The sequence below is a fragment of the Pleurodeles waltl genome, chromosome 4_1 (genome assembly GCF_031143425.1).
Source record: "Pleurodeles waltl isolate 20211129_DDA chromosome 4_1, aPleWal1.hap1.20221129, whole genome shotgun sequence".
Classification (NCBI taxonomy): Eukaryota; Metazoa; Chordata; class Amphibia; order Caudata; family Salamandridae; genus Pleurodeles; species Pleurodeles waltl.
Window position 1 is genome coordinate 216,024,159 of NC_090442.1, and position 72,089 is coordinate 216,096,247.

Genomic DNA, 72,089 nt, shown 5'->3' on the forward strand with positions numbered 1-72,089 from the left:
GTAAAAGAAGAGCCAAGTGAAAGGGTCGGGGGACCCAGTGAGGGAGAGGACAGGCGGGGGGAGGCATAGGGGCGGTAGGACATAGACCCCCACCCACGCTCCGACGGCCGCCCGCCGAGGGTTAACCGCACCGCCCGGCACGCTGACCTGGGGCAGGCAGAGAACCCCAGGGGGAGCCAGTCCACAGGCGGTCAGGGGAAGGGGGGGGGAATCTTCAGGCAGACGAGAACGGACAAGGCCGCGGGTCCTTCTGGAGGGCAGGCAAACCCGGCGCATGCGCTCTCACTTAGTTGGTGCGTTACTAGTGTTATCACTGCGTGTCCCCTTTTTTTTTTTTTTTTTTTTTTTTTTGTTCTTTGTTGTATGCTTATTTGCCGGTAGTGTGACTGGGCATCCATATGTGACAGTGTAATCTTGTGTGTGTTGGAGTACGTCTTTGTAGTGTTTGTAGTGGTGTTTGGTTATTTTGACGTATTTGTTGTCTCTTTCGCACAGGAGTTGTCATTTAGAGAAATATTCATGGCGGTCGCTCGTCGTCTTTGCTTTCTATGGCTATTATGAAGGAGTTCCAAGTGTTTAAGCCCTTGACCGGGATCCCTTTGACCAATAGAAGCTGCAGCGTCTGTGCCTCGGCCTTGGCCCAGCGCAGCAGCTCAGCGCGCCACTGATCAACTCCCAGAGCGACCAGGGCTTTCCAGTGCATAGCTATGAGGCGTCTGTACATCACCAGCGCTAGAGCTTTGCATCTAAGTGCTTGCTTCCGGTTTTAAGGACATGGGCCTATTCCCAGTAAGCATAATTCAGGTGTAGGGGACAGTGTGATGGCCGTCCATTCTGCCAGCAGTGTTATTATGTCGTTCCAAACAGTTCGGATTGTCGGGCAGTCCCAGGCCATGTGGAAGAAGGTGGCCTCGGAAGTAGCGCATCTGGGGCACGTCTGCATCGATTGAGGGAACATGCGCGTGATGCAGTGGGGTGATAGGTATGTTTGGTGCAAGTAATTGAACTGGGTATAACGGAAACCCGGGTTGCGCAACACCTCTTTTATAATTTTCATAGCCTGACTCCATGCGGGCTGTGATAGGGGTTCTGACAGCATGCTATCCCATCTATTTTTTGCTTGTTCTTGTCTATGTTCTAGGTGGGTGGTTAGGATCGTGTATATTCTTGATACGTTTAGTGGGGCGGCTATGCTTCCTTGCAAGTCATGAAGCGTGGGGGAGACGTTTGGTTCTGATTTTCCGCAATCCCAGCAGGAGCGTAGTACCTGTCGCACTGCTCCGAATGGTATGAAACTAACTTGCCCCAAATTATATTTGTCAGAGAGAGCTTTGAAAGTTAGGAGGTGTCCTTCATTGTATATGTCGCCGACTGTGCGTAGGCCCTTGTCGTACCACCCTCCCAGGCCCACCTTGGTAGCTATATTAGCGAGTTTCGGGTTAGCCAGTAGTGGAATCCTGGAGGAGTACTGTGGCTTTTTGTCGCCGGCTATAACCTGGCGGCCCCATATCCAGTGCGCGGTTTTCAATAAAATATTTCGTGGATGTTTGGGGCACTCGCGATTCATGAGGTAATGCAATACTCCCAAGTTTCCCAAAGTCGAGAGGATCGACTGTGATTCCGCACTATCGGGGCATCCAAGCCAGGTAGATATCCATTGCAGGTGGGCAGCTGCATAAAATAATTCGAATCTGGGTGCTCCTAATCCACCCATAATTAGTGGTTGGTATATTTTAGTTAATGCCACGCGCCGCCGGCCATTGCCCCATATTAGACCTGTTAATAGGCTATTTAGGGGTTTAAAGAAGGAGGCTGGTAAAGCCAGTGGGAGGGCCATAAAGAAATACAGCAGGCGGGGTAGAATTATCATCTTTGCTATGGCCACTCTACCCAGCGGCGAGAGTGGAAGCGAGCATCAGAAGGGCAGGGAGCCTCTAATGGATTTGATCGCTTGCCCAAGGTTGCAGTCCCTGAGATCGAGTGTGTCGCGGTATATGTTTATGCCCAGGTATTTAAAAGTGGTGTAGCACCACTTCAGATCGCACGGGTTGGAGAGCACCCGGATGTGCTTCGGGGACTGGGTGCATGGGAAATATACATGAGTTTGACCAGTTCACCTTCAGTCCGGCCAGTGAGCCAAATTTACGCAGTAGTTTCAATAAGTTGGGCAGAGATTTATTGTGATCTCAGAGAAAAATTAGTGCATCGTCTGCGTATAGGGACACTATACAATATGTATGATCGTCGCGGACGCCCCACGACGGGGCAACCGCCCGCAGACGGGCTGCCAGTGGTTCGATGGCAAGGACGAATAAAAGTGGGGATAATGGACATCCCTGCCTCTTTCTATATTGAACGATTGAGAAATCGTGTCACCTGTTTTAACCCTCGCAGATGGGTTAGTGTAAAGCACCTTTACCCAGTCAATGTATGCCTGTCCGAAGCCCATGCGACAGAGTGTTTCCATCAGAAAAGGCCACCCTAGCGTGTCAAACGCTTTTTCTATGTCTAGTGACACTGCTACACGGTGATAGTCGCCCTCTGGAGAGTTTGCCATTAGGCGCAATAAATTCCGGATGTTGCTGAAGGTGCTACGACCCAGTATAAAACAGGACTGATCTTGGTAGACCAAATCTGACATACAATGGAGTAAACGATTGGCTAAGAGTTTACCGAGTAGTTTACAGTCTGTGTTCAATAACGATGGCGGCCTGTATGAGTGTACATCTAATGGATCTCAACCAGTTTTAGGCAGTACCGCTATCAGTGCCTCCCGGCAAGTGTCAGGCAGTTGGCCACGTTTTAAGGCTTCAGATAGCATCGCAAGATATGGGGTTAATATTTGAGTCGAAAACGTGCTGTAATATTCAATAGGTAGGCCATCGCTGCCGGGTGCCTTGCCTTGTGATAGTTGTTGTAGAGCCCGTTGTATTTCCGTAATATCTATCGGCCTACCTAGGTCCGCTACCTGCGTGGCAGTTAGGCAGTTTAAATTAATATCGTTGAAAAACTGACTTACTAGTGCTGTGGAGGGTGGGGGGTGAGCTTTGTAAAGTGTGCTGTAATATTCCCTAAAGGCACTATTGATATCTGCTTGGGTATTTACTATTAATCCTGTGTCAAGGCGGATGGCTCCCATGGGAGAGTTCCGGTGCTCGTTGCGTGTGAGCCATGACAATAGTTTGCCTGATCTATCCCCTTCCGCATTTGCACGGGCCATGTAGTGACGATAATCAAAAAGCCCTAGCCGTTTATCTATTTCGTTCCATTGCGTACGTGTTCTAGTAAGCTCAGCCTGGGTAATTGTGCCTCTAGCGAATTTACCTTCAGAAGAGTGAACTTCCCTTTCTAGATTGCGAAGCTCACGTACTAGTGTTTGACGTACTCCAACTATCGTTGAAATGCATGCTCCTCTTATGACTGCCTTGCGTGCGTCCCATTCGTTTGCTCTGGAGCTCGTTGTCCCATCATTTTGGGTGAAGTAAGAAGAAATGTGTGTGGCTAACTCTTTTTTAAATGGTGGGTCCTGTAGTAACTGAGTTTGTAGGCGCCAAGTTGGGATACAAGCGCGTGGCCTACCCCATCTGATGTGGGCGATAAGTGGAGAATGATCTGAGATTACCCTGGCAGTATATTCGGTGCCCGTAATTCTATGTGTAAGGTCCTGTGTGGTGAGAATGAGATCTATGTGGGTGTGGAGGAGATGTACCGGAGAATAATAGGAGTATTCCCGGTCTTGTGGGTGTAAATGTCTCCAAGAGTCTGTCAGGCGGCGATCCGACATCCACAGCCGCAGTGTCTGTGAGTTTTTAGTTACTGGGGTGGCCGCTATGGGGGGGTGTGATCTGTCCATGTCAATTTGTGGAACACAGTTCATTTCCCCGCCCCAGATGCATGTTGAAGGTAGGTCATTTGATAAGTGAGAGATCGTTCTTTGTAAAAGGTCGCCCTGTCCGACATTCGGAACATATAGCTAAAAATCACTAATATCTCCCCGTCCAAGTGGCCTACTAATTGTATATACCTGCCATCCCTGTCGGTTACGCTGCGTTGTACCACATAGGGGACCCCTGGGGCTATCCAGATCAAGACCCCTCTGGCGAAAGATGAGATTCCAGAACCATAGACCTGTCCCGCCCAGCTCCTTTCTAGCCGTGGGATATCTTCAGAGGTGATATGTGTTTCTTGGAGAATGGCTATGTGGATATGGTGTCTTTTTAAATGTGCATGTATCCTATTGCGCTTTTTTATTCCCGCCATACCCTTTACGTTCCAAGTCATTATATTGTATATTGGTTCCTTATTCATTGTGCTGGATTGAGTTTGTTGTGATCCCAGGATCCCAACCCCAATATCGTCCACTAATCGCTGTCAGCCTGATGCGCGCGCCCCCTGTCCATACCCCCCTGTCCACCCCGCACCTGCCCGCCAGCCATCACGGCTCCGAAAAGGGAGGATAGTGCAGAGATGGGATATAAAAAGAGGAGAGGGAAAAGATAACAAAAAAAAGGATATTTCGGGTAAAGCCCGGGTTTAAACAAAGTGGCACAACCGGTGCCTAAACAGCAGTCCGAGAAGTTAAGTTCCATACGGGTATAGTTAGGGTGGTGGGGAACATGGGTTGGTTGAGGTCGGTCGTCAGGTGGCCCACCTCCAGGATAGTTCTTTCCCTGTGTGCACCAAGTTGTGGCCGCGTCTTCCAGTGGTAGTCCGATGAGACACTGATGGGGCGGCAGTCAGTCGGGCCCCGTCCCGGGGCAGTCACGTACTTCCATGCTCAGCTACGGGGAAAGAGGGGCCCGCCCCCCCTCACATAGCATCCGGAGAGGGCGCGACGCAAACGCGCTCTGGGGGCCTAGAGTGCGTCCGCCGAACGCGGGGTGAGGTCAGGGCCAACCAGAAGGTGGGAGAGGGATGAATTGGATTCCCCTCCCGGAGAGCCGCTGTCGGTGATGTCTGCTTTGCTCCTGGTGTCGGTTTGTGATCGGGTGAATGTGCTAGTTTCCCTTAGACTTTGCGCTTGATCAGCTTCCATTGTGACTTTGTTGGACGCAATGTTGTTTTGGCTTTTTTTTTCCTTCTGGCGCTGGGGGTGATCCATTCTTCGGTCGCTTCCTTTTCCTTGGGGGAGCTGACCAGACCCTTGGCGTGGATCCATGTCCATGCGTCCTCCGGAGTGAGAAACATGAGCGTTTTCTCGTTGATGATTATACACATGCGGGCTGGGAACATAAGAGAGTAGGTGATATTATGTTCCAGCAGAAGTTGTTTTATCTTGACATATGCTGCTCTTTTACGTTGCACTTCCATCGTGTAGTCCGGATAAGCAGATACATTGCTGTTTTCCAAGCTGAGTGGGTTAGAGGTTCTGAAATGTTGCAGGACTGAGTCTCTCTCTCTATGATTAAGAAACCGGGCTATCAGAGGGCGAGGTGGTGCTCCGGGCCGTGGGGGCCTGCCTGGGATTCTGTGGGCTCTCTCTATCACTGGAGCTTTAGTGGCGTCTTGTATGTTCATTATGTCTTTCAACCAGTTCTCTATGAAATCCTCAGCTTTAGGTAGTTCCAAGTGTTCCGGGATGCCAATAAATCTGGTTTTGTTGCGTCTTGAGCGACCTTACGCTTCCTCGGCCCTTCGTTGCAACTGCGCTAGTTTCGTTTCCATTTGTTGGATTTTGTTTTTCATGTTTGCCACCTCTGGTTGAACAGTTTTTAGTGATAATTCTGTGTTGTGCACTCTATCTGTTAGTTTGCGGTGGTCAGCGCGAAGCAGTGAGACTTCCAATGCTGCAGCGTCAATTTTCCCTTCCAGCAAGGTTTTGGTCTCCATTATTGCTTGCATGATTTTGTCGAACTGTAGAGAGTGTATACGTAGAGTTTCGCTCAGTTGGAGCAGCGTTGCAGATTGCGTATCAGAGTGCCCAGCAGCAGGGGGGATCCCCGTCCGTGGGGGTCCCCGGTTTGGGGTGTTTCGGTTTGACCATGGCGCCTTCCGCGCAGCAGGGGGGGATCGGGTTGAACGAGGTCACCAGCGGGCCCAGGCGGATCAGGGCAGGCAGCCTACGTGCGACGAGTGGATGGTTCGAAGGGTGCCGGTTGGTGTTTACAGTGGTAAGACTCACATGAAGGCAGCCCGGAGTTTGGCTTTTGAACGACGCTTCTAGCTGCTTGAGTCTTTATTGTTGCTATGGGCCCAACTTTTTCGCCACCACCTGTTTAATCCCTGGTGTCACCGCCGGCTCTGCCTCAGTAGCAGTAGTTTCCTCTTGTGGATTGATGGATTATATCTTGCGTCTATATTGGCCTTGAACTATCACTCTGATGCTTTGTTGATTTTATTGTCTTTCTTCTTGTATTTTTTTCACTCCTTTTTTTTTTTTTTTTGTTCCCCCTTCCTTAAGTTTTTCCTGCTTGTACTTTACTCTACATGTGACCCCACTCCTGGTCGTTGCCGCAGTGCCAGGTCGCCGTTCCTTGCCGATCTTCTTCACCAGGACCGTGAACAGGCCTGTACAATTCTCAAGCGTGGGGGGGAGGGGCGACCGCTACCAGCAGGCCGCCTCACCCAGCCCAGGCCCCCGCGCGCACCGTGCCCTTGTCAGAAGGGGTCCCAGGAGGAAAGTCCTCGCCGTCTCGCGGCAGATGGGGTCCTCCGGCGGGCCACCGGGGTCCGGGCCCCCCGCAGGTGAGCGCGCACAGCCACAGCCCCAGGCAGAGGGCGGTCGGCCCCAGCCGGCCAGGTCCCCACGCAGCCGGAGACCGCCCCCGCAGAGTCACACAGGCGGGCCGCCCAGGGGGCCGCGCCCGCCCGCCATGCACGCTCCGGTCCGCGGGCCGCCCAGCCAGGGTGCGGCCAGGCCGGAGGACGCGGCGCATGGGAGTCGCATTCAGGGAGACGGCTCCCTGCTCCTCCAGGTGATTTTCGGGCGCCAGAGCCCCAGCGTTTTCGGGGAATCTCAGGGAGGTCCGGGGGGGGCCTCCCCAATGCTGCTTCAAAGCCGCTCCCTCCACGGCCAGGACAGTCGGTCCTCGGAGCCGGGGCCTCGACCGCACCCCACTCCGTGCTCCTCGGCAGGGCCGACGCGGGACCAGCTCCCGCGGGTCTAGAAAGTGCTAGGCTACCCCCAGGCAGGGGGGAGAAGCCTCCTTATTGATACGCACATCAGGGGCCAGGATAATTGTGCGAAATGTGGCCCGTGAGCGGAGCTCTTTGTTCCAGCGTCCGCTCCGGCCACCATCTTGGCCACGCCCCCACCATAAATGTGTCTTTTGGTTGTTCATGTAGTAATTCTGAAACTTTATAAACGGAGTCTAGTTTATTTTTTGGTTTCCTTGCTACTTTTAGTGGGATTGTGCTACATATGAAGCCTTAAGTAAATGAAAGCCAATCATTCTTATTGTTATAAAAAATACGATTAATATGTTTTTTTTTTAATGGCCAGTTTTAATGTCATCCATATAGCAGCTTGTCAAGCTCCCTAGTAGGCCACTTTTCCATTTTGTTGCACTGGAGTACATAAGGAAGATGGTTTTTGTTAGGCTAGTTGGGCACAGTTTTATTTTGTGAGCCAGAGATAATGCAAAGAAAACTTACGTATATTAAGATGTACTCTATCCATTATGTATTTCTTTATAGGTTGGAATTATCATGTGACCATTAATTTGTCTTTCAGTTGTTTGTGTAGTAAATCTGAAACTTTAGATAATGCAGTCTAGTTTATTTTGTGGGCGTCCTTGCTACTTTTAGTAGGATAGTGCTACATATGAAGGCAAAAGCAAATGAAAAGCAATCATTGTTATTGTTATAAAAATTGAAATTATATTTATTTCCTAGTGGTCATTTATCATGTTTTCCAATTGGTAGTTTGTGTGACTCACTGCCAGGAAACCTTTTCATTTTGTTGGACAGGGATGCATAAGAAAGATGTTTTTTGTTTGGCTTGTTGGACCAGTTTTATTTTGTGAACTAGGGAGCATGCAGAGAAGACTTATGTAGATTAAGATGTATTCTATGTATTTGCTCATTAGTTTTCATTAGTATGTGACCATAAATGTTTTTTTTAGCTGTTAATGTAATGATTCTGAAACTTTACATAAACACTCTAGCTTATTTTTTGGGCTTCCTTGCTACTTTTAGTAGTATCGTGCTACAAGATTTCTCTAGGTTGTTGGCCCTTACAACTTCATAACCACTTCATAACATCACTTGCAATAGCAAAAAGAATCATCTACGTAGTCTAATGTATATTACTGTGAAATTTCATTACAATTTGTTCAGCCAATTTGCCTCCATGAGAAATCCAAAAGTATATGGAAAATGCCTTTGATTTCAAGCGTGTTTTGGGACCTTCCCCCTTTTTTTCTTTGCACCATCTTGAACAAATGGTCAAGTTTCACAGATATTTATCAAACAAGTGCAAAGTTGTTAAGGGACAAAAACCCAAGAAAGCTCTATCTCTGGTAACCGTCACCACAACTACAGAGTGGCCACTGCCACTGTGAAATATATATATGTAAGGGGTTTTGGAGCTCAAGGGGTTCATCCTTGCTGAATGAAGGAGCTGAGGTGCTTTTTCTAGTGTAGTGATATTTATTTCTGACTCATAAGTGAGAGAGTCTTCAAGGTCTGGTAGGGGAACGTCCTTCTAAAGATGACATTTTGTCCTCAGCATGGGTCTTATCTCAACAACCGCTGACTTCTCCTTGGAATAAGGGTGATAAAAGGCAGGTATGTAAATGGTTTGATCCATTACCAGACTGTCGCAGTCATTATCTTCACTGTGCTCTTTAATGTGAAACATCCACGTGTGTACGACTTCACCAGTGCAGAAGATTATAGCGCCCATGACCCTGAGTGCTCAAAATCATGCAGGGGCTTGTGTCGGGACTTCTATCCCAATATTCAATGGAGGGAGGAAAATTAGAATAGGGCTGAGGTCTCTTAGACGGTCTCTGCCTGCATTATCATACAATGGATTTCCCCAGGTGAAAACCCACCTCCTGTCAATTCTAAGGTGGATTTTGTCTCATTTTAGCTTTCGCTCCTACTCCCCTTAACAGTGTATGCACCTGCGAAAATCACACTCCTCCTTGAGCATGACTGGCAACTTCGTCCAACAGGCAGCATCTGAGCCCCTTAGATTACCATGTTACTTCAATTCCTTCTTCGCTTTCAGGCTCTCCTGCTCAGTGGCTCTCCTCAATGGCGGTTGTTGCATCCACAGCCACAGAAGTCCAGGGGTCTTCTCCATCAGGGTCAACAACACCATCCTCTTCTGGGCCCTGCCTTTTCTGTTGCGTTTTGCTCTCAGATTCACTTGTTGGCCATGCCCCCTACCCAAAGAAGAAGTCCAATTAAAGAAACAGAGTCCAGGTATAAGGACATGCTGCCTTATAGTGGTAATAATTTGTACTCCTGAGTCCATATTCTACCGGAGTGACCATGGCAAAATCCCCAGTATGTCCTTGTGACACATCTCACCCCCCAGAGTTTCCTGATCGGGAAAAATGGGATAAGGCGGGAGGTAGTCTGCATTGCCTTGCACTTGACCCCTTGTATGGTAGACCTCAAATTGGTAGGGTTGTAATGAAAGGAACCACCTGATTACCTGGGATTGTTGCCTTTGTTTTTGCTAAATCATGTAAGTGGAGCATGATCAGTATGGAGAAAGAAGGACCTGCCAGCCAGGTAAAAGTGGAGTTTCTCAATGGCCCACTTGATTGCTAAACACTCCTTTTCTATGACTGGATAATTTTTCCCATGGGAAAAACTTCCTGCTGATGTAAACAATGGGTTTTCCTGACCATGCTCATCCGCCTCAGACAGGAGGGCTCCTACACCAATAACTTTGGTGCCGCTTGGTGAATCTTCACGAAATTTTCAAAACTTATACTTTGGTCAGTCCAGCCGCTGTCATGAAAGTTTTTGGGTGATCTGGCTAGTATTGGCCGAGAAAAAGGGGAAAAGGAGGTCCCAAAATGTGTTTTCCCCATTCATTTATCTGAAATGCTTTGTGGAGGTGAATGCATCTTCATCGACTGGAGCGCAATCAGACACTCTCACACCCACTGTTACACCCACATAGACCCTCTTACACCTATTTTTACACTCAGAGAGACAGGCCCTGCAGGCCAACTCCTGCTGCACACAGTCAAAGACCATGCGCAGAGCAGGGTTGGGTGGTTAGGGGGATTGGCCGCAGGCACTGGCATCAGACAAGGCCCTGCATGCACTGTCGCGCTACGCACCGCCACGATGCAGGGTTGGGTGGTTATAGGGAGTTGGCCGTGGGGTTGGGTGGTTATCGGAGGTTGGCCTCTGGGCCCTGGATTAATGTATAGTAATGAAAATTACTTCATGTTAACAAAAACACAGAAATTCACTGAAAAAACAACTAAGATTACAGGGACATTGTAGTTAGGAAATAGAATTTAAAAAAGCATAGATATTTACTTAATAAACCAAAGGTTACATGGACATTATAGTTAGGGTCTGAATTTACTCACAAAAAAACAGAGAAAGGCAGCAGTTATAGTTAGTTATTTCATGTAACTATAACTCATGGCATAAGGTATCTATAACTCGCTACCCCACCATGCACAGTTTTTTCTTCAATAATTTGACTTCTAATGTTTCATTGATATTTTTATTGACGTTATAAAAGTTGTCATGAGTGCTGTTATATCTGGGGTAATTAGCAGTTCAGGGCAAGGGCACGAGTAATAGTTAACTTAGGCTGAGAGTTATAGTTACTTGAAATAACTCTAACTGTAACTGCTAAATATCTCTGGTTCAATGCGAGTAAATTCAGAACCTCACTATAACGTCCCTGTAACCTTTGGGTATTTAAGTAAAAAATAAAAATAAAAAATAAAATATATATATATATATATATATGTGTACATATATCTATATATATATATATATATATAGTTTTTTTTTATTAATTCTAACTGGTGGTTAATACAGCATATATTTTTTATATATATTACTAAGGAGGAGCATTCTTCACTTAAGACATCCTGCTACATAATATCAAATTTTATGTACACCAATTTATTGCAATTCATATTAAAGCACTATGTTAAAAGCAATCCCAGAGACATGATTACTATAGCAATACTATAGTCAGTGAAAGAGCCAAAGTAATCAGGAAAAGGATCAGACATAATAAAAAAAAGGAGCCAACATGTGTTTCGCAGTGCGCTGCCACTTCCTCAAGGCTCACATACAATCTTAGTCACCACCTCTGATTCTCCAAAGGACACGTATCAATTTTTAGGTCAAGCGTAAGCGTATGACCTCTTGTATACTTGTAAGTATACTTCTGTGGGCTTCCAGCTATTTCATTGTTTAGTTTCAGTGTAATTTAAAAACCTTGCTTGCTAGTGGTCAGTCATACCTCTTTGCCCTCCTTCTTCTGTGTGGGAACAGGGACCAACTACCTTATAATTACTCTTTATCCTGTTTATCTGGTCTTTAGGGGACTTTTTTCCTTTGTTTCCTGCTCCTGTCAAGGGAAACTGACCTTTTCATTTGCAGAGCATTCTTCCTCTGAGGTTAGCTGTAAACAAGGTTATAAATCAGGCTGCTATCTTGGTCACATTTGGTCTTTGTGGGCTCTGCACCCTCACTCAGCTGCATGGCTCCTGCCCTTCCTGGGCTTGGATTTTCTTTTCAAAGTGTGCCTGCCTGTCTGCTGAGAGCAAGAGTGGAAGATTGCTTTTAATTGCTTATAGACTAGGCACCCAGCTCTACCAGGGCTCTGCAATCCTCACAGTGCCCGCTTCTGCTCCATACTGGGATCCCACTCGCAGCTCCATCAGGGCACCTCTGTTCATGCACTCCAAGCCCTCAGCTGTGCCAGTGCCAGGAACCCCACACACGCTGTCTGCCAGATTACCTCAGTTCTTGCAGTCAGTACCCTCTGCTGCTCCAGTACTGGGACCACCTCAGGCACAGCTTAATTAGTGCACCTCGGTTCACACACTCCAAGCCCTCAGCCGTGCCAGAGCGAGGAACCCCGCATAGGGTGTCTCCCAGAGCACCTCAGTTCTTGCAGTCAGTACACTCTGCTGCTCCAGTACTGAGACCACCTCGGGTGCAGCTCCATCAGTGCACCGCAGTTCACACACTCCAAGCCCTCAGGCGTGCCAGTGCCAGAAACCCCACACACGCTGTCTCCCAGAGCACCTCAGTTCTTGCAGTCAGTACACTCTGCTGTTCCAACCCTAGGACCTCTGGCGCAGCTCCATCAGTGCACCTCAGTTCTACCCCAGCAAGGTCACTTCTTTTCCTATACTGGGACCCCACTCACATACAGTTTCATAACAGCAGCTCAATTCTAATATTCAGTCCCACTGTCAAGCCAATACTGTACCCGAAAGAGCAAACCACAGCTCAGCCCCTGCACCTCAAGTCTAACATCCAAGGCCACTGTTGATGGGAACCGCCACAGCTTCACCAGAATCCCTCAATTCTAACATACAGTGCACATTTCTTCTCAGTACTAAGGCTCAAACACACACCCTTCAGGACACCTCGCTTCTGTGGTTCAGAGGCAATACCACTCCCATTCTGGGCCCCGCTCGCAGCTTCACCAGGGCACCTCCGGCTAATACTCGTCAACACTGACATGCCAATACTAGGTTCCACACATAGCTCCATTAACATAACTCACTTCTTGTGTGCCAGTTACTATTCCAGTACTGCAGCCCACAAACAACTCTGTCAGTGCACCTTGAGCCTAACCTGCAACGCCCCATTATTCCAGTACCAGGAATTACACAGTGCTTTGTTTCTCATTCCTCGCCCGCTGCCTTTCCATTATTCCAGCACTGAGTCGGGACACAGCTCTATCTATACCCCAATCCTGATCTGAAGTGCCCCAAAATTGCTGTATTGGGGTTCCCATACAACTCAGCTAATGCACCTCCTCCTGTTCTGCAGTGCCCCCTGCTGTTCCACACTCTGACTTCTATTTGAGAACTTGGGGGAGCCAATTCAATCTATTCTTAGCTGCCATCTTTATTTGGGAAGGTCTGTTTCACCTATCTCACGCCGTTCTTTCCTTTACTCTGTTTTGCAGTGGATCCTATTTAGTTTTATTGGGAATCAGGAGGGCCTGTGCCCCCGTCACCTAGTGACTTTTAACTTACTTAGCTTGCTCTGTTTTAGTCTATTTAATTAATTATTTCTTCCAAGATGGCTGCTATGTTTATAGTTAGGAATTTGTTTTGATTTCACATTATCAGCGCCACTCTGTGAAGGCGTCACTATCAGCATCAAAGACAAGTGATAGATGTAAGTATTCACATCATGTCCCTTTCCCACTTATGTGTGACAGGAACATAATGTACTTTTTAAGGAATTGTTTATGTAATTGCCGCCCAAAGCATGCATTCTTATCTATTGTTTGGGAACATACCTATGTCAGGGGTCCTACAAGATCTGCATAAATACATCTCACACAGACAAGGTTATCAGAGGGATTCCTACCAGATGCCATCAATGTTATCTATGCTACACGTCACCTTGATGGAGACCCAGCCTTCGTGTCCCCACGGAATGTGATCTAGAGATCTCACTCCAAGGTAATGAGGGTAGGGGGGTGCTTCTCATGGACATAGTACTGGCAGATTAGGTTTACCACACCTAGCTCTCTTTAGGTTAGAGATTAGGTTCTCCTTACTAGGGTATTAGGGCCTATTTCACAACTCATGTTATTGCAAGATGGTGAGGGTCTTTATATTCATGACTCTCATTTTTACAATTCTGCTTTTTGCATTGTTCATCATCCTAATCATTGCAGCTCATGCATTTTACAGTAGATTGCAGTCTTGTTAATAAAACCCATTGAAAACTTTACGCATCTCCTTCATTGCCTGTATGTGACTGAGACTTGTAGCTCATGTGAGAAAAGGGTAATCTCCGTTTAACCACGACTCCCCTAAGTTGTCACACTCTTGAGTCCATGCGTAACAGCTGCCACAAATCACCTTTTACTATTTGGGTTTTTGGTGAGGTACTGCTTGTGAGCTGGGAGGGTTGGCCCGACAGTTGCGACTTCTTGTAGGATTTGCTTAGTCATCTACAAACAAAAGTGCTGTCATCCTTAAATCAGTCGTACGTAGAGCAAGCGTCCAACTATGACAGTTTACTCTCAATGTTTTCTTTCTCCCTCACTTTTCTCTTTCCAGCTCTTAAAATCCACAAGTTAACAGTTTCGCTCTTTCTTTCAACTGTTTATTTCTACTCCTCTCCCTTTTTTTGATTTCCCTCTTCCTTTTGCTACCTCCTCTTTCAAATTTGCAAAAACTTGTTTTTTCTTTCATAGTTTTGTTCCTTTCTTTTTTCTTCATCAAGCGTTCATTCTTTCACTATTTTTTCTTTTTCCTTCATTCTTTCTTTAACTTTTTATTTGCTCTTTCCTTTGACTCAGTATGCGTCCTTTCACTTTTTTTTTTTAGATCTTTCCTCCTTCCTTTCTCTGGTGTTTTTCTTATCGTTATCTGTCAATTCATCTCTGTGTGTGGAAGCCACAAGTTACTTGTCAGACCCGAAGTGTCAAAGTGGTTTTCCCATTCTGTGTCTGTAGGAAATGTGCTAGTACACACATGCCCTGGTTCTTTTGCTTCTTGTTTCTCTCACCATCTCTCTTTTTTTCTCCAGTGTTCATTTTTATCTTTCTTTTCTCACTTCTTTCAATATTTTTTCCTCTTTATCTTTCGTTCGCTAGCTTCCTTCCCTTTTTTCTTTTGTCTCACACGTTTGCTCTATTTCTTCTCTTAATTGTGTTTTCATTTTTTAATTCTTTCTTTCTTTCCCTTCTTTCTTTTATTTCTTTGCGACCCCTTCTCTTTCTTCCTTTTGTCTGCTTTCTTCCTTTTGCTTCTTTTTTTCTGCCCCATCCGCTTTCTCTCCTGAGGCCTAGTTATCAATGGAGCAACAGGTGCAGTGGTACCGGGGCCCAGAGACCTATGGACCTCACTCAACTCTAATTACTGATGTATTTTCCTACCGAAATTGCAGTCAACCATTTTCCTTTCTTACTCCAGGGTCCATGACACCGTCACTCCGCCACTTGTCCTCTCCATATTTACTCCTGACTCCCTCTTTCATTTCACCCTCCAATCCGTTCCAAATTATATTTTTGTTATGAAGCTTTGAGCATTAGAGTGTAATGCCAAAAGTTTATTTCTGATAAAGGTTTATATGATCAGTGTATATGTTTAAGATAGAAGAAGAAGGTAAATGGAAATACTTCAGTTAAATGCTGGGCCACTGGAATTATGTGGCAGGAAAAGACTACATTATGACGCAGGGTTGACCAATTTATGTGGCAAGAAAAGTCCAGTTACGAATTTACAATGATAAGAGCTCTAACTCAAGACAATGCGAGACCTATTGCATTGCAAATGCTTGTATATCTTGACTTTCCACCGGCTCATCTCTATTGCAAACTCCATGTCACCACTTCATATCCTATAAACAACATCTACAGGAAGTGGTTGCTCTAATTTTCGAGGAAACAAACTTGTGGAGATTCTATTTGGGTAGGACAGTTCGTACTGCTGTGTCATGACATGTTGTCGTGACATGAAGCTTGCATTAGTGATGAGCCTGCAGAATGTGGAGATTGGCAGTTTTGGAACTATGGCAGTCCAAAGTGCGTGAGCAGACATGTTCTGGTGTACATCAGTAAGACCTGTATCCAACATTTGGCCACAATCCATTTCTGGAAGTCCACCTCTCTTCTGTACGTCAACGGCCATCACCCACCACGCATCCTTTCTATCTTCGAGTTTGGAGGCTGCCTGAGACTCCACGCCCTGAACATGTGTGGGGATTCTAACAACACACGTCATGTTAACTCTCGAACTCTACCTCGCCATCTTGCAGCCTTCATGTTGATGCACTCTACACTTGCTTAATAGACTCCAGCTGAGGTTCTAGGCCTTGTCTGGGCCATACCCCCCCCCCCCCCCCCAATTCATTATTTATTTATTTCACAGTTTTCTAAAGTGAGGGCACTTGAATGCACATATCAAGTATTATCCCACAAAGGCACACTTGAATTTATGTTAAAAAGTAATTACTGTTCAGGGCGGTAGGAAAAAACTAGAAATAGCTGCAACACGTAGGTTTTATTTTCTTAAGAAGAGGGAGGCCTTCCTAAAGGGACAGGGCAGGTGAGGGACTTTACACAACAAGCAGTTTCTAAAGGAAGGCCAGCGGTGTTGTCAGCATCGAGAGACCAGCGTGCCCAATAAAATTAAACGCATCCGCTGTGTACCTGAACAATTGTGAATTAATGTCTCTCGGGATGTCAACACATTATTCAGGGCCTACCTGTGCCCTATAAAACGTAAATGGCTGCAGCACATTTTCTTGTTATTATAATTCTATTATTTGACAGTTTTATGCTTTTACAAAAAAACTCGCTTACTCCAGGCACTGTAAAAGACAATTTCCAACTTTTATCTTTACTACGTTTACACACATTATGGCGTAGTGCAAGCCTCGTCTTCCAGGAAGCTACCCCTGCCTACAGAGCACTATGGCAGAAGATGGTAAGCAACTACTGTGCTCGAGTTCCTACGGAGATTTCTCATGTTAGCATCAGAGAGTTGTACAGTTACGCGTAGTTCTGGCTTGTTAGTGAGCGTATTTGCTCATCAGTTATGGCAGAGGTACACAGACATCGCACGTCTTTCTTTATGATTTCACTTGCCGCACAGCCACATGAACTTTCACATCATAGAAACCCTATCCATTCCAGTGCCCCTTGTATCGGTTGTCATTTTTGGGATGTCCTTCCAAAAAATGACGAGACTAGTAATCACCCTGGAGCAAAATGTAGTTGTCTGAGGCTAAGGTACGGCTCCCAAACCAGTTCGATGTGGATCATCAGATCATAAAGGCAGTTGCGGCTCGCGGGGGTTAAAAGGGGCCGGGCGTCGCATAGTGGGGGGTGGGGTGGGGGTTTAGCGCGCAAAAAATAAAATAAAAAATAAAAATAGTAAACAAAACAAAAAATTACCCGCTGCGCCGCTCCTCCGTCCCCTCAGCAGGCTCCCAGCCTGACCTGCGATTCAGATTGGCTGGAGCGCCCTGGGTGGCAGTCTGAGGCAGAGTGGAAGTCCCTGGCTGCTCTCTCCAACCTGGCAACCAGTGCCAGGTTGGAGAGAACCCTCTGAGCATGTGTGTTTGGCCAGCCCGAGCCGGCCGGCCGACCAAACATACATGCGCTGTCCCGTCATCCCTTATGGCCTGCCCCTTTTACAATAAAGCCATAATAAATATAGTTTATTATGGTTTTATTGTAAAAGGTTTGCAGCTGCTGCTGGCATGGGGGCGAAGCTCCTCCGCCATATTGTAGGAGCCGTCGCTGCATAAAGGGCATGAGTTAGATATTGGCAGACAAATTACTCCATCACAACGGTGACAGATTTCCCATCCGCAATATCTAAATCCCAAAGGATATAACGGGATTTAGATACTGCCGGACGGGATATCCATCACCATCTAAATCTGGCCCTAAGTTTGTAAATGCCTCGTTCACAAACAGCCATCATGGACACCTCTAAACAGCCATTCATCTTGAGCCAGTGTCATGGGTTTTTGCCAGTAGCGCAGTATACACGCCTTACCCACCACCAGTGACATTGCCAACCACTGTTTTCTATGACTGGCGTTGAGCTCTCAGTACTTTCAGACATGTCATTGACGAGTGTGATGTGGTTTGATGGTACCAACACAATATCCTCTACAATTGCTGAGGGGCACATACTTTCCGTCAAACTCGTTGTATAGCAGGGCATTGTTATAGGACATGCACTATATCATGATTTTGCGTTTCACATATCCAAAATCCTATGGGGATGGGGCAAGGTACCACATCTATGCAGATGTAGAGGTGTGCAGTGCCAGCCATGTAATATCTGAAATTATGAAACCTTCAATCTAGCTTGCCTCAAAAGTCTCTCATGTGGTACTGATAGTATGGACCAGTTTTCTGGGGTGTACTAGTATTGCAGTACTGTTTACCAATAGTCCCTAATTCCCTATTGTAGAGTGGCAAAGTGCAATTTATCAACTAACATGCCATTATAATTCATGACTTTGTCTATCTGAGGTCAAAGTGATTTGTTAAATAACTGTGGGAGCATATGGAACTGGGGGCAACAATCATTTTGATTGACTGTGCACGCCTTCAAAAGAATTACTGCAGTTGCAATCATTTCTCAAATTTTATGTGCATTTTAGTCATCAGTGGTCTAAGGTGGTCCTCAATCCTACCTTCCAGTTCACTAATACAATTCTGAGACATATCCATCTCTATCATACCCGCTTGATAGAGAACCCAGATATTCTTACTCTCATGATAATCCGAGTCAAGCTGCTCCTGGTTGCCCCACCCAAGAGCTAGGGTAGACTAATCAATCCCTTGCCTCCTTGCTTAAGCGAAATAACGTGGACAAATCACCACTTCTGCAGTGGCACTTGCGTGCTCTATGCCCCTCTGATACTACATGTACCCCACTATCAATATCTTTCTTTGTCATTAACACCATCCATGGGGAACCCTGCTCCTTACCTGCAGACCATCCCTGTGAGGTAACTAACCCTAGCTTAATCATAGGTGCGTTCCAGTAGGAAGACAGTGTCACCATTGTCAACAAGGTGATGTGACCCATTCTGAACCCTAGATCAGACTTCTGTCCCCAACCCAGGATAAGGTCTGCCAAAAGGCTAGCAATCAACAGAGGCCACTGACAGCTGTCAGTGTCTGGAACCAGGCCTCTGGCCATCCATTGCCAGGTTAATGCTCCAATTTGGCACCTTGAGTATGCCTTACTTCCAGTCATGGGTGCTGGCTAGGAGTCCTCCACTTGTTCACGAGGTCCCTTTGGCGTTCTACGTTTCCCTGAATGGGGGCCTAAAATTTCAGGTTGCAGATACCCCCTTCCACTCTTACTTCGTACGTTTAGGGTGCTTTCTGGGTGCTCCAGGAGGTTGCCCCTTCCAGCTCATTTCTCACCGTGGGAGCTTATTGCCAAGGATGCAGTCAGTGGGCACATGCAGACTGAAAATTACCCTTCCTCAGGGCAAGTACCCCCTCCTATTCTAGGGATGTCATTGCCATCGGGCAGACATACTCGTGCCTGCGGGCCTACGTTACACAACAGACATGTCCTGGCAGATACTGTTCTAGGGGAACCAGCTTTACTACAATCCGGTCTAGCTGGCACAGTTATCCAGCAGAGCAATGACAAGGACCCCATTCTCTGCAACCTCCTGCATGTGATTTCTACCATCCTCAGTACTCACAAGCTTACCTTCTTCATCGCCTCCCAGGTAAGTGATACTATGACATGCTTTACCCTTTCCTCTTGGGAATAATCTACCCCTAGGGCTTCCTAGTCCATGCAAAGCCCCCCCACGTAAGCCCTGTCTGCAGAAAGTCATAACACCAGTCCTGATTATATGGCGCCATAGGCTTTTTACCACCAAACGCCTCCTTCTTCTGCTCAAAAGTGGTCTGACAATCCCTCACTTCAGAACACTTTTCATGACCTTTCTAGAACTTTTCTGTGTTATCCTAGCCTTCCTCTTCCCACTTTTGAGGGGGACCTGGACCACCCTTCCTGAAGTCATTCCTGGGTATGTTCTTGTAAACCCTGGTGTTGATCTATAGGTCGACTTCGTTCCCAAGATCTCTGGACACAGTAAGTTTACAATTTACCAGGTGCTGGCATACCTCTGTTAATCAATTACTCATGATATGCTGCCACATAATCAAACAATATAGCCATTATAATTATCCACCTTACTGCCCTTCAAACAACCCTCCAGTGCCTTGTTAGATTAGTTCACAAAATCTACCCAAGACTGGAGTGACTACTTCTAGCTATCCTTAAACTTCAGGCAATACTTTTCTAGGGTTAAACCAAATTTCTCTATGAGTGCCTGGGCAACTGCATCTACGACCAATAGTGTATCCCTCCCAATAATGGGCATCTGTTTCCACAGGCTACCTCCAAGTCCTCCTCTGGGACTTTATGCATCCGCAAGGCCACCGCATATGCTACAAACCATTTATCAACTTCATCCCACCATATAACTAGGCACCTTTGGGACGGTGACCCCCTCCTTACCTCTCCTAGGCACTTCTCAATTGCTGCCACCATCAACACTGGACTTGGAGGCGCTTCAGGACCTCAAGTCCATCCTGGGCTGCCTCCTCCCATGGGCCAGAAGGGCCATCTTCTCTTCTAATGCCAATATCACCTTTTTCTCCACCAGTGCAAGTGTTCTGAATGTAGCTGCCTTTCTCTCCTCAGCAGATAGAGCAAACTTTTTCTCTTCAGGGAAAAGGTTGGCCAGCTGCAATTTCAAAGCTTTCTCTGGCCGCCTGTCCTCCAGCTCTGATGGGGACACACTGAGAGAGGACGCACTGATCCCTGCCCTGGGCAATGCAGATGATGCTGCTTCTTGGAGAAAACACTCTCCTGGCACCTGTCATCCTCTTTTCCCTCCTCAACTTCATTCTTATTCTCACTCTAAGGGCAATGTGGTAATTCTCCTTCTTTGACTGCTTGTTCAGCTTCAGTCCTCATTGCATGCACATCAGCTCTGTCATGCTATGGCTGTCCATGTAGCATCCACTTCAATGCTCCCTAAAACATAAGGTGCAAAAATTAAGTGCAAGCATGAATTTGTTAAAAAAGACCTAAATCAAATTCCAATTGAAAATACAAAAGTTCAATATTTATCTGTCAATTTAGAGAGAGATTTTTAATTTCAGCTTAAATCACTGTGTGGTAAAACAAACAACCAACCCATGGATCCCACTACTGAGCACCAATTGAAGAAAGTGGATCATTATTTGGGGTCGACAACCAGCCAATTCAAGGAATATTCACAGCCCTTGTCACGGTGAACCCTCTGAGTCATTAAATTAATTTGAGCTCAGCCCACTGCTGGCTATAGTATAGAGCAGACAGAGTTAACTTAGGGCAATGTCTAAAGTATTTTTCAGTGCCAAAACATTAATACACTCAAATGCAAAGCAATAAAATTTGCGAACCAAATTAGAAATATAGAGTAAAATGTGATAATCAAAATGACAAATCCATTATGAGGAACTGGAGATATGAATTTTCAAGATTTAAATAGAAATAACACCAGCAAGCACTAGGCACAAATGATAGTCTATGAAACACATAAAAGCTGATTGGAGGAATGCTTGCAATAGGTCTAACCAGTGGCAATCACTTGAGGTAGCATTCCAACAAATCATTCTTTTGCACACCCCACTTAAGACCTAGCCATATGAAAATCAGTCTTGACCCTGCTCCAATAGGAACAGTCCAGGTGGAACTGCCAGGATGGGTCATCCCTGAACTGACAGACAAGCAACCAAGGCCAGTTTCGCCATGATTGGGGCTCGTCAGTCCGGTGTAGTTTGGTTCCAGTGGCACAGTGAGCAAGGAACACACGTCTTGGCATAACTTTGCCACTTAGGGGGTGATTCCAACCCTGGCGGTCCGAGACCGCCAGGGTTGGGGACCGCGGGAGCACCGCCAACAGGCTGGCGGTGCTCCCATGGGCATTCTGACCGCGGCGGTACAGCCGCGGTCAGAAACGGAAAACCGGCGGTGTACCGCCGGTTTCCCACTGCCCTGGGGAATCCTCCATGGCGGCGCAGCTTGCTGCGCCGCCATGGGGATTCCGACCCCCATACCGCCATCCTGTTCCTGGCGGTTTTGGCCGCCAGGAACAGGATGGCGGTATGGGGTGTCGTGGGGCCCCTGGGAGCCCCTGCAGTGCCCATGCCAATGGCATGGGCACTGCAGGGGCCCCCGTAACAGGGCCCCACCAAGATTTTCAGTGTCTGCCATGCAGACACTGAAAATCGAGACGGTGCAACTGCACCCGTCGCACCCCTTCCACTCCGCCGGCTCCATTCGGAGCCGGCATCCTCATGGAAGGGTGTTTCCCGCTGGGCTGGCGGGCGGCCTTTTGGCGGTCGCCTGCCAGCCCAGCGGGAAACCCAGAATAACCGCGGCGGTCTTCTGACTGCGCAGCGGTATTCTGGCGGCTCCCGCCGGCCCTGCGGTTACCGCGGCCGGCGGGAGTCAGAATGACCCCCTTAGTGTGTTACATCACACACACACAAAAGGTGATGGAAGGATTGCTTGCAATAAGTCTAACCACTGGCAGTTGCTTGGGGTAACAATCCAACCCATCGTTCTTTTAGCCACCTCAGTTGCCATAAGTATAACAGGTATGCCCAGACATGGGTCCCATGCTCACTTTGCCAATGGGACCAAGATGCACCCAACTAAAGTGCCCCAACTAGGGTGAGAACGGTCATGAGTTACTTGTGTTCTAACTCAGAGACGACGTGGCTTAGCAGTTTGGGTTGGACTGTTCCTCCCGGAGCAGGATCAAGTCTGATTTGCATATGGCTGGATCTAATCTGAGGTGGCACTGTGGCATTTCATTTTCAAAACTGAGATACTGGCAGTGCCTTACATGTCTAGTTTACCCTGTGTCCCAAAAACTTGGAGAACATATCAAGTAACAACATTAGGGTAAGAATAGTAGTATTGGGTCAGTTATAGTCGTGAGGGTATCATCAGCATCCAGGAAGGCTTTGATGGGGCCAACACGTAGTCATGCCCTTAATTGCTTCAGATACATAACACTATTGCAAGGGTCTTAAGCACTATCAAAATTAATAATAGTGATAAATGCTACCCCTGCCTCATACCTCACTTCCTTTCTACTGTGCAAGACATTAATCCTCCACATTTTACACATTTAATAGGCCTCTAATAAAGCCCTTTGACTTTTGAAAGGGCATCCAATTCTAAATCGGATTTTTCTAGAGTTCTGAAGGAGTGTCCTCACTCCGCACAGTAAAAGATTTTTTTCACATCTAAGGAAATGGTGAGTACCTCTTCTGGACTTTACTTTCCTTCCCATAAAATATAGGAAAGCGTTAGCTATTTCTAATAGATCGCTCCAGAACAAAACCCACTTGTGAGTGACATAGATCCAGCCTCATTGCTAGCATCTTTTACAGTAGCTCTGTGATGGACATAGCTCTATAGTTCCCACCTTCCAGAAGATCCTTTTCATCCTTAGACGTTTATATGGCAATATTGGGTGTATGGCTTAAGAAGCTAGTATTTCCGCCTCCATGAAGGCATCTTAAGGCAAGGGGCTACCTGCTTGTTACGTTCTTTATAGAGTTCTCCTGGAAAGCTGTCTGCCCCGGGTGATTTGCAAGTGGGTAAGGCTGAAATTACCTTCTTAATTTCCCTCCTCACTCAGTCTAGTTAACTGCAAAAGTTTAATGAACTATATTTCAGATAACAGTGCCTCCCCCCACTGGAATCATATAACTTCTCATAGAACCGTACTAACACCTACTGTATCTTTAGGACGTGTCATCAGGTCACAATGTCGTCTTTTATCACTGAAATAGCTAGTTGAACATCCCTTTATCGTAATAGATACAACAACATTTCCCCTGTTTTCTTGCACCTTTCATAGTGCCCGTGTCACAAACTTATTAGGGCTTTTTCAGATGCTTTAGTGCACAAGGGATAAAAAGAGAATTTATCTGCATCTGAGTGTTGCTTGATATTTGCTATGTTGGTCATTTTATACCCAGTACTTAGGCTTTGAATGTTCTATTCTGTTTTATGGTATTTCTCAGCCGTCTTCCTTCGCCTGATTACCTATTCCCTTATCATCTGGCCTCTCCAGGTTGCTTAACCTGCAGCCCTTAAAGGTTGTGCAGAGGATTTTGCAGAGGGATTCTCTGCTTTATAGACACACATGTGGGAGTGCAGTATGAGTTTGTCTTCTGGGAGTCTGTACTGAGCAGCTTGCATTACCCAACAAGATGGAGGAAGAGAGATGTGTCCTAGCTGTAAGTTCAGTTGTACTGGAAAATGGTGTCATACTGTCTGGTATAATCTCTACGTTGTGCAGCATGGAGAGCAGGGAGCCTCCTAGCAAAAAGTAATCAATCCTGGAGAAAGACCCGTACTCTTGTGACATAAACGTTTGATGCTCTTATCGGACTGGATTATTCTCCATGCATCCACAGTGATTAGAGTATAATCACTTTTCCAAACGACTCTGTTCTTCCAATGTTCAGGCCTAGGGTGGCTGTTTTAGCTACAGTCGGATCCATTGTCTGATTCCAATCTCACCCAATCACTGTTCTTGTTCAATCAAGAGTCTAGAAAGCCTAATTCAGAAGCCCTTCTTTTGAGGATAGGGCAGATAGACCAAACCTACAATCAAAGTCTGCGCCATCTTTTTGAGTTTAGCAAAGACATTCAACCCCCCAGGATCGCTCCAAGATCAGAGCATTCTGTGATGAAGTGTTTTCTGAATTAAATTAGCCAACCCACATTTCCTATGGGGCCTGGACGTCAGTCCTGCGGCAGTAGTATCTGTTTGGGTCCAACAACTACTCGTTCACACTTCAGATTATCAGCCTCTTCGCGGGGGAAATGTGTTTCTTGGATCAGTGCTATGTCTGTACTCGTGTTATTGAGATAATGTATTGTCTTGTATTGTCTTTTCCATTTAGGATAACTTGACATGCTTTTAACACCCACGATCAAAATGTGTGACAGTCACGGTTGTGACCTCATATCCACCGGGCGTGCCACTTTACTTCATAGGGGGTAGAATTTTGTGTCGAGCTACTGAGAGATGCTGTCTATGTGGTGACAGAAGGAGAAAGGTAGACTATTTCAATGTCCCTAAAGTCAAAACAAAGGCATCAGACCATCATGTGTGACTCCTACCCCTACCGAGCTCTAGACTGAAAACAATAGGCTATAAACTGTGAGCACCACATTTAAATTGGGGGTTCAGCCCGTACTAAGCTGAACTATGGGCCTTCGGGTACATGTAAAAGTGCCTAATGTATTCGGAAAATGGCAAAACTGTGTAAAGTGGAGTCAGCAGATAGACACCCAGGGGATATAACTCTTAGCCAACAGTTCATGGAATGTGAAAAAAACACTTGTGAACAAGCCCGTGGATTTACTCAAATGTTATCTCCAAGGGGATATATAAGACTTGATTACTGATAAAGGCCAGCAAAACATGTTAAGAAATCTATGGCAGTAAAACGTACCCTTCTTAACTCTTCTTACCTGTATTTCTCAACAGTCTTTTTACCATTCAAGTTTCAGTAACCATTGCAACAAAAACCATAGACTAAAGATCAGAGACAAGCATCCACACAGTATCATTAGACACACTTCTGTGGAGCTAGCAGATGCCCTTTCTCAGTCTCTTATTTGGTTTTTGTTAGACCTGACAGCCTTAAGGTGGTCGTCTCCTAAACCTTTTGCCTTACTTTTCCATTTTTGCTGATCTCGTTTTTGCTGGCCTTAGTACTCTGTGCACTTTAGGACTGCTAACTAATACTTAAGTGTGTGTGCTCTCTCCTTTAAACATGGTAAAATTGGCCTACACCTCATTGGTACACTTAATCTACATTAGAAATTGGGTCTCTAGGTGGCAGAGGAATGCACCCTGTCCAAGTAGGGCCCACAATCCTAGTCAGGGTAAGTCACAACACAACCTAAATTATCCTGTGCTCACCCTCCGATAGCTTGGCACAGAGCAGGCAGGATTCATTCAGCAGGCAATGTGTAAAGTATTTGTGCAATTACTCACACAGCAACACAGTGAAAACACCATAAGAAGTACTCCACACCAGTTTAGAAAAATAGATATTATTTATCTCAATAAAATAAGACCCAAACAACAAGAATCCAATATGCACATGCTCAGATATCACTTTTAGAGGTTTAGCTAAGACTTAATTCATAGGAATCAATGGTTGCATCTCTTTAGCACAAAGTACCTGGGATGCATCAAAAATAAAGACACAGAGGGCTGCAGAAGAGGTGATGTGTCAGAAAGTAAAGCAATTCGTTGATTTTTCTGGTGCGGCGGAGGTGATGCATCGATTCTTTCCTCACAGGCAATGTGATGTGTTGATTTCCAGGTGTGCATCCTTGGCTCCTTACTGCAGTGCGGGTATATTTTGATGCCCAGGGACGATGCATGGAAAATCCAAAACGTGCTGCCATGATGAAACAGGTGCTGCGTCGATCCGGTGGGCGATGCAGCAATTTTTCAGCTGCGAGACAGGAGCTGTGTCGATTCTACAGGTGATGCATTGATTTTTGCAGGAGCTGCATTGTTTTTTCAGACACAGTGTATTTTCTTTCTCTAGTGAAGTCTTTGATGACCCTGAGATCTCTTTAACAGAAGGCAAGCTCAGTCCAAGTCCTAGAAGACCACTTGTGGAGGAAGGCAAAGTCCTTACAGCAGGGTCAGGCAGCAGGGCAACAAGCAGGAGAGCAGTCCTTTCAGAAAAGCAGTCCAGATGCGTCCTTTTGGCAGCATGGCAGTCCCTCTGACAGAGTCCATTGTCGTTTCAGAAGTGTCTGATGTTAGGAGCATCACAGACCCAGTAGATATACCCAAATGTGGCTTTGAAGTGGATGAAACTTCAAAGAGTGGTTCTGAAGTGCACCAGTTCCCCTTTCAACCCAGTCCTGTCTCCCAGGAGATTTGTAGGGGGTTATCCGGGCTTTGTGTGAGGTCAGGCTACTAACCTTTGATGTGTAAGTGAGAGCCCCTCCACTCTTTCTGCTCAGGAAGACCCATCAGTATGCAGAAGAATGCAGATGCAGCTGAGTGTCCTGTGTTTTTGGCTGTCTGGGTGGAATGCACACTGGGGAGCTGTCAACCAGCACAGACCAGACGTGGATTGGAGACAGGCTGTAAGGCACAGAAAGCAGTGAGTGCAGAGAAAAATAGTAATGTTAAATCCAGCTTCACCAGTAAGAAGGATTTCTCTCTACCATTCCAAACATGACAATGTCACTCCATTCAGAGCAGAAATTGCCACTTACAGCATATAAGGGAATTTTCCATTCTGGCCTATGAGAGAAACAGGCTTCACAATAGTGAAAAACGACTTTGAGTGTTTTTCACTACCATGAAATGTATAATTTACTAGTACATGTCCTGCCTTTTACTTACATAGCACTCTGCCCTATGGGCTACCTATGGCCTACCTCAGGGGTGACTTAGATGTAGTAAAAGAGGAATTTAAGGCTTGGCAAATAGTTTTAAGTGCCAAGTTGAAGTGGCAGTGAAACTGCACTCACAGGGCTTACAATGGCAGGCCTCAGAAATGGTTGAGGGGCTACTTATGTGGGTGGCACAATCAGTGCTACAGGCCCTCTAGTAGCATTTAATTTACATGTCCTGGGCACATGTAGTGCACTTTACTAGGGACTTACAAATGAACTAAATATGGCAATTAGTTATGAGTCAATGATACCATGTTTTAGGGAGAGAGCACATGCACTATAGCACTGGTTAGCAGTGGTAAAGTGCCCAGAGTCCTACAGCCAAAACAAATGAGGTCAGAAATAGAGGAGGAGGAAAGCAAAATGTTTGGGGTGACCCCTCAGAGTGGACCATTTGCCAACAATCTACTTGTAAGTCCCTAGCAAAGTGGGATTATATGTACCCAGGCCTTGTAAATTAAATGGTACTAGTGAGACTGCAGCACTGATTGTGCCATCAACTCTTGTAGCCTCTTAAACATGTCTCAGGCCTGTCAATCAGTCTGTGTGTGTAGTTTAAGCTGCAATTTTGACCTGGCCAAACAAACATTTTGCCATGCCTAAACCTTCCTTTTCTTATACATATAGTCACCCCTAGGGTAGGCCCTAATGAGACTGTAGGGCACAATGCAGTGTACTTAAAAAGTTGGACACGTACTTTTACCTGTTATATGTCCTAGTAGCGAAAAACTCAAACATTTTGTTTTTCTCTACTGCAAAGCCTGGCTCTTTCATAGGATAACATTGAGTTACCTTATCACATTTAATAAGTGATAACCTTTGATTAGGAACAGGTAGGAATAACAAGTTTGGTGTCTAAAGAATTGTAATTTTAAAACCCCTTTAATGATTAAGTTGGATTTTCAGTTGTAATTCTGAAAATGTCACTTTTAGAAAGTTGGCAATTTCTTTACTCAACCATTTGGTGTCCACAGCTTGTATCCTGGATTACATGACTATGTGTAGCTGGCAGTTGGTCTTTGTGTTTTGCTCCCAGACAGTGGAAAAAAGGGCAATAGGTGTTGCAATCTCTGACTTGGTGAGGGGGGGGAGCTGTCACATAACACACTCGCATATTTGAAAGGCTCTTCCTTGGCACATTCATAAACGGTTTGGCACTAGTCTCTTGTCACCTCAGACAAGCTGGGGCCAGGGCAGGGAGGCAGGAAATTCCAAGCACCTCTTGAAAGTGGAACCTTTCAGAACCTTCACCTACTTCAAAGTGGGAACCAGGTATAAATAATAAACCCTCAGACCCAACTTTTCAGTATATCTCTGGACCTGTGGAAGGCTCAGAAGCACTGCTGTGCTCCACTGCAAGAAGGACTGCTACTCTGCTGTCCTACTGCCTGCTGCTCTGCTACCTGAGTGATAGACTGGTTATGCATCTTGAACTTAGGACCACCAAAGTGACTCCGAGGGCTAGGTAGCTGGCCTCCGGATTAGAGAAGAGGACAGAAAAGGCTTCAACCATCTTGAACCCAGCACCTGGGCTCTACATCCTGTGAGTCTTAGCCCCAAAATGATGCCACACCAGTCCTGGACCCTAGAAAGTGGACCTCAAGGTGTTCAGCCAAGTAAGGTGTGGTTCTGTAAACAGAACCAGTGCAGCGCAATGCAGAACCTTGAACCGCATTGGAATCGCGGCAGCGTGAACATTCCCAATGCAAGACTTTGCATTACAACCTGCAGTCTCATCAGAACCACCACCGTACAGAGCATCCTCGTTTGTTGCAGACCTTTGCATTGCAGACGCCTCATCGATGACATCGTCAAGAATGACACAGCACAACTGTGAGACGTATCTTTGATGCATCTTCGAAGAGGGATCTTGCAACTCTCTGCAACCAGAATTTAAGGTACTTAGTTCAGCTGATCTAACTTGGGGCCTGATCTAGAGTTTGATGCACAGGTTACTCTATCGCAAACGGACATAATGCAACGGTAATACAGCAGACAGGATATCCATCACATTTGTGACGGAGTAACCCCATCCGTCAAACTCTAAATCAGGCCCTTAGTCCCTGTATGCGGCCTGTATGCGGCCCGCACTCCATCGCGATCTGCCTGAAATTGTGACTTTGTCCCAGTCCAGCATGATCAGATATTCACAGTTCTAAAGGAACAATGGTCCCTGAATTAGATAAGATGAATATAATAATCATAGAGTTGCAATGAAATCTATGAAAGCAGGTCAATACATTGTTTCAAAATGGCATTTGCATTTATTAAATAGACAAATAACGTGGGAAACCAAAAGCAGTGGAAAACCAAAAGCAGAAATGATTTTGGTTTCCCTTTCCTTTGTTTCCCACAGTATTTGTCCATTTAATAAATGCAAATACCATTTTGAAACAATTTATTCACCTGAGCTCATAGATTTCATTGCAACTCTATGATTATTATGTTTATCTTATCTAATTCAGGAACCATTGTCCCTTAACAGTTACCTTACCTGAGGTCCTTGCTAATTACCGGGCTCCCTTGTTTTTTGCAGCACAGATATTCACAGTTGGCACTTTCTACTTCTAGATATGATTTTCACTTAAATATTTAAAATTGCACATCTCTGGTTCTCCTGGCTGGATTTTTGTTGTTTTGGTGTCATGTCATTTATTAAATTTTACTCTATGTTTCTAAATTGGTGTGGGCTTTTTCTTTTGATGTGTTTTAACTTTATTATTGTTTGAAGTGATGCATAAGTACTTAACACATTGGCCCTCATTATGACATTGGCAGTAAATCCCACTTACCGCCACGGTGACGGCCGGCAACATACCGCCGCAGTGGCGAATATCCGTTCCCCATATGATGACACACACACCAATCCGACAGAATACAGCCACATACACAAATCCACCATCCTAAAGGTCAGTGCTAAAGTGGCGGAACCAACACCCTTACCGTTACGCCAACAGAACAAAGCCCACCACATTATGACCCACAAATCACCACAGCGGACATTCAATAGCGGTAAACCATTGGCGGTACATACCGCCGCGCTCTGAATGGACACCCACATACAAAACAACACCACGTTAGCCAATACTAAAAACACACACCTGACACTCATACACACACCACACCCACCCACCCATAGCACTATAAAACACACACCAACATTACCCACAACCCTCTACAAACAACAATTACTGCCAGGAGATGGACACGAAAAGCACAGAGACAACTAGACACACACACCACATACACCCATACATCCCTCACGCACTACACATCACACACACCACCACAGTACTCAACACACTCTCACCAACACACACCACACAACACCCATGTCCCCACAAAGGCACCCCTGTTTCACTGATGAAGAGTTAAGGGTCATGGTGGAGGAAATTGTCAGGGTAGAGCCACAGCTGTTTGGAGCATTGGTACAGCAAATATCCATTGCCAGGAAGATGGAGCTATGGCGGAGAATCATGGACAGGGTCAATGCCGTGGGACAGCACCCAAGAACAAGGGCCGACATCAGGAAGAGGTGAAATGACCTACGGGGGAAGGTACGTTCCATGGCAGCAAGGCACTAGCTCGCCTTACAGAGGACTGGCGGTGGACCACCACCTCCTCCCCCACAGCTCACAGCATGGGAGGAGCAAGTGTTGGCATTACTGCATCCTCAGAGACTTGCTGGAGTAGCCGGAGGACTGGACACTGGTAAGTCAACACTTACCACATTTCACCCCTCATACCTGCATGCCATCACACCCCCTCACCCTCACTCCCATCACTCCACTCCACTCCATCCCACACACTTCACCTACACACCTGACTAACCCCAATACTTAGCCCTGCATGCTATACCAATGCATGGACAGCCCTTCCAGCCCTGCATGGACACCCATCACTAACGCATGCACAGCATAGGGAAACTAACAATCCCACAATACATCACCATACACAAACAAAGGTAGCAGGGCAACAGCAAGGATAGAGGGGAAGCCAGGGATGTAAAATATGTCCCAGACATGAAGCATAATACATCACTTACATCCCCACCGGTGCCCCAGCCAATCCCAGCAGAGAGGAGGTGCCACGACTATCCAGTCCCCAACAGAAGATGCCCCCAGTGATGACAGTAACTCTGGACTTCAGGATCTGAACCAACAACCTGGCCCATCAGGGACCACTGGACAATCGGTCACCCAAGCCCACTCACAGTCCACCACAGAGCCTCCCCCATCAGTATCCAACAGCACAGCACCCACCTACTGTACCCACACCTCTTTTCCCAGGACACATCAATCAGCAGTGTGCTCACGTGTACAGGGACCCCAGACCACACCTCTCTCCCAGGGACCTAGGGTCAGTGGGCACACTGTTCAGGAGACAGAGGCACATGCCAACAAGGACACTAGGATGACTGCTGTGCGCCAGGGGGAAGACAGGCCCAGGGAACCGACTCTCCAGGAGGCACTAGCAGAGATCCTTGGAGCCTATCAACATTCTCAGGACACAATGGGCCAGATCCTGGACAATGTGCAGGAGAAGAAGCGGCTGCAGGAGGAACAGTACCAGGGGATCAGGGAGGATTTGCAGGCCATCAACAACATCCAGGTCTCCATTGCAGGGGTGCTGGCAGACATGGCCAATATTATGAGGGAGGCAGTCACACAACAGCGGGACCCTGCCACCAGTCAGATATCTGAACAGCCTTCCACCTCCGCTACCGCTAGTGGACAGGAGGCCCCGCCACAGGACTTACATGCCACCAGCACCCCTCACCTCCAGCAGAGGCTGTCCAGGAGGCACCTCCACCTGCCAACACGGTGCAGCCCTCACCTCCAGCAGAGGCTATCAGGGCGACACCACCACCACCGCCACCACCAGTGGTCATGGGGCCCTCACTGCTAGCTGAGGAAGTGCAGCCCTCACTTCCAGCAGAGGCTTCCCAGGAGGAACCTCCACCTGCCAACACAGTGCAGCCCTTAGCTCCAGCAGAGGCTGCCCAGGAGGCACCTTCACCTGCTGACACTGTGCAGCTCTCACCTCGAGATGACACAGTGCAGCCATCATCACCAGCGGAAGCAATGTAGCCCACCCTCCAGGGACTGCTGTTCAAGGGGCCCCCTCCAGAAGCAGTGGGCATGTTCCCCACCTGAGAGACTGTGACCTTGAACTCCCCTGCACAGAGAAATGGACATGAAGCCCCCTCCAGAAGCAGCGGGCATGTTCCCCACCTGAGAGACTGTGACCTTGCACTCCCCAGCACAGACAAATGGGCATGGAGCCCCCTCCAGACGCAGTGGGAAAGTCACCCACTCCAGAGACTGTGGCTTTGCACTCCCCAGCACACAGAAATGGACATGGAGCCCCCTCCAGAAGCAGTGGGAAAGTCGCCCACCCCAGAGACTGTGGCCTTGCACTACCAGCACAAAGAAATGGCATGGAGCCCCCTCCAGAAGCAGTTGGAAAGTCACCCACTCCAGAGACTGTGGCCTTGCACTCCCCAGCACAGAGAAATGGGCATGGAGACCCCTCTAGAACCAGTGGGAAAGTCACCCACCTGAGAGACTGTGGCCTTGCACTCACCAGCACAGAGAAATGGGCATGGAGCCCCCTCCAGAACCAGTAGGCTTGTTCCCGTATTTGGCTGAGGTGCCCCCCTCCCCCCACCCTCCATCCCCCTGAGGTGCTTGCCCACTTGCAAACTGATGCTCCTGCAGAGTACTATCCGGATGAAGTCAGGATTCGAGTTGGGCCTTGGACTGTGCCCTGTGGCCATGTGCACCCTTAGTACTTTGGACTGGGCATTGGCCCTTGCTGTATATTTGTACAAATCTGTTTTTCGTACAATTGGTTCATTTGGTAGCTGTTTATATCAATACATTCTCATTACTGCATTCTTGTTGTCCTTGCATTATTCTGCCGTGTATCGTGTGCCATTGTTTGTCGTCTGCAGCTGGTTGTGTGTATGGTGTGTGTGTGTCGGGTGTGTATCTGGGTGTGTGTGTGTGTCACTCTAGTTTTCCTCCCTCCCTCCCTTGTGTGCTAGGCGGCTGTACTCAACGTCTTCATCTTCGTTGGTGTTCCAGGTGGAGCATGATGTAGATGAGCATCGGGAAGACTTGCAGTTCCGGTTCCATGGCGGCATTGTTCTTCCCTGTGTCTCCGATGGTGAGTCTTTGCTCTTCTGTGATGTGTTTCCGCCAGGCTTTTGATGGCGTTGGTACCCCCCCAGAAATCCTGCCGGATTGCAGGGTCAAAATATGGTGGCCGGTACTTTGTCTTCCGCCTGGCTGTTGTTGGCTACTGCCGTGGTCAGAGGTTTTAATGCCCTGGCGGTTGGTGTGGTACATTGGCTGTCTATTGAAGTTTTCTCCACCATGGTCATAATTTGACAGTAATTACCACCAGCCTGTTGGCAGTATTACCGCTACTTTATCACTCACCATCAGGGTCATAATGAGGACCATTGTCTCTAAGTTAAGCCTGACTCCTTGTGTGCCAAGCTATCAGAGGGTTTGTGTTTCACCCTGACAGAAATTGTGGTTGCTGCTTAAATAGAGACTGACTCCACTAAACCATTAATCCAACTAATGGGGGGACAAGATTTGTTGCACTGTTGAAGTGCTTTCTCTACTTTATTCAAGCCTTTTTTAACAACAACAGTGAGTCTCATAAGGCTTTAATCAGTTGTGACAAGTCTCTCTGGCCAAGGTCATTTCAGTGTTCTACTGGGTGTATCCACAGTAATAACCTTAATATAGTCCAGAATGTTATCCACATTTTTGGGCTAAATCAACTCAGTAGTCTTGCCCTCCACATCATTACTGCTGGCATCAGTAACCCAAATTTTATGTTCCCATTATGCAGCCTCACCTTCAGAGCTAAAATATAAATTTTGTTTTATAGCAGAGGCACGATAAAAGTCTTCAGTGATATGAGCCATCAACAATAAAAGGGCCTCATTCTTATTTTTTGTTTGCAGTATAGTTACAGTTGCTGGTGATTGCTGGTGGTGTAATAAACATGTTATCACTAGTTTTGTTCCATTAGTACCGTGCACTCCTCTCCATTTCAGGCGTTGTGCCCTTTAAAACTTCAGCATCTCTGTAAAAGCAAGTTTTAGCAAGTGCATCAAAAAATCTTGAAGAAGAGCCACCGTTTTGTCTTCTTCATCTGTTATGGAATATCATCCAACTTGATAATGTCCCTAATGAGAGCTAGGTGTGATAAACCTAATCTGCCAGTACCATGTCCATGAGAAGTGTCCCCCAACCCTTGTTACCTTGGAATGAGGTCTCTAGGTCAGACTCTGTGGGTACACGAAGGCTGATTTCTGCAGCAAGGTGACGTGCAGCATAGATGGTGTGCATGGTATCTGGTAGGAATCCCTCTGATAAACTTGTCTGTGTGAGATGTATGTATACAGATTTTGTAGGACCCCTGACACAGGTAGGTTCCCAAACAATAGATAAGGAGGCAGACCTGTGGCGGCAATTATGTAAACAGTCCCCAACAAGTGTACATTATGTTCCTGCCACACGTAAGTGAGAAAGGGACATGATGTGAATACCTGTGTATATCACTTGATAGTGAAGCCTTAACAGAGTGGCACTGATAATGCAAACCAAAACATTTCTCTAGCTATAAACAATAGCAGCCATCTTAAAAGAAATAATAAAATAAATGGTATAAAACAGAGCAAGCTAAGTAGGTTAAAAGTCACTAGGTGACGTGGGTACAGGCCTGCAAGCCAAGAGGGCTAAACTAACCTCCTGAGCCCCAATAAAAGCTAAATTGAATTCACTATACTAACATTTCAGAAAAAAAAGTTGTTGTCTCGCACAATATATCGTAGTTTCATAGATGTAGAGAGTATAAGAGAAGGGTGTCATGCATATGTCTATATGTCGATGAAGCAGCTTTAAAGGCATGAGGGCATCTTCCAGCTCCAATGCTCCCTATGAAAGCCTCAATGGCAACAGTCTTCGTGAACCCAAAGGTGTTATTTCCCAGTTCTTTTGAGCTTTAGAGAGTAATAAGAAAAATGGCTCCAGTCAAGTTCCTCACACATCAGCTGTTGTCCTCATGCTGCCTTCTGATAAATGTCTATTTGTTGTATTATTCAACTCAGCTGCATACAGTTACTGTGAATATAGTGACCACCTGGCATGGAGGCTATTACAGGATGGGACTTTAAAAAACTCAGGACAAGGAGTCAAAAGTCAGGACAAACATTCAGGACAAAGGTTCAAAGGAGGAGTGGCCATACTCTACTGGTTTAGCAATGCATTTATTTACAATTTTTTATATTGCACTACGTATTCACTGTGCTCTGTATGACGTTGTCTAGGAATACTACATTCAGATGGCACATTTTATCCTTGTTTGATAGTAAATTGATGCTGTTGACCACGGTGTCAAGGGCATCACTCCTACCCAAATATACACAGTCTTTTTTGGAGAGACAGCAACAGCAGCAATTTAATTATGTTTCTAAACATTTCAATATGCATGGCAAGCAGTTTGGGAAGCATTAAGGTAAGTGACGTTTTCACCATCTGCTAGCTAGACAAGTTGAATAAACAGATCTAGCTCACCTGACCCTTCATTAGAGGTCAACCCTAATAAATGAATGAGGCAGAGCAGATGGTGTGGGTGACAGTCTCACACCTCTCGCACCAAATGTCACGATGTAAGATCCCCACAACTTGTCTATATTCTCAAGTACCAGTAAGGCCCAACTGCTGCATTACAGTGTGCGTCAGGGACTCTACATTTATCTCACAACTGGGAGCCTGACCACCAGACAGAGAATTAAAGAGCAGTAATCAAGATCAAATGGGAGATCCTCAGCAGCTGATTTAAACAGTCATTGCTAAGAATGAGACAAATAAGGAAGAAAAGAACAAGGTGGGACAATTTCAAAACTCAGATATGCTCTCCATGAGTATCGAAAAGTACTGCGTACCTTTAGAGTAGTCTCAGTAGAGAGGTCAGAAACAGAAGAGCTACTGTCAAGTAGTTGAAGAAGCTGCACCCTCCCAGCCTGGCAAACTCTGTGGGTGCAATGGTCCATTGGTAGTGCTTGTGAAGGGCGGATAGGGGCCGGCCCCATGGAGTGTTGGGCGCTTGGTAATTGCCCACTCTGTCCATGTTTAAAAATGGCTGTGTAGTCGGGCCAAGCATGAATCAGCTCTGGCTCATTCCTAAGTGCCAAAGAGCATGCAGAACTTTCAAAATATTTGGGAAACAAATTACAGAACAAACAAAATATAAGAACATGATAAAGAATTTAAAACGTAGAAAGTGTTCCTTTAATACATGGAAGTCTTTCAGTTTAGTGTATTAGATCACAACATTGAATCAACATTTATTTGAATTGGAAGTTTCTAAATATGAACTTTAAAACAATAACCCTCTCTCCTGACAAGCCGTGAGTAAAAAAAGTGTGCAAACTGTCTGATGTCCCTTATGTCATGGCCAATATTATTTTAATGGATGGAGGAACAATACAGGACGTTTAAACACATACAAGTGAGTTTTTTACACAGAATCCATCGTGAACTGAATTACTTGAATGTACTCTCAAATGTCACTATCAAGTAAACTAGACACATGAAGTAACTTCATTTGACACAATTTAGTAATGTGCATGAGCCAGAATTGGAGCCCAGGTTTTCTGGTCACAAACAGTGCAATTAAGCAACTTACTAGATTACTTTCTTTTCCTCAATCCCCTGTAGCACCAGAGGGCAGTGTTTTATACAGTTTGTCAGGTGAATAGTACAATGTGTTAAGCAAATGAGGATCACAGGTTAATATTGACACAATGTCTAAAATAAAAAAGTATGTAGTGAAGGTGAGGGACTGAGTGCCAACAAATGCTAACATCACTGGCTTTCTCAGTGATGAAGGGAGATTTTAAAAAAGCATGGATCCTGTGATCCTGAGTGCAATAGGGATGTGTCAATGAGCGTGAAAGCAGAATCAAAGGTGTAGCTAAAAAGAGCAAAATATTCTGTGACTATTTTTTAATCTTTTAACATCAGGTATCTACATATAAAAATTCACACCTTGAATGAAAAGTAAACGCAAGTTTAAATAAAACAACAGTGGGAAACACACTATTTTATGTAATGAAACCTCTGTTAGATAATGTGATCGCTGCAGATTTATGTGTATGCAACCAGAAGCCTATTGAACTGAATTCTGGTTCAGCAAGAAATAGTGACTTGTGTATTTCTAGTGCTAGGTGGTCCCTGCCTATCACAGAAAGCACTGTGAATGTGTGAGTCACTATTTTAAATTTGCAGTACACACAGAATAAGATAGGCTGCTACAAAATGTGGACATACAATTAGGGTAAAATAAAAAAAGTGTTTTCAAAGTGTACATTATAATAATATAGAGAATGCACCTAGTGCAAACAGTTTTACAAAGGCCCATTAAAAGTATGCACTCCACACCTCCGCATGAAACAACCCCTACAATACAGCTAAAAACGAATAAGGGCCTCATTACGACTTTGGGGGTCTGTCGACTGCCATGGTGGCTGTGGCGGTCAGACCACCAGATTACGAGTAATGCAGGCCTATGGAGCAAAGACTACCATGGTCCCGCCGGCACCACCAATACGCCCTTTTTGGGCAGGTCACTCACACTGCACTTCAACACTACACAACATGTCTGACCATCTCACACACAGGGACAGTGAAGGGTACACATCATAGTCTCACACAACACCAACAACGCACCATCACATATACAAATACTACTCACACACTCACTCCTCACAGGCCGTGGTCTCTCATCACATTCAACACACATATGTATAGATGTGGCACGGAAGACAACACTCCAAGTAAACAGCCGTGCAATGGACACACATATCACACACATTGCAAGACAATGGAAGGACAATGACATGCACAATAGTCGATGAAACAAATATACAAACTTCACTTTGCAAACAATACCTGCACAATAGGGATGGGCCAGCAGGAACACCCAGGAAGGAGGCTGCACTGGGACACATATCACCTTGCAACTGCCCATAAAACAACATTTGCTCAGGAACTAGCCCTTCAGGTATCTCTGAGACAAACAATACTAGACCCAAGTGACATGCCTATTTGACCAATGTGGAAGTGCAAGGCAACTAAGCACATACAACTCCAACTCCAACTGCTTGGGACATTCATCTACAGGAACTAGCTGCAAGGTACACACAAATAAATATACGCGCCCAGTCAAATGCAAACGAAGGTAGCACAATTCAACACACTCCATGTCTGCTAAAGCAAAACTCAACCTGACAAACAGTTGATGAATCTATAATCCATATCAGAGGGACAAGTCTAACACCATACATGCTTGCAATGGACAACACACAATGAAATACTTACTATAACAAACAGTACAAAATGTCATGACACCAACAATGCACCTACACCCACAGATCCATACACTCAACATATACCCTTGTCTTGGGGGACACCAGCATTGCCCACAAACTCAAGATACTGCAAACAACAGGAAATGGATCAGCAGGCAGGCTGAAACATACACAACTGTAGGTACACAACACAAGTCACTCAGGAACATCATTATAGTAGAAAGGGAATTGCAGGATAAATGTGTACCCAAAAAAACAACTCTTTGGATTTATTAACCGTACATATTCAAAGTTCAAGGCCATTGGCCAGTCCATAGTGCGATGCACAGGCACCTCATGGTGCTCTCACTTGACTCCTTTCATGGAACATCAACAAGCAGGGGCATCAAGTGGGCAGGCAGGCACCTCAGGGATCATCCTGGGGTGGGGGTCAGATTAGGGAGGATGAGGTTTGGTCTTGGGTTTGGGAGGGGTGGGCTTCTTCTTGGGGGATAAGTATGGATTCTTGCAGGGGGGCAGGGAAGGCCTAGGAGGTGGAAGGGAGGGACTGGGAGGTGGGTGGGGTCCTCTTAGGTTTGGGACGTGGTGGAGGGAACAGGGGAAAGGTTAAGGTCAAACAAAAATCTTTCTTAGGGACACAGGGACAGTCCTCAAAAGGGGCTCGGGTTTGGAGGTCAAGGGAGTGGTAGTCTGCTGTGTTGGTGTGGATGTCTTGGGTGCGTGCTTTTGAGAGATATGCTTGTGTTGGTGGGTATCTGTGGGGTGGGTGAGTGAGTGTGTTTGTGGGTCTTGGTGGTCTGGGAGGAGGAGGTGCTTGAGGATGGAGGGGTGGATGTGTGTGTGTCTGTTGGGGTGGTGACTGTGGGTATGCTGGATGTCTGTGTGTCTGTAGTTGTGGTGTCTGCAGGTATGGTGCATGTGGTGGATGTCTGGGAATCTGCTGGGGTGGTGTCTGCAGGAATGATGGGTGTGTCACTGACTGTTGGTATGGTGCCTGTGACTATGCTGGATGTTGTGTGTGTAATGCTGGGTGTGGTGGGGGTGTTAAGGGAAATTATGACTGTTGCTGTGTATGTTTTTGTGTGGGCTGCTGTTGTTTGTTTGCGAGCCGGTGTGTTTTGTGGTGCTTGTGTTTGTGTGTGCTGCTCTTGTGTGTTGATCTGGATGCGTGCGGATCTGTCTGTGTGTTTTAGCTAGGTAGGGGAAAGGGCATGGAAGTGGGAAGAGGGAGGTGAAGGGGGTGGAAGGTGGGGTGACTGGCTGCCGACAGTGAGGAGGCCAGAGCCTGAAAAGATCTCTGTAGGCCAGCCATTGCATCATGAATGCCTTCCAGGAATGCATTCGTCTGTTGGGGTTGGCTTGCCAATCCCTGAATGGCATTCACAATGGCTGACTGACCCACAGAGATACTTCTCAGGAGGTCAATAGCCTCCTCACTGAGGGCAGCAGGGGTAACACAGGTTGGGGTTGAGGTGCCTGCAGCAAAGGAGAATCCCACCTCTTGGGTGAGCAGGCACGGCCAACTTGGTGGGGAGCAACAGGGAGGACAGTGATAGAACTGGGGGTGGCGGACAAGGATGTTACAGGGGGATGCCCCAATGGGTCCGCCAGCACTAAGGATTGTCCACTGGAGGAAGAATCTGATGATGATGAGGATGATGTAGTCTCCCTTGTGGCACTCCCCTTGCCCTTCAGGCCACTGGGTCCCTTTGTGTCGGTGGTATCCTGCCGTGAAGTCTCATGGTCAGATGCTTCCCACTCTTCGCTTGCCGGTGCAGATGTTGAAAATACCAAGAGAAATATGGTCATCACATGTCCATGATCACACTTGAACAACAGCTCTGACTTGCATACATTACCATGATGTCAAGTAAGCCACAGCAACAAACTCCACCTAAGTGGCCCATACCTGTGCCTTACCATATGTTTGCATGACATCTGAACTATCAACAGTTGAGCACAGGAAAACCAGGATATCAGAGTATTACAATTGAATGGGTGAAGTTGTGTATACACAAAAACCATTCAACCATTTTAGGAGACACCATCACCCTCAAAGCTTTGCCCCATTGAGTCACCTGTTGGCATACAATAGTAGGCCAATGCAAAATGCAGTTCCACAGATCATGCACACATCTAGTTGTCACCAACATCATGACCCAACAATAAGAGATGATGATACAAAATCATGTCATGTTGACGACAATAGTACAATATCCTTGAGAAGGTGACATAGAAATACCCATGTCACACTGGAAACATATCGACAATGCAAACTTCACCAAGTGATATTTGTCCCAGTAGAGTCATGGAGGTAGTATTGATGCTGCTCAGATAGGCCACACGTCGCATGGAAATGGACAATGTAGACATCATGTGACTTTGGCAGGGAGAGCTGTCCCCAAAATGCACAACACAATGGCCTTCATTCCAACCCTGGCGGTCTATGACCGCCAGGGCGGAGGGCAGCGTAAGCACCGCCAACAGGCTGGCGGTGCTTCCCGGGCTATTCTGACCGCGGCGGTAAAGCCGCGGTCAGAAAAGGGGAACCGGCGGTTTCCCGCCGGTTTTCCCCTGGCCCAGGGAATCCTCCATGGCGGCGCTGCTTGCAGCGTCGCCATGGGGATTCCGACCCCCTTTTTCACCGGGGTGGCGGGAACGGGTGTCGTGGGGCCCCTGCACTGCCCATGCCAGTGGCATGGGCAGTGCAGGGGCCCCCTAACAGGGCCCCACAAAGATTTTCACTGTCTGCTTAGCAGACAGTTAAAATCGCGACGGGTGCCACTGCACCCGTCGCACCCCTGCAACTCCGGCACAGCGGGAAAGCCAGAATGGCCTCTGCGGTCTTTTGACCGCGGAGCGGCCAAGTGGCGGTTCCCGCCCGGCAGGCGGCGCTGGCCGCCCGCCGTATTCTGAATTAGCCCCAATGTATCAGCAATCCTCAGGGTAAACACCACTAATGTCTGGCACCCCTTACAATGACATGTTCTGAGTGTATCAGTAGAAGCCATTAGTCCTTTGCATGTTGGAGACACACAGAGATTTGCAAGTGCTTGTAGATGGCCCTCAACATGTTGCTCAAAGGGAACCTACATCACTGTCCCCATTTTGGTCATGCAAACCCAGATGTCTGTCTGTGGATGAATGTCGTTACCTAAACATATGTGATTTCAACATAACTGCAAGTCACTCCATGATGCATGCCAAGAGTCAGTGCACAAACCATACCCATTACACATGTGTAGTGCACTTTCCCACATGATGCCACATCATATATATTCACATTGTGGCTCTAAACTCTAGGCCTACCTGTCACGTCCCTCATTGCTACTGCAGTTGTACATGCCAAATGACATGCTATGATGGGTGAGGGTATGTGTCGGCCAATAAACAATGGTGACACACTCCTGTATGTGCCACAACATGAAATGTATCCCCACTGTAAATGTAAAATCTCACAAACAGCTTGCCATACACATATATGTGAGGGAATACAGACATCATCCCATCAACATAGGTAGATCATGCATGAAACTGCAGCTTACAAATGTTTTCTAAAGAGAAAGGGATACATGTTGATATGTAGGCACAAGTAATGTTGGCAACAGTGATGGCACATAAATCATGCCAATGGACATTCTCCACTTACCAAGGGAAAGTATGGACTGATAGCTGCATCCAAACAATGTAAGCGCTGTCACATGTATGTTGGACATCTTCACATTACAGACTTCAGTGAGGCACCAGCACCCATGATACTCTGAAGGCAACTAGCTTCTTGGTGGCAGATACCTATGTCCACACTTACCCAGATATATGGCAGGGACAGTGATCCATCACCTACTTACATTTGGCCTGGAACATTTAGAAGTAGCAGTCTGTTGCATAGAAATTATACACACTACAACAAACATTACTTCATTCATCAATGTACCCAGCCATTTGCCATCTCTGCAGGGCAAGTGGTTTGTGGATTCAAGCTCTGGACAGGCTACCACCAGAATGCAGGTAATTAAGGGGGGGTCATGGTCTGATGGGCACCCCCCATGTTGAGAGGACATTCCCAACTGGACCTCCATGATCTTCCGGGTCCAGCATCTCAGGTACTCCCACCTTTTTCTGCAGTGGGCGCTCCGCCGCCTGAGGATCCCCAGGGTCCGCATCTTCTTGGCGATGGCTGTCCATATTCCCTTCTTTTGATGGACGTTGACCTCCGTGGATGCAAAAGACAAATCAGTAGATCATGTTCACAACCCTCATCACAAATGGTTGAGTCACATACGTGTTAGTAACATCAAGCTACAACTTTCCTATTTGTCAATACTCCCAAGTATGACACATACAACCCAATAAGTACAGGGACATGACTACAGACATACATTTCTCCATCTGCAGACTAACACACTTCCCTGCTCAGGCCCCACAATGCCTACGCAAGCTTACTGACATCATGTAGGCCATTCTCTTGCAACCTGACTGAGATGTGAGCCACTATGAGACATCACACCTCGGTGGTTTCTGAAGGGTAAACTCCTTAGGCATGAATGGACCCACACATTCACACTATGTGAGAATGTCTCTCTGCATATCATAGCTACAGGCAACTGCCAGAGTACAGACTCAAACATTACACATGGGTAACAATGAAGGGATTGCCATGGTGGGTACAGAAAGTGTCTACCCTGTCCATGTGTGGACATGCAGACTAACAAATGCAGACTCATGCCACTTCAGGTGGTGGGGTTCTGGGTTATATACCTGTACCACAGAACACTCCTTTGGACACGTGTCCATCCTACAGAGATGGCATCCAACAAACAAAGGCATGTGTTGTACAGTTTCTGCTATGTGACCAACCTACTGAGTAATATATCATGGCCTCCCAGGAATCAACACACTGTCTGCTCTGTGGGACTGTCATTTATGCAATAAGCATGTATAGGACAAATATGACCTGTGGGAAGGTGAAAACAGGGCTGTGGGAGTAAAGGACCTGTCATGTGTCAAAGACACACATTGACAATGATGCTAAGTGCACATGTGGAATAGATTAGTAACTTACCCCTGTCCCCATTCCTAATCTAATCAAAGGAATGAGGCATTTTGGGCAGGATTTTACACCGCAGCCTCATATTACCCACATGACAGGATCTGCTGAGGTACAGGGAGTGGGCACAGTGCCACAGTTGTGTAGCCACAGTAACTCTACCCCAGCCTAGACTAGGAACCCTACTGAAAGATACATTTGACAGGCCCTAGTCTATGCAACCTGAGCAGACAGAACTTACATGACACTTAGGTGGTCATTACGACCCTGGCGGACGGTGTTAAAGGTGCGGAAATACCGCAAACAGGCCGGCGGACAAAAAAAGGGAATTACGACCCTGGCGGAAACCGCCAACAAAGACAGCCACTTTAACACACCGCCCGCCACGGCGGTACAGACAAACAGCGCGGCGGTCACCGCCAACAGACAGGCGGGAGACAATGTACCGCCCACACTATCACAACACACCAATCCGCCACCTTTTCCGGGGCGGATTCACCGTGGATAAAAACACGGCGGAAACAGCTTTTGCTATGGGAAAACGCTCACCTGAACACATCCCACGAGGACAACATGGAGCCGGAATTACAAATCTTACCTGCTCTTGTATTCCTGCTCATCTACGACCAACAGCGACGTAGGCGCAGAAGATACCGGTGAGTACTGCATCTACGACACGGGGAGGCAAAAGTTAGGGGGACACTCACCAAACACCCCCACCCTCGCATTAGACAACATACACACCAATGCAGTCACAAAAATCACAGTAACAACCCACAATCCCCCTGGAAGAATGCAAAGACAAAGCGAATTGCGGTCAAACTTTGTATTGTGCCAATATACTACTCATACAAAAATATACTGATAGATATCACGAAATCTGTCATAATGAAATATACAATACAAGAAGTAGTGCAGATATGTACACAACAATGTCCGTGCACCAACAGTCCAAAAATGCATGGGCGACGCCCACAATAGATACCTGACAAAAATCCGAGAGAGCTCACTGCCTGGGCATCAGATAGAAACAATACAGGCACCTCACGGGGAAGGAAAGGGGGGGCACCTCAGCCACATGAATGCGAAGCCAGATCCACGACGGGGCTCCATGCCCATGGATGCCATCCTGGGGAGTGCAAAGCCACAGTCTCTCAAGTCTCTACAGTGGGTGGGTTGCCCACTGTACCATCCTGGGGAGTGCAAAGCCACAGTCTCTCAAGTCTCTACAGTGGGTGGCTTGCCCACTGTTCAATCCTGGGGAGTGCAAAGCCACAGTCTCACAAGTCTTTACAGTGGGTGGGTTGCCCACTGTACCATCCTGGGGAGTGCAAAGCCACAGTCTCTCAAGTCTCTACAGTGGGTGGCTTGCCCACTGTTCAATCCTGGGGAGTGCAAAGCCACAGTCTCACAAGTCTTTACAGTGGGTGTCTTGCCCACTGTACCATCCTGGGGAGTGCAAAGCCACAGTCCCTCAAGTCTATACAGTGGGTGGCTTGCCCACTGTACCATCCTGGGGAGTGCAAAGACACATTTCCGCAAGTAGATGCAGTTCTCTACTGGTACTGGGTGGGACTGGTGCCCAGACTGGATGAGTCTCCCCGTGAAAGTTCATGTCCTGTCACTGTCCCAGCTGCACAGGGGAGAACGATGCCTGATGTGGCGGCCTATTCATACCCACACGGTGTCTGCCCTGTTCAGCGGTCTTCACCATGGCAGTCTTTGCCCTGTTCAGCGGTCTTCACCATGGCAGTCCTTGCCCTGTTCAGCGGTGCTTTGCCATGGCAGTCTTTGCCCTGTTCAGCGGTCTTCACCATGGCGGTCTTTGCCCTGTTCAGCGGTCTTCACCATGGCAGTCCTTGCCCTGTTCAGCGGTCTTCACCATGGCGGTCTTTGCCCTGTTCAGCGGTCTTCACCATGGCAGTCCTTGCCCTGTTCAGCGGTCTTCACCATGGCAGTCCTTGCCATGTTCAGTGGTGCTTTGCCATGGCAGTCTTTGGCCTGTTCAGCGGTGCTTTGCCATGGCAGACTTTGCCCTGTTCAGCGGTCTTCACCATGGCGGTCTTTGCCCTGTTCAGCGGTCTTCACCATGGCGGTCTTTGCCCTGTTCAGTGGTCTTCACCATGGCAGTCCTTGCCCTGTTCAGCGGTCTTCACCATGGCAGTCCTTGCCCTGTTCAGCAGTCTTCACCATGGCGGTCTTTGCCCTGTTCAGCGGTCTTCACCATGGCGGTCTTTGCCCTGTTCAGCGGTCCTCACCATGGCAGTCCTTGCCCTGTTCAGCTGTGCTTTGCTATGGCAGTCTTCGGCCTGTTCAGCGGTGCTTTGCCATGGCAGTCTTTGCCCTGTTCAGCGGTCTTCACCATGGCGGTCTTTGCCCTGTTCAGCGGTCTTCACCATGGCAGTCCTTGCCCTGTTCAGCGGTCTTCACCATGGCAGTCCTTGCCCTGTTCAGCGGTCTTCACCATGGCGTTCTTTGCCCTGTTCAGCGGTCTTCACCATGGCAGTCTTTGGCCTGTTCAGCGGTGCTTTGCCATGGCGGTTCTGGTACGGACATTGGTGTGTGGCATGACGAACTCCACACTGGACATTGGTGTGTGGCATGAGGAACTCCACACTGGACATTGGTGTGTGGCATGACGAACTCCACACTGGACATTGGTGTGTGGCTTGACGTTCCATCATTGCCCAGCTGGGCTGTGGGATCCTGGACCCTCCTGGGCTGTGACTCCGGCAGTGGCGGTGGTCTCCTGACCAGTAACGATACTTGGGCCCTCCTGGGCTGTGACTCCGGCGGTGGCGATGGTCTCCTGACCAGTAACGATACTTGGGCCCTCCTGGGCTGTGACTCCGGCGGTGGCGTGGTCTCCTGACCAGTAACGATACTTGGGCCCTCCTGGGCTGTGACTCCAGCGGTGGCGGTGGTCTCCTGACCAGTAACGATACTTGGGCCCTCCTTGGCTGTGACTCTGGCGGTGGTCTCTGGACCAGTAACGATACTTGAGCCCTCCTGGGCTGTGACTCTGGCGGTGGTCTCCTGACCAGTAACGATACTTGGGCCCTCCTGGGCTGTGACTCTGGCGGTGGTCTCTGGACCAGTAACGATACTTGAGCCCTCCTGGGCTGTGACTCTGGCGGTGGTCTCCGGACCAGTAACGATACTTGAGCCCTCCTGGGCTGTGACTCTGGCGGTGGTCTCCGGACCAGTAACGATACTTGAGCCCTCCTGGGCTGTGACTCTGGCGGTGGTCTCCGGACCAGTAACGATACTTGAGCCCTCCTGGGCTGTGACTCTGGCGGTGGTCTCTGGACCAGTAACGATACTTGAGCCCTACTGGGCTCTGACTCTGGCGCGGTCTCTGGACCAGTAACGACGGTGCTGGCAGTTGTGTCTGGCCCGCCGGAAATGATGGCGCACTTCTCCGCTGTGACACTCACAACAGGTTGGGGAGACTTCCTCTGGACCTTCCCCACCTTCTTTAGAGTTACAGCTGGCTCACCAATCGCCTTGGATCCCATTTCACTTTTTGTCCCACCAGGAGTCTTGACACGGTCCCTTTGTCCACTCTCCAATTTCAGAGCCTTTACAGGGGGTGGGCTGACAGTGCCTTGGCTCCGGGTCCTACTGCCTGCCCTGGTGGACGGGGCACTCCAAAAACCTGGAACACGCACCACTGGTACTGGAGGCTTTTTGGCTGAGGCGCTACGACGGGACTGATGAATTGGAGGGTGGGGGTGGGGGCAAAAAGGTCAGTTTGACATAGGGACAGTTTCTGACGGACACTGGGATGGGTAGCTGGAGGGGCTCTGGGAGTGGAGGAAGAGGAGGTGGTTGTAGGAGGTGTCACTTTAGGTGTTTTGGGTGCAGGTGCAGGTACTGGAGGCTGTCGTGAGGTGGATGGATGTTGGGTGAGTGATTGCCGGCGTTTGTGTACTTTGGGAGGGGGCGTCACAGACACACTGGGAGAGGACACAGGGGACGTGTAAATGGCAGTGGAGGTGGTGAGTGCAGGTGAGCGGCTTGGGGTGCTGGGTGTCCTGGTGCGAGTTCTAGTGCCTGTAGATGTGGTGCATGCAGGTGTGTGTGTAGATGACACTGGGAGGGAGGAGGGAGAAGAGGAGGAGGGGGACACAGTGGAGACAGTGGATGTTGCTGTGTCTGTATGGGTCTGATGTTTGTGTGAGTGCCTGTGGTGTGTGTGGTGCCTATGTTTGCTTGAGCTACTTTTGGGTGTTGACTTGTGTGCATGCTGGTCTGTAGGTGTGCTTGGGATGGGCTGGGGTACAGGGGATTGTGTCTGGGTGGAGGAAGTTGGAGGGGGGAGGCTGGACACAGGGACAATGGCTGCCATCAGTGCTGAGGCCAGAGATTGCAGGGTTCGCTGAAGGACAGCCTGACCAGAATGAATGCCTTCCAGGAATGCATTACCGTGTTTCAACTCTTGTTCTACACCCTGGATGGCATTCACTATGGTAGACTGCCCAACAGTGAGTGACCTGAGGAGGTCAATGGACTCCTCACTGAGGGCAGCAGGGGTGACGGGGGCAGGGCCTGAGGTGCCTGGGGCGAAGGTGATGCTGGCTCCTGGGTGAGCGGGCACGGGGCGAACGCTGAGGGTCTGCTGGGAGGGCGGTGCTGGTAGGGGAGGTGGCAGCTGTACCTGTAGAAGTGGGGCGCACAGATGGTGCCGCCACCACAGGGGAGCTCCCATCGGCGGACGAGTCCGTGTCGCTGGTTGGTGATCCTGTGGCCGACATGAAGCTCCCCTCGCCCTCCGTCCCACTGGTGCATTCAGAGTCTGTGGTGTGGCCCTCCATGGCCATGTGGGATGCAGCTCCCTCGTGCTCCGGTGCCACTGTACCTCCGCCTGATGATGCTGATGTACAAAAGGACAGGGAGAGCAGGAAAAGGGGGGGAGACAGAATAAAGAGAGTTTTAGTGCATAGCATACCGCTACCGTTGGCGGACAAGGCAGACGCAGCAGCCTCATGCATTACACCGTGCTCCTGGCCTCTGCACATGCAATTTCTGGGATATGGCCTACATGACAATGGTTGAAATCTGCGCACATGGATGGCAAAGGGGCAACTATACCTCAACTTGCCACTGTTCTGAGCTGGGGTAGAGTCCCACATGACCTACATTACGGAGGGGCCTTGCCTACCTAACTCGCCCTGGCCTAGGGACACCCACAGCCCACCTCCCCCACCCAGACACCTCCACTGCACGCAAAGTCCACAGAATGAGGTTGTACTCACCCCCTTGTGCCTGCTGTGATGTCCTTAAGCGCCCATCCAACTCCGGGTAGGCCACCGCCAGGATCCGGAACATCAGGGGGGTCATGGTGCGACGGGCACCCCTCCCACGTTGGGAGGTCATCCCCAGCTGAGCCTCCGCCGTCTTCTTGCTGCAGTGGCGAATGTCCTCCCATCTCTTCCGGCAGTGGGTGCCCTGTCTCTGGTGGGCCCCCAGGGTCCGAATTCCTTGGCGATGCCACGCCAAATGTCCCTCTTCTGGTGGGCGCTGACCTACATGACATGCACAAGGAAAGAGGAACAGTCATTACCTATTGCATCGTCAATGTGAGTGGCCCCCTCCCAACTCTGGCCATGAGGCCCATTCATCCCCATGCATTTCTGTTCTTAGAACTCTGCCCCCTTCCCTCTCCCACCCAGCCCTGTCCACCCAGGCCTAGCCCATCCAACGTGCTCCCTGTGTACTGACCTGTTGGTCTGGAGGACCGTAGAGTAGCATGTACTGGTGGAGGACCCCATCCACAAGTTTCTCCAACTCCTGTGCAGTGAAGGCAGGGGCCCTTTCCCCAGACGCAGCAGCCATCGTCGCTTCCAGACCGAGGTCACAGCAGCACTGGCAGTGTAGGTCCTCTCCTGTCGAAGGTCAGGTATCTAGTGATTGAAGAGATAGAAAATGGCGGTGACTTCCGCAGCGGTGACGTCCGCGGCGGTGCGCATCATCACCGGCGGCGCACCTGTTCATTGGCTCCTGGGACCCATAGGGTCCACTGTTAACCAATGCAGCATTGCGCCGCGGTCTACGACCCCCTACCGCGACGGTGTCCAACGCCAGCGTAGTTACCCCACAATCCCATTGTCCCAGTTTAGAGGTCAGGCAGCCGCCATTTCAGGGGCCCACATAGCTTCATTTACTACTGCGTCACACATACCGAGGCCTACACTCAAAACATATCCCGAAATGGTTAATTGTCTGTTGTAGTCTTGTGTGTGACTGTGGGTACATACCTGGAGGAATGGTGACTGTTTCTTCGCTGTTGTCCTTCTTAGGCACCGTCAGTTGGGACATATGGGAAGATGGCGGAATCCGCCGGTGTACCGACCGCTGGTGGACCTGTTGACAATGGAAGAGAGACATTTGATCGTGACCTACCGGTTTGACCGTGCCACAATCCAGCAACTATGTACCCAGTTGGAGCCAGACCTGATGTCACCAATCCGCCATCCGACTGGAATCCCCCCTGACGTGCAGGTGCTGTCAGTGCTCCATTTCCTTGCAAGTGGGTCTTTTCAGACAACAGTGGCCATGGCATCAGGGATGTCCCAGCCTATGTTTTCCAACGTGTGGTCCAGAGTGTTGTCTGCCCTGCTGAAACACGTAAGGAGATACATCATTTTCCCTGAGGTGGAGGATTTGCCTACAGTGAAAGGTGACTTCTATGCCCTTGGACATATCCCCAACGTCATAGGTGCCATTGATGGGACCCATGTAGCTCTGGTCCCCCCGCAGGAGTGAACAGGTGTACAGGAACAGGAAGAGTTATCATTCGATGAATGTCCAGATGGTCTGTTTGGCAGACCAGTACATCTCGCAGGTAAATGCTATGTTCCCTGGCTCTGTGCATGACGCCTACATCCTGCGGAATAGCAGCATCCCTGATATGATGGGTGAACTCCAGAGGCACCGTGTATGGCTATTGGGGGACTCTGGTTACCCCAACCTTTCGTGGCTATTGACCCCTGTGAGGAATCCCAGGACAAGGGCAGAGGAACGCTACAATGAGGCCCATGGGCGGACTAGGAGGGTTATCGAACGCACCTTCGGCCTCCTAAAGGCCAGGTTCAGGTGCCTCCATATGACAGGTGGGTCACTATTCTACTCACTGAAGAAGGTGTGCGACATCATCATCGCCTGCTCCATGCTCCATAATTTGGCATTGCGACGCCAGGTGCCTTTTCTGCAGGAGGATGATCCAGATGACGGTGTTGTAGCAGCGGTGGAGCCTGTGGAGCCTGTGGACAGTGATGAGGATGAATCTGAGGAAGAAGAAAACCACAACAGGGAGTCAGTCATACAGCAATATTTCCAGTGAGACACAGGTGAGTACATTTTCTGGTTTAACATTACATTAACTTTCACACGTCTACCTCTATCCTGTACCTACATTTGACTGACTATTTATTGACTGAGTTGTCCCCTTCCATTTCAGTTTCACAAATGTGGTAACCTACGTGTCAACAGCTTGCACCCTTGAAGGGCTTGTGATGTGTGACATTGGTATGTTGGCCTTCCAATGGGTAACCCTTTTTGACACTGTAATTGACAATACAAAGTTCAAAATCATAGACTGACTCCAGTTTTATTAGTGTTTCAATGGTCTTTATTGAAGTGCATAAAAATGAAGGGGGGTTTGTGAAATGGGGATGGGTTATGGTGGAAGAATGTCCATGGCAGAGTCCAATCTATTAGTCTCACAGGTACATTGCACATCTGGGCATAGGAAGTGGAGCTGGGGCAGTTCCAATGTGGACAGGGTAACAAAGTGGGACAGTGGGGGGACAATCAGGGTAGTCTTATTTCCTGGCGGGGGTCTTGCCATCTTGCTCTGTCCTGTTCCTGGATCTCAGGGACCGCTTGCGTGGTGGTTCTCCATTTGCAGGGGGTGGGGTGCTGGTGTGTTGGTCCTGTGGCGGGGCATCCTGTCCACTAGCGCCGGCGGAGGTGGTGGGCATTTCGTCATCCTGGCTAGTGTCAGGGGCCCCTTCGAGTGCCACGGTGTCCCTCAAGGTCTTTTGAATGTCCGTCTGCACCCCTACGATGGTGCCCAGGGCGGAGCCGATGGTCCTGAGCTCCTCCCTGAACCCCAAATACTGCTCCTCCTGCAGACGCAGGGTCTCCTGCAACTTGTCCAGGACCGTTGCCATTGTCTCCTGGGAGTGGTGGTATGCTCCCATGATGGAGGAGAGGGCCTCGTTGAGAGTAGTTTCCCTTGACCTGTCCTCCCTCTGTCGCACAGCAGCCCTCCCAGTTCCCCTGTGTTCCTATGCCTCCGTCCCCTGGACCGTGTGCCCACTACCACTGCCCCCAGGTCCCTGTTGTTGTTGGGGTGGTGGGTTAGCCTGGGTGCCCTGTAGTGGTGGACACACCGCTGATTGACCTGTCCTGGGTAGGGAGGTATGGGCCCGCTGGGTGGGTGCTGTGCTGGTGTTACCAGAGGGTGGAAGTTCGGTGTTGGGCTGTGGCTGGGCAAGGGGAACCGACTGTCCTGAGGCCCACGATGGTCTGGGCTGGTCATCAAGATCCAGTAGGGCAGAGCTGCTGTCGTCACTGTGGGCCTCTTCTGGGGGTGGAGTGGTGTTGTCTGGACCCTCTGGTGTGGTGACGTTCCTTCGGGTTCCTGCGGGGGTATAAGCACATGATTATTGCATGTGTGTGTTTCATGGTGTGCAATGGTTGGGTGTGCGTGTACCCCAGTACTAGCATTCCTGTGTGGGAGCTTGTGTGCTGATGGTTGGGGGGTGTTCTGGGTCTGTGCAGTGGGCATGCTTTAGTGATGGGTATCCATGCTTAGTTGTGTCATGCAGGTCTTGGGGTTGGGATGGGTGGTTGGTGTTATGGGTACATTAGTGAGGAGTTAGGGTGTTAGTGGAGGGTGTGAGGGTGGGGGGGTGTGATAGCATGCAGGTAGGTTGGGGGATATGATAGTAAAAATTTGACTTACCAGTGTCCGTTCCTCCAACGACTCCTCCGAGGCCCTCAGGATGCAAGATGGACAAGACTTGCTCCTCCCATGTTGTTAGTTGTGGGGGAGGAGGTAGGGGTCCGCCGCCAGTCCGCTGTACCGCGATGTGGTGCCTGGATACCGTGGAACGCACCTTCCCCCGTAGGTCGTTCCACCTCTTCCTGATGTCCTCCCTATTTCTTGGGTGCCGTCCCACGGCGTTGACCCTGTCCACTATTCTTTGCCATAGCTCCATCTTCCTGGCTATGGATGTGTACTGTACCTGTGAGCCAAATAGCTGTGGCTCTACCCGTAGGATTTCCTCCACCATGACCCTGAGCTCCTCCTCAGAGAAGCGGGGGTGTCTTTGGCGTGACATGGGGTGGTGTGTGTGAGGTGTGGGGTGATGTATGGGTTGATGAGTGTGGTGAGTGTAGTGGTATGTGGTGTTTTGTACGTGGATGTTGTGTGGGTGATGGTGTAGTGTGCCTCTGTGTGATGGGGTTCTCTATTCTGTGCTGTCTCTCTCTGGCCTTCGTCTCTAATTTTTGGTTGTAGGGGTTTGTGGGTGATGTGGGTGTGTGTTTTATATTGAGTTGGATGTGTGGGAGTGTTGTTTGTATGTGTATCAGGTGTGTGTATTTGGATTTGTCCAATGTGGCAGTATTTTGGAGCTGTGTGTGTATTTTGAGCGCGGCGGTGTGTATCGCCAATGGAATACCGCGGTTGAAAGACCGCTGCGTGGATTCGTCGGTCGTAATGGCATGGGCGTGTTTCTGTTGGCGTGGAGGTGGAGGATTTGTTTCCGCCAGTTTATCGCTGACCTTTGGTGTGGCGGTATTGTGTGGGTGTCTGAATTTCGGCGGATTCCGTAATGTGTCTTATAATACCTGTGGCGGTCTACCGCCGCGGCGGCGGTGTATTGGCGGTCTTCTGCACGGCGGTAAGCGCCTTTTACCGCCAAGGTCGTAATGAGGGCCTTAATTTCCATCACTTCCATGCATGACACTACACCATGTGGCCAACAGCATATTGGTATGTGGTGTGTGTGGCAACCTAAAAGGCAGAGTGAGTCTGATATCCCTTCCAAACAACAGTTTAGCAAGGGCAGATGTGCTAAGAAACCTCTGTGGCACCATATACATTGCTCACATTACTCACAACTGACCCATAGAACATGCAGACTCAGCTTATGGTGTCATGCACATAGATGTATGACATTTAGAACAATCATGAGGAAAGATATTAGTGGATGGCAGTAATGTTTCCTCGCCTAGTGATGTACATCCAACACAAGGAGGATCTAAGAACCCCAAAAACCCACACAACACAATGTGAATGATTTTTACATATGGCACAAGCCACCAAAACCTGCACATTATCCCTCCCATTGATGTCACACAGACTACAACAACTGGCACATGAGTAGTCAACCTGACACACATGGCCACTTTCTAGCCTGTGAGGAGGGAAAGGATAGTGAAGTACAGAGACAACTGTGCACATGATGTACTTACGTGCTCCTCTGGGTCACCATAGAGCTGTTCGTACAGGGGTAGGACCTTGTCTACTATCCTCTCCAGCTCCTCTGGAGAGAATTCAGGGGCCCTATCACCTGCTGGATGCAACATGATTGCTCCCAGAGGCAGTACACAGCAGCTCAGGTAATGGAGGTCTTGCTGGCAGCAGTGTTAGGAGTCACGTGAGTGAATCTGCAGAACATGGACTTCACGTCCACCAGGTACGCAGTTGTCACCGCCAGTGGACACAGCCAATGACCCACGACCGCCACAGGCAACAACTTTAGCCTATGGCTGTGTCCACCGCGGTTGCAACTGCCTACCGCCATCATGACTTCCGCCGGCAGTCACGGGTGGTTCCTAATGTCCAGTGAAGTAGGTCAGCTGCCATTTTGGTGCCCTGAAATGCTGTACTGGACTATTTGCACTGCGTCACACTCTAAAAACAATTGAAGAAGCTCATATTTATCCTTATGTTGTATTGTTAGGTAGGTCCTTCTCCTCAAACAACATTTCAGTATGTTGCAGGGCACAGATGGCATTTAATACCAGTGCATGGTACACCCCCGCTGACGGTCTTTTTTGCACTTGGGTGAGGCAGTCACATTTCGAGGGACAATTGTGTCACATAAAGTCCCACAACTCCTGGTGGCCCACATCTCTCAGCGCACCACCTTCTCCGACTGACCACGCCTGCAATCTAGGAATCATCCTTGACTCCTCCCTATCAGTGACCCGACAGGTAAACACGGTGACCTCCTCCTCCTGGCACTACCTTCACCAACTTCAAAAGATTTTCAAATGAATCATAGTAACCTGCCGCAGGAGAATCACCCAAGCCTTACTCACAAGCAAGCTCGATTACGGCAACGCACTCTACGCCAGCACCACAACAAAAAACATCAGAAAGCTCCAACTCATCCAAAACGCTGCTGCCAGACACGTCCTGAACCTCCTACACCAGGAACATATCTCCCAGCACCTGAGGACCCTCCACTGGCTCCCAATGGAGAAATGAATCATCTTCAAGCTATTCATTCACACCTACAAAACCATTTACAACCATCGGACCAGCCTACCTAAATCACTGCATCTCCTTCCACAACTCCACCAGACCCCTCTGCTCCGCCCAGCAGGCACTGGCTACAGTCCCACGCATATGGAAAACCACCACCAGAGGAAGGTCCTTCAGCTATCTCACAGCGAAGAACTGGAACAACCTACCCATGCACCTCAGCCAAAGCTCATCGCTCGCCATCTTCAGGAAGAACCTCAAGATGTGTCTCTTCAGATGAGGCTCTGTTGCCCCCCCTGCACCCCTCCCACCCGTGCAGCACCTTGAAACCCTCACGGGTGAGTGAGTAGTTGCGCTCTACAATAACTGATTGTTTGAGTTTGGCCCAATACCATGCAGTGGATACGTGTGTGAAAACATATGGGTGACATGGGACTCTTGTGTAGGTGCCAGCTGAGATGTATATTGAGTGCCATGTCTATGCAGTCTGAAATGCGGTCACATGATATTGTTGACAAGCATCATGTATGTTGCTGTGGATAAACTGACTAATGTTACAAATCACACATAGGTACCCAGGGAGAGGGAGGAGGCATCAACTTCCTGTCTACCATCCTCTCCCAGACCTGCAGACCTTAGACCATTGCAACATCATAATGTATTCCAGCCTGGATTGGCAAACAATAGTGGACTTGTGTTGTCAGTTGGAGCCAGATCTGATGCCAGCTATTAATTATCCAACCAGCATACCACCCATTGTACAAGTCATGTCAGTGTTGCATTTCCTGGCAACAGGGTCCCTCCAACATACAGTGGCCCTGTCAGCTGGCATGTCCCAGTCCTTTGTTCAGTCTGGTATTGAGGGATGTCCTCTCTGCAATGTGGTAACACCTTGACACTTATATCCTGTTTCCCTGACATGAGGATTTAGCTAATGTGAAGGCTGACTTTTATGGTTATTGCCACCTACCACATTTGGTGGGAGCCATTAATGGCACACCTGTTGGCTTGTTGCCAACACATGCTAATGAACAAGTCTATCAGAACAGAAAGAACTTCCATTCCATCTATGTGCAAGTAGTCTGTTTGACGGATCTCTAAATTTCACAAGTCTGTTCCCATTATCTGGGTTCAGTTCATGAATCCTTCATAATGCAGAATAGCACCATAACCCAGCTGATGTCACAATTGGGACCAGAGAGGGCCTGGCTAGTTGGTAAGCCATGTCTGTATTGGTTCTGTTCATGCAATGTCAAGTGCTACAATCATGAAGTATGGGACTTATTGATGCAAATATTTATGATTCCTTGGCAGGGGACTCCGCATATCCGAACCGTTCTTGGTTGTTGACACCACTAAGGAATCTAACTACGCCAAGGGAAGTCCGTTTCACTGAGGCCCATGGAAGAACAAGGCGGGTAGTGGAGTGGGCTCCTGAAGTCCAAATTTCAGTACCTTGATCGGACAGTGGGAGCCCTCCATTACTCACCCGGGAAAGTGTGTCAGATCACTGTGGTATGCTGCATGCTCCACAACCTCACCCTGCATAGGGACATCCCAGAAGTGCGGGAGCCTGCAGTGCCACCGGGTGAGACTCCTCAAATGCCAAGTGAGGATGAGAGCGATGAAGAGCAGTGGTGGCCGGCAGCTTTAGGAGGGGGGGGGGCAGGCGGGACACACACACACACACACACACACACACACTCATTCTTTCACATACAGACAAGCACGCACATCCATTAACAACACTCATACCATTCAAACACGCACGCACGCACCAAACATTCATTTTAAAACATCACACACACTCATTCTTCCACACACACACGAACGCACATCCATTAACAACATTCATACCATTCAAACATGCACGCACGCACCAAACATTCAATTTGAAACATCACACACATACACACACACACACACACACACTTATCTTCGGCCTCCAGGTCCCAGGAGGGTTGGGACTGCTGCCTTCCCTCATTGGCTGACCTTAGGTCAGCCAATAAGGAAAGGCAGCAGTCCTAGCCTCGTCACAGAGTGGGATGGGGTCAGTGAGACTGCTGACCCCACCCCACTCTGTGACGAGGTGTCACTGATTGACACTCATCCTGGGCACTTCAGGGCTTAAACTGAAGCGCCCAGGGAGAGTATCAATTGGTGACGCTTTCCTCGTCACCCAGGGGAGGGCCTCGAGGCACCTTTGCTGGGCTGAGGAGGTCACACCCATAGGAGCTGTGATCTCCTCAGCCCAGCAAAGATCAGCTCAGGCAGCCAGGAGTCTGCGCAAATCGCACATGTCTGCTCCTGGCTGCCTGACCTGAGCATGAAGAGTGTCTGTCAGGCTGACCTTTGTTCAGCCTGACAGACACTCTTCATGGGGGGCAAAAGGTGGGAGGGCGTGGCCCCTCCGCCCTAAGAGATGGGCCGCCACTGGTGAAGAGGAAGGAGCTGACTTGCGGGAAGATCTCATCAACATCTACTTTTCATGAGTATAAGTATATTCTGTGATGATATGACTGTGGCTGTACATTGGACTGTAGTTGTAGAAAATGTGTGGAACTTGTTTTTATACAAAACAGCTAAAGAGCTGACACTCTGCAGTGACCAGCCTCAGGCAGTTTGATTAATTTGCGTTTGACACATCCTCACCTTGCTGATGTTGCTTTGCTAGTGTTAGTTTCCCTGCAATGTAAGTGATTTTCAAGTTGCTTGAAAGGTGATTTGTGTTAGAGTTATGATTCAAGCATATACTCCTTGTTTTGTCTTTGTACAGGTACCTTCACCATGACATCCTCATGTGGTCATTTTAGAGTTGTGACACTGGCAGGTTTGTGATGCTGTTAGGACAGATGAAGTAGACATGGATTGTTCAAGGTAATGTAAATTCACAGAGTTTGGGTGTTGAAGAGCTGTGCCAAGACAGTTTACACAGTGTCTTGGTGGAAGATCAGAAGTGCCAATTGGACTTGTTGTATGTGCTGTGGATGGGCCACTTGCCTCTTGTGTCTCATCATAGAGGCATGACAAGTAGTTATAGATTGCAAACAGATCATTTTAACTTTACATTGACTAAACACGTTTTGCATTCCCTATATGTGGCTGTCGATGTGTTTCAACATTGCAGGCCACAGTGCCTGTCCCACAATGCTGAAATATGTGTGTCATAACACCATACGAATGGTAACTGGATCATGATGGGCCTGTGATCAGGAGCTGTTGCACTGCCATCTGTCTATCTTGGATTATGTGGTGCTCGAAAACTTTATGTGAGAAGGCTCCAGCTGGTGACATCATCCACTTCCATGTTTGCCTATTCTATGGGTCAATGTCTGGCAAATCCCTTTACTCCATGGTCTGGGGGGCTGTACCTTGGGATATGTACTATTACTCAAAAGGAGTTACACATTCTTGTTTGTAGAAGTCCATACGTATGGACAGCCACTGTGCTTTACTCTAGAATTACATTTATATGTGTGACCAGAAACTTGTGCTAATGTGTTGGTGTGTAATGATTATGGTCTTGAGCCGGATACTGTGTACCTGTGACATATCCTTCGCACAAGTAGCTTGTGTCCTCATCATATGGTCCACATAGTCTTACATCTCCACATAGTAATTAGTGGAAATAAAGCAAGCAGACAACAAGCTTGTGATGGGTGAATGTATTGCAATGCTGGTGCAAAACTCTTTGGCTTGCAGGCCTGTTCCCCGTCACCTAGTGACTTTTAACCTATTTAACTTGCTCTGTTTTAGTCCATTTATTTTATTATTTCTTTTAAGATGGCTGCTGTTGTTTATATTTTACACAGATGTTTTGATTTGCATTATCAGTGCCACTCTGTGAAGGCGTCACTATCAGCGTCACAATCAAGTGATGTACATAGGTATTAACATCATGCCCTTTTCCCACTTACGTGCAACAGGAACATAATGTACACTTGTTGGGGATTGTTTATATAATTGCTGCAACAACTCTGCCTCCATATCAATTGTTTGGGAACATACTGGCGTCAGGGGTCCTACATGATCTGTATAAATACATCTCACATGGACAAGGTCATAAGAGGGATTCCTTCCAGATGCCATCTACACTGCAATACACCTTGCTACAGAAATCGGCATTTGTGTTACCACAGAGTCTGACCTAGAGACCTCATTCCAAGGTAACGAGGGTTGGGGGGTGCTTCTCATGGACATGGTACTGGCAGATTAGGTTTATCATACCTAGCTCTCATTAGGTTAGAGATTAGGTTCTCTGTGCTTGGAATTTTACATTTCATGTTTATTGCAAAATGGTGGGAGTCTTTGTATTCACGACTCTCATCTTCACGATTATGCTTCTTTTAATCATTGCAGCTCATGCATTTTATCGTAGATTGCAGTCCTTTCAATAAATATATTGAAAACTTTCCTGAATCTCCTTCATTGCCTGTATGTGACTGAGACTTATTGCTAATGTGAGAAAAGGATAACTTCCGTCCCACCATGACTTACCTGAGATGTCGCAATCTAGAGTCCATGCTTAAGGCTGCCAGAAATCACCTTTGGGTTTTGGTGAGGTACTGCTTGTGAGCCGGGAGGGTTGGGTGGACAGTTGCAACTTGTTGTAAGAGTGACTTAGGCCCATATTTATACTTTTTTAGTGCCGCATTTGCGCCGCTTTTTGACGCAAAGACGGCGCAAACCTACAAAATACAATGCAAATGCGGCGCTAAAAAAGTATAAATATGGGCCTTAGTCTCCTACGAACAAAAGTGGTGTCATCCCTAAACCAGGGAGTGAGAGTCCAACTACGACAATCATGTCACTTATGTGGGGCCCCGGATGCCTTTCCCTTTAAGTGGCAATGTTTGGAGCTCTCATGTCTACACATAGATGTACTTTGCCGCCTGATCCTCGTTTAGGCACTACCACAACTGGGGGCACCAATGGGGTGGATCCAGAGGTTCTCTCTATTATGTCTGCCCGGAGGAGGTCCCGTACTTCATCCTTGACCGCTTGTTGGAGGTGAAAATGTACAATCCTGTGGAGCTGGGCCACTGGTGTTACTTGCACGTTTATATGCAGACGGACTTCAAAATAGTATTTCCACCAACCTTAGTCATTCGGCAGTGGGCAGACTGAGGAGACAGTCTGCTTCTGGCCCCTCTAGCATGTGACTATGTGCTTGTACGGTTCTATCTTTGTATGTAAGAGGTGCATGAAACTGCCCTAGACATGCGAGAGGGTCTCTTGACATCCACATGTAGACTCGCACAGCCGCTTTGTGTAGTTTGGGCTTTGGGTTAGGTCTGTTCTATTATGTGACACTGATGTAATTAAGGGATGCTCCACTGTCTAGCACAAATGTAGCAGACTGCTTTTCCATTTGGATGTCGAGTCTTGGGTATTTCTTTAGTCTGTCGTGGTCGGCAACCATTCCTCACTGTCTTGTGAGATTGCTGTCAGGGGTCTTGACTCACGGGATTCAGAGCGTTGCGATCTGTATGTGCTATGCAAGTAAAGGCTTGATCGGGATGAGCTTTTGGAGTGTTCCCGTCGGTCCCACACAGCCTGTGCATGATAAGGTGACCTGGACTCCCTGGATTTCCTTTGTGTGTTTTTCTGTGAGGCCTGGCACACCTTTTTGAAGTGGTTTTCCTTTCTGCAGCATAGACAGTGCTGACCCAATGTTGGGCACGGTTCAGTGTGCGGGAAGTCTTGACCGCAGCAATAGCATTTCAGCTGGTGCTCCCTTCTCTGGCCCAGCTTTTTGGGGTTGCGACGATGCCCTGTTCATTGGGGGTGGTTCGTGGATCTGGGAGTCCTACGGTGTTCGGGTGATTGACATTCCTGCTGACGAGTTTTAAGCCTGAATGCCTGCTCCTGTTTCCCTAGCTTGACTGCTTCCATTTTCTTAGCGTGTTTTTCTGCTTGATCATTGACTCTCTTCATTTATTCTATTTCATCCAGCGAGTAGCTTTTCTTTAAGAGACGTATGCCCAGGGACACTGATTGACACTCTTCAATAATCGGCAGGCGAGGAGACTCTTCAGTCAAAAAAGTGTCAAAGGTGCTGAAGCGGGCCTAGCGTTTTAGTCGCAAAATGAACTCCCCCAGGGATTCATCCCTCTCCTGAGATGCTAAGTTGAAGCTGTAGCCTTCATAGTCAATGTTCCTTTTGTGCAGAAATTTCCAATTGACTGCCTCGCAGACGTCTTGATTTAATGATGCAGTGTCTGTCAGAAGTTCCTTGATGATCTGTCCAACCTCTTTCCAAATGAGGTTACGTAGAGCAATGAGCTGTTGCGAAGGGTCGGTGAGTTGTGACCCTTTCATGGAGGCTTCAAAATCTTCCAGCCAGTCTTGCCAGAGGAGACCCATGCCACCCCCAGACCCGAGGGTAAGAGGTTCCAGCGGGTGCAGAAATGGGACCCCCAGCATAACTGGTCTGCACATGGCATGGGGTGGAGAACTGGGTGATGCCAACATGGCTCCATCTGTGTTGCGGCCCGTGTGTCATGTGGAGTCTAGTGATGTTGAGATGGCATGATATACAGTGGGTTGAGTCTGCCAAGGCGAGGCGCGTTGGTGGGTGATCTCTCGGAAGGCCCATGAAGTGTGGTCAGTATGGTGGTTGAGGTAGTGCAATGGCACTGCCAGGGTGTGCTTGGGGGCCTAGAAGGGCAGAGGAAGGCTCATGTGATGCTGGCTTCACAAGTGCCAATGATTGGGTATGGCTGTGCACATTATCAGCATTCATTATACATGTTTGTGACAGCTCCTGACCTTAAAGTGGCCACCATCAGTTTCTTGCAGCTCATTGGCTGAGCTTCCTGACCCCACAATGGATGCCGAGGAGGGTTGTAGTCTCACTGGACTTCACGAGATGAGAGAGTTTGCAAGAGAGATTTGCCTGAGGAGCCGCAAGCAGGGCTCTGCTTACCTCCTTCTGAGTTTCGGGGAACCAGGAACGCTGGAGGAGGAATGCTAGAGGCACACAGTGAGTGGTGGCCATCCCAAAGAGGACGTCATAAGGAGTGTGTCCTCCCAAGGTCCATCTTGGCAGATCATTCAGTGCTTTCTGGACCTCATATAGGTGATGAAGCCAACTGCGGCCTGCACCTAATGCTCTAGCTGTTAAAGACTGCTTTAGGTCATGATTCCTCCTCAGAATTTCCCTCTGGATGATATAGGGAAGAGCAATGGAGTTCAACACCCATCGTCCTCATGGTGTCCCTGAATGCCCTAGCGGCAAAAGCAGGGCCCTGGTCCAAATGGAATAATGCAACCACATAAATACAGATGCAAAAACCAGCAAGTCTTTCATAACAGTTCGAGTGTCAGCCGACTGCTGTGGCTATACACACAGGAATCTAGAACAAGAATCTACAGGCGACTAAGATGTATTTGTATACACCATCAGGTTGTAAGGGACTACAATGGTCCAGGTACACACATTGTAGTGGCTATTGGACACTAAGAGGGATGTCTGCAGTGGACATTTGATGTTTGATCCCTTTATCTAATAGCAAATCTCCCAGCAAAAGACATATTGCTTAGTCTGTTTGTATAGACCCGGATACCAGAAGTGTTTCTGTAAGAAGGATATTGCGGCTGTGACACCAGCATGAGCAGATGCGACACCCTCATGCGCTGCTTTGATGTGATCTAATCTCTGGTCCTGGTTGGGGATCAGTCGATCGCCAACCCCAGGAATTGTCACAAAAGCAACATTCTGTGCACTGAAATGGTAGGAATATTTAGTCGGTATGCTTTTGGTAGAGGCTTGCCTTCAGCTGCAGCTTTCACAGCAGCCTGAATTTCATTATCCAATCTCTTGTGAGAACGAGTCACTGCAACAACAGACGCTGTAGCTACTGCTAATTTGGCTTCTTCATCAGCAAAGGTGTTTCCAATAACGTGTACTCCTACACGTTGATGGGCCAATGTATGCACTACATGAGTATCTGGTAGCTAATCCTTAAGATTAGCCACTCTCCCCCACAGAGTTCTGTGTTTTATGGTGTTCCCTTTTGAGTCTCTGAATCCGTTCAGCCGTTGATCATTGTGATAATCATTGTAGGATTGGACACAATAGTACAAATCATACACAATCAATGTGAGCTGTTCTGGATCCGTATGTTCCAGTTCTAGGCTAAGAACTTCAAGCTCAGCCAACTGAACAATGCAGTCCCCCAGGGCCTCCGTGTAGGTATTCTGTGGATGGAATATACCATCCTTCATCCCTCCATTCACACTTGCTCAAGCAACTGACTATTGATGTTACGTACCTACAGTTGGTTGTGCTGAGTCTGGGTCGGTCAAAATGTTAAGAGGTGCAGGTTACCCCTGTTCGTATTGGAGAAATTCTGGTGTTTGAAGTTTTGGGTCAAAGAAATAATCAACATCAGTGGCAGTCAGGAAGGTTGCCCATTGAATCCAACGTGGATGTAATGCTTTGGTGACAGCCTCTAAAGGCTGGCTCCGGGGCAACGACAATAATGTGTTTCCCTTCGGCAAGTGGCCTCTCCTTAATGACAGCCATCTGTACAGCAGTTAGAATTTTTTCTGTGGGTGCAAAGCATTGTTCTGCGTTGGAGTATAAATGTGATTTATATACTATGGGCACTGTGTTGCCCTCATTAAAGGTGGCATAGGTGAACCCAACGGACCAGCAATTATTCTGAAGACCAAATTTATTTTGTTGTCACATGTGTAAGTATTTTGCTTCTAGCATGACTTGCTGCAATCCTCTAAGTATGCATGTGTGTTCCACTGTCCAGTGTCTGCTTGAGAAATCTGGACGAATTAGATAATAAAGTGGTTTGATGCGTTGTGCATAATCAGGAATGTAAGTTCTGCCAAAGCTAAAGAAACCAAGAAAAGACTGCTGTTTTTTTATTGTATTTGGTGGTTGCAATTGAGCACATTTTTCTTAAAAGGGTGGGGCCAGGCTCTTTCCCTCATTTGATAGCTAGTATCCCAGGAACAATACACTGAGAAAGACTATTTTAGTTTTCCTACAATTGAATTTGTAGCCAAGGGCTGTAAACCCTAAGATGATCTGATCGACCCTGGCAAAATGAATGTTGAGGTTGTCATCTGGGAGATAGATGTCATCCACATAGGGCAAAGTCTCAGAATCAATATCATGCAATATCCATGTTACACGGGAAGAGAACAACCCTGGGCTGTTCCTATAGTTCTGGGGCAAATGGCAAAACTGTTTTTGTGAGCCAAATGAGAATGCACTCAGGTCCCGACTTTTATGCGCTACGTTTTTGGCAGAAAAAACGCTGGAAATGTCCAAGATTGTTTTGTATATTTTACACACTATGTTGTTAGTTAGTGCGGTGCTATGTGCATTTTGTATTACATATGTGCATGTATGGTTGTTTAAGTGTCTGTAATCTAAGACTATTCTATATGAATGGTCCGGTTTTGCAACGGGAAATAACGGGTTATCCATTGCAGAGACACAGGACTCTTGCTCCATGGTACTCGAGCTGAGTGAGAATTTCTCTCACTGGAGCTTTAGCCTCGTGTTTAACAGGATATTGTGGCTGGGGCTGGGATGTAGACCTGATGGGTATTACGTGGTAAGGGGATTCCTTATCCCACCCTTTGTGGTTGCGGTATAGCGGGGGTGCCTGCACCAAAGTCCATTCAACAGCGTAGGCTTCTTTTACCGCTTCAGGGACAAGTTCAGAGAAAGAAGGCAAAATGACATCTTCCCCATGTCAGAGCTTACGGACGTGTTCAGATGGCCAGTCTCTTTCTGCCAATAGGATATAACAATTAAGTTCTTCCCCAAAAATTACAATAATGGTGCGCTCTATGTCTCCCTCAATTTGGATATTTAAATCATAAACCCTGTTGGGTGGGAGGATGTGCCCATCCACATTCTTGACTGCAAGAAAGTCATTAGTTGCTGTTGCAATCAGATGATCTTTCAGACTCTGCCGACATATTGTGACTTTGCTGTGCTGTCCAGCAGGGTCACTGCCCACGTCTTGTTCTTCAGCAATGTTCTCAAGTTTACTGGCATGTTTTATTGAAATTGCAGCCACCTTTTTCTGTTTAAATTGTAGCTTTTGTTGTGGGGATTTGTCTAATTTCTTGTCTGAAGACGGCAAGTCTTTCTTCTGTTTCACATAGTCAGGACGTTGCTCTGACCGGCCCACTCTTTCATTCTGTCTATCCGGTGTGTCCTGAAAGGAACAAGAGGGATGTGAATCAATATATCTGTCAGAAGCTTTTAAAGTTCGCCTAAATCTGAGATTATATCTTCTTCTGGGGCTCTCCAGATGCGGATCGTCTGCTCTCTAACTTTGTCTGAATTTTGTTTTTTTTTATCCCTACATTTTTTAGAACCCTCTTTTGCTTGTTTAGTACCACCCATAGGGGTGGTACTCTGAATTTCAGGCTTCTTTGGCTTGACTCCCAAACTACCCCACCCTATACTAGTATAGGTGTCTGAAATCATTTTCGGTAGTTGACGCTCCTATTCAATCTGTGGAATCTCCCGGAGCCGCTAGCGTATAACCAACGCTACCACTTCCCCTTTAATATTACTGAGTATATTTAAGGAGACTGTGTTGAAATTACGCATCAGTTTCATCCCCAAATCTAGGGCTGGAGCAGCCCCATGTTCATTTTAAATTTGTTTTAACACTTCTGGTAAGGTGGCAAATGCCAAGGTACCATGCGTGGTAGTGTAAATTTCAGCGAAGGCTGTACCCCATGTGCTGCAGTCTTCCACTGAGGGAACCATTGTGAATGGCAAGCACATTGGAGATTTCTATGTTTATCTTGGGCTCTGGAATGGGGAAACACTGCTTCCAGTTAGTTCGTTTTTTGTGCTATCCAGAACGGAATCTTCTCACGTTCTGTGGGAGCTTTGCCCATAATAGAATGTACTGTTTGTGGGTAGTCCCAGAAGCATACCCTTCCATTAAAAAATATTATGGCTAGACAAGTTGTAAAATGAGTCCTACTTTGAATGTGTGCTGTACAGTGCACCACACATGCAAAGTTGGAAAGAAGAAATAAAAACATTTCTCTGACACCATGGCAGGAGCCTCTTGACACTATGTGACCATGCCAGCAGGTGGATAAACTTGGGCTGCTTTCTCCGCTGCGTGGGATGAGGTTGACAGGCCCACAGGACTACAGGGCCCATCTAACACCACAACAGAAGCCGTTTGATGCTGTGTGACCCCACCATCAGGCGTATACATTTGGGCTGCTTTTCCCGCTGCGTGGAACGGGCTGGGCGACCCCTCTTTTGTTTTGTCTAAGGCACCCCTAGGACTTTTATGGTTATGGGGAAGCATAAAGCTTCATTGATATCGACAGAGGGGTCAGGGTAAACACTCGAGGGTGTTTAAAAAGGGCATTTGGGGCTAAAGATGAAGAAATCCAGCGTGCTGAACGCCGGTTATCACTTTCCTCACCTCCATTGATTCTTATAAATCCTGCCCCACCTACAACAGAGCCCGCCACACAGGCGGGAGATTTACCACCAAAAGGTCACAAGAGATTACCCATAACTGAGAAGGAGCCAAGACACGATGACTCATTTGACCCAGTCAGTACTAACGCTCTAGTCCCTACAGAAGTGAACAATGAATTGGCCAACTATCCATATGTGGGACGAGTGAGCTTTCAAACAGAAATAAAAATGGTTAGAAGAATCTCATGGATTGGCCCAGGGACCAAGGAAGAAACTGGTGCTTGCGTAATTCTAAGTTTTGAGGTACCATCTCTTGTGAAATTTCTCCATAATTTGTTCAGTCTGCACTGGTCTCAATGCCTTGTGAATGTTATTCAGGTGGTTCAGGTAGGATATTTTTATAGGCCCAAGGCTCGATCCGGCACACATATGGCTACACACAGAACCCCCGATAGCTGGGAATAAATCCCTGTTTACAGTCCCAACATATAATTTATTTGATCCTCTAGCCACTCTGGACAATCTGGTTTGACGCCAGTGTAATATGACATCCGGATCAAGGCAAGAGGAGGAGGTGGCCACCCAGAAGAGGGAACAACAGCAGAGTATCTCGAAGGAAGGGAAAGTGGACTCCTGTGCAATTACAACTGGAACCCATAATGCTAGCCTCAGTGGCATGATGGAGAGGCAATCCCTGGGCGATGAACAAAGGGACTGTTCCAGGGGTAAGCTCAAAATTATTTCCTGAAATTTGGCGGTGATAAGTCAAAACTTAATTGTGGGAGATGGAATAACTATATAGATGGCTTTGGCGTCTGCCTCTTTCAAGAGACTTGGGCCACAGGATTGGTCAATAGGATGGGGCTCACGAATGTCAGCACTGAAGCAACCCCTTCACCAAAGGGCCCGGAAGTGGGGGGCCTTATGACCTGGGCCAATATTAAGCTGCAAATTTAACTGGGTCTGTTGAAACCAGAGTGAAAAATTGGGACCCAGAATTAACATGGTCCGACTCTGTTGAAAATTTATTTTTACTGAACTATTTGGAGAGTTACAAGTTGGTGGTGGAAAACAACAGGCAGAGCCAATATGAGTAACTCAGGAGATATCAGTGCCAGCAGCAGAAAACAGCATCAGTTACCTTAAAAACTTGAGAGCAACAATGTCTATATTTGCTCATCTCTTATCTGTCACTGATAAACAACTGTCTGAGCTGGTTTTTGAGAGTTCGGCCACAAATACTAGATTGTTCTCTGAAATGTATTGTGCTTTTCGTTATGTTGAGGAAACAAGCTTTGATTGACTTTAGTAAAAAGAAAATTACAAATCCAAGCTCCACTAAAATGGAAAAATACTGGTACTCCCCAATGCTAATAAGGGATACTTTTACTTTGCATGACATTGAACAAAGGGTAGGACCTTTTAAAAAAATGTACATGAGTTTGGCGATCTGAGTGTCAAAGAAGGCAGGTTTGTCATGGCATAAAGTTTTTTTTTTTTTAAGTGCTATGATGCGGCCAGCATTGACCATGCCATATTGTTTTATTCCCTTTAAACCATGTTGCTGTGCAAAGTGTGAAATCAGCATGGGGGCAAGCAACACAAGGGAGGAGGGTGAGGGTGGGTTATAAACAATAGACAGTGGGGGGAGGGTTTGGGTGGATTTACAAACAATGCTGGCTGGGGGTTGGCTTTACGAAAAACAAACAGGTTTAGGAGAACCGGGGTTGCTTTGCAAACAATGACCAGCAGGAAGATTTTACCAACAACGGACTGCGTGAGGAGGGCAGGGGGTTGGTTTTTACAAACAATCGGTAGCGAGACGAGGGCAGGTGTGGGTTACAAACAATGGACAGCAGGAGGGGTGGGGGCAAAAGAAACAACAACAGTGAGAGGAGGGCAGGGTGAAAGCAACACAAGAGAGGGAGACAGACTGCAGAGACATGCACTCTATAAGAGTGCATGTTAAAAAGTAAAGAGTACCTGTAGGAGTCTGTGGACAGTGGAAGGACACTGGCTATAGACAGGAAGCTGTGCTCAGTCCATGCTCCACAGCAGGGACACACTCAAAGCCTCAGGAGGAAGCCATAGTCCAGGAGGTTCTGACCAATAAGAATCAAGGAAACAAGAGTGACGTCTGAGCCAACCACTAGTAAGTAATGGGCAGGCTCTAAGCCTGTTTAAAGTTTTTTTCTGTTTATAAGAGATTTCGCAAGCACAGCAGAAGCACTGTGTAGGTAATACCTAAAAAGATTTCCAATAATACAAGAATTATTGCATAAGTCGAGGCACCCTAGCAGTCTTAGGGTGTTTTCCAGGGTTGATGGTGAACCTTCGTCAAAGGCCCAAAAAACTGCTTTCGGTTTTTCGCTTTTAATTTGCTTTGAAAATCCCCAAACCACTTCTGCTCCAGGACAGCAGCAGCTGTGGAATAGTTCTTGGAAATAACGTTTGTGCCATCCCCCTCAGTGACTCAATGAACCCGGGCTCCAAAGCTTAGACTCATGAGGGAAAAACAAGCCACATTTTTAAAAATCATAATCTTCTTTTTCCAAACATTTTCCTAACGCTCTCATGCTTTCTTGTGCTGAAAACAATCATTCAAGTGAAGCATTATTTTTGCTACATTAATGTCACCCTATTTTGTCCTAGCTATTTTATTCGGTACTGTTTCAGGTTCTGTTGGTTATTTGCTATCTCTCTACTGATATGTTATGCGTATGTTTATACCACACTGTAATACAGAAGAGAATAGACAGGTATTAAACCCCACTATCACATGCCCCCCCTAAAGAAGAGGTAAACATGCAATATGTGACAGCATTTTAGCAGTTTTGTTCCACCTCGATAGCCGTAAACCTTTATTGTGTTAAATAAATCAGGGTAGCACAGGTCGCACAGATATAGAACATTTACTCACAAATAGCGGCATGCTTAAACTTTTGCAGCGCTCAGTTTGTGCACATATTCGGGGGGGGGGGGGGGGCATTTATTTTTGGGAACTGGAACTTATTTCTTCGCATCAGACATTTCCTGAGAACCACAAATAAAAACGAAAAGACGGAGGGAGGCGGGGAGAGAAATACAAAAAATCTATCACCCAGGAAGAATGCCTCCGCCTGTAAGCGTTGGATAACGGGGCACAGAGTGCCTGGGAGTGAATTAAAAATGCACGAGGTGGGTTCAGAACTGCGCACCTTTGCTGTTCGCGCTCTGACATTTTATAGCGCCAGTCGCTAGTGTCTGAGCAGCGCTTTGAGCACCGGCACTTCTTATTTTACAAATAAAGCACTGAACTTTGGATCCCCCTGGCTGACACTGGGAAAGCCCGGTGCGAACGATCGCTTGGAAGGTGATCCCAGAGGTCTGCTAATCCTTCGGCGTTTTAAGGTGTGTTCCTCATTTTTTTCTCAACAACAAACTAAAATACAAATGTGTACGAGTAAGCTCAAGTATTTCACTTGTGCCTAACTGCACATCATTACAAAGGGGAGTCACTGGTGTGGGCTGTGAAAACAGTCGACGTGGTTCGGCACTCGAGTTGAGGCCTAGCTCAGGTCAGCCACCTTCACCGGTACTAGTGGTTTTCAGGTCCATGTGGTGAAATACTACCTTTAATTGCTCTCCACGATACGTAGTCGAAGGCTTAATATTTGTGCAACATTACACAGTAGTGAAGGGCTTAGTTTGACTTAATAAAAGCTTATGACATCCTAGGTGTAGTAAACGACTCACAAGCTCTCAGTCAGACATTTGTACTATGGCGTTGCTGTCTGCTCCCCTCAAAGACGGCTGAGTGAATCTTCCCCAGCTTCAAAAGGTGAACTGAATTCAGACTACTGGGCAGAATGTGTGTCTACCTGGGTGAAGACAATCTTTTAGAAGCATGAGCCGTGTGGATTCCCAACTAAGGACGTGTCAAGTAATTGTGCATGTGTATTTACTGGTTTAGTTTTAAAGTGCAGGTTTATTTTCAAGGGGATCACAGATCATCCCCCAACACACCAAGCAGGATGTACAAGTGAACGGGGCGTACTTAGCCATCCTCAACACAGCCATCCTCAACACAGCCTGAAACGTCTGGCAGGCAACGGGGGACATATTGCCACAGTCTGACAGAAAAAGTGTTTTGACAGGTTGGTATTAACTTTATAGAAGGAAGAAGTTGATTCTGAGGTCACTGTTGCAGGTGGATCAGGATGACACAAGCAGTAACTCTGATCCTAAATCCTTGTCATTTCAAAGGACAAGTGTCAATTTTTAGGTCGAAGTCTACCAAACAGTGCAGCTGTTTGGTGTAGGAAAGTACCATCTTGCCTGGCATGTTACCCCCATTTTCACTGTATATATGTTGTTTTAGTTGTATGTGTCACTGGGACCCTGGTAACCCAGGGCCCCAGTGCTCATAAGTGTGCCTGAATGTGTTACCTGTGTAGTGACTAACTGTCTCACTGAGGCTCTGCTAATCAGAACCTCAGTGGTTATGCTCTCTCATTTCTTTCCAAATTGTCACTAACAGGCTAGTGACCATTTTTACCAAATTACATTGGCTTACTGGAACACCCTTATAATCCCCTAGTATATGGTACTGAGGTACCCAGGGTATTGGGGTACCAGGAGATCCCTATGGGCTGCAGCATTTCTTTTGCCACCCATAGGGAGCTCTGACAATTCTTACACAGGCCTGCCACTGCAGCCTGAGTGAAATAACGTCCACGTTATTTCACAGCCATTTTACACTGCACTTAAGTAACTTATAAGTCACCTATATGTCTAACCTTTACCTGGTAAAGGTTAGGTGCAAAGTTACTTAGTGTGAGGGCACCCTGGCACTAGCCAAGGTGCCCCCACATTGTTCAGAGCCAATTCACTGAACTTTGTGAGTGCGGGGACACCATTACACGCGTGCACTACATATAGGTCACTACCTATATGTAGCTTCACCATGGTAACTCCGAATATGGCCATGTAACATGTCTATGATCATGGAATTGCCCCCTCTATGCCATCCTGGCATTGTTGGTACAATTCCATGATCCCAGTGGTCTGTAGCACAGACCCTGGTACTGCCAGACTGCCCTTCCTGGGGTTTCTCTGCAGCTGCTGCTGCTGCCAACCCCTCAGACAGGCAGCTGCTGCCCTCCTGGGGTCCAGCCAGGCCTGGCCCAGGATGGCAGAACAAAGAACTTCCTCTGAGAGAGGGTGTGACACCCTCTCCCTTTGGAAAATGGTGTGAAGGCAGGGGAGGAGTAGCCTCCCCCAGCCTCTGGAAATGCTTTGTTGGGCACAGATGTGCCCAATTCTGCATAAGCCAGTCTACACCGGTTCAGGGACCCCTTAGCCCCTGCTCTGGCGCGAAACTGGACAAAGGAAAGGGGAGTGACCACTCCCCTGACCTGCACCTCCCCTGGGAGGTGTCCAGAGCTCCTCCAGTGTGCTCCAGACCTCTGCCATCTTGGAAACAGAGGTGCTGCTGGCACACTGGACTGCTCTGAGTGGCCAGTGCCACCAGGTGACGTCAGAGACTCCTTGTGATA